General features: G+C 54.2%; 3 protein-coding genes across 6 annotated transcripts in view; 1 reads left to right on the plus strand and 2 right to left on the minus strand.

The window, feature by feature from the left end:
- The first annotated feature begins 3115 nt into the window (after nucleotides 1-3115).
- On the plus strand, nucleotides 3116-17937 carry CCNDBP1 (cyclin D1 binding protein 1). Of its 2 annotated transcripts, XR_008597053.1 has the most exons (10): nucleotides 3116-3193; nucleotides 3302-3379; nucleotides 3482-3812; nucleotides 3954-4027; nucleotides 4128-4204; nucleotides 8239-8639; nucleotides 8988-9048; nucleotides 10518-10564; nucleotides 12974-15193; nucleotides 16927-17937. XR_008597053.1 is itself a non-coding variant. In XM_054980185.1 (9 exons), exons 1-9 carry the CDS (start codon nucleotides 3121-3123, stop codon nucleotides 13080-13082), a joined length of 1104 nt encoding a protein of 367 aa, XP_054836160.1. In that variant the 5' UTR covers nucleotides 3116-3120; the 3' UTR covers nucleotides 13083-14202. The 2 variants fall into 2 exon arrangements, 1 of the variants encoding a protein (XP_054836160.1); XM_054980185.1 differs by lacking the exon at nucleotides 16927-17937 and having other exon boundaries at nucleotides 8386-8639; nucleotides 12974-14202.
- Nucleotides 15183-29046, minus strand: LOC129330191 (protein-glutamine gamma-glutamyltransferase 5-like). Of its 2 annotated transcripts, none has more exons than XM_054980180.1 (13): nucleotides 29028-29046; nucleotides 28713-28892; nucleotides 28197-28451; nucleotides 27532-27650; nucleotides 25344-25472; nucleotides 24847-25024; nucleotides 23055-23193; nucleotides 22287-22390; nucleotides 21942-22181; nucleotides 19937-20281; nucleotides 19692-19852; nucleotides 16543-16676; nucleotides 15183-15422 (listed from the first exon to the last, which is right to left on the minus strand). In XM_054980180.1, exons 1-13 carry the CDS (start codon nucleotides 29035-29037, stop codon nucleotides 15260-15262), a joined length of 2157 nt encoding a protein of 718 aa, XP_054836155.1. In that variant the 5' UTR covers nucleotides 29038-29046; the 3' UTR covers nucleotides 15183-15259. The 2 variants fall into 2 exon arrangements, with proteins under 2 accessions (XP_054836155.1, XP_054836156.1); XM_054980181.1 differs by lacking the exon at nucleotides 15183-15422 and adding an exon at nucleotides 15707-16159.
- Nucleotides 29047-64746: 35700 nt separating this feature from the next.
- LOC129330192 (protein-glutamine gamma-glutamyltransferase 6-like) overlaps nucleotides 64747-69004 on the minus strand; it is a 22550-nt gene continuing 18292 nt past the window's right edge. For both annotated transcript variants that reach the window (XM_054980184.1, XM_054980182.1), the window contains exons 11-14: nucleotides 68849-69004; nucleotides 67068-67225; nucleotides 65699-65823; nucleotides 64747-65010 (exon numbers count right to left, since the gene is read on the minus strand). The exon at nucleotides 68849-69004 is cut by the window's right edge and continues 162 nt beyond it. In XM_054980184.1, coding sequence (XP_054836159.1) covers nucleotides 64851-65010; nucleotides 65699-65823; nucleotides 67068-67225; nucleotides 68849-69004 — 599 coding nt within the window. In that variant the 3' untranslated portion in view covers nucleotides 64747-64850. The remainder of the gene's footprint in view (nucleotides 65011-65698; nucleotides 65824-67067; nucleotides 67226-68848) is intronic.

Consider the following 69004-nt stretch of genomic DNA (forward strand, 5'->3'; position numbering starts at 1 on the left):
GCTAGATGCCCCAGGGGCATCCATCAGGGCATGCCTTCACTGGCGAGGCCACAGGAGTCCTGCTTCATCTTCATCCTGGCAGCAGGGGCCCTGATGGCACATTCCAACCCCAGTCCCTACAGCAGAGGAGTTAGCCGTGTTAGTCTGTGGTAGCAAAATCAAAAAGAGTCCAGTAGCACCTTTAAGACTAACCAATTTTATTGTAGCATAAGCTTTTGAGAATCAAGTTCTCTTCGTCAGATGCATGGTACAGAAACTGGTCAAATATAGGAGGGAGGAGGAGGGGAGGAGAGAGAAGAGGCAATTAGGGCGTGAGAGGGAGGGTGCAACCAAAACATTCCTTTGCTAGTAAATGTAAACATCTCCTTTTGGTGTTGGGGTCAGTAGGAGTTTGCCCTGTTAGTTTGTAGCAGCCAAACAGCTAGACCATCCAATTCCAATGCAGTATAAGCCTTCGATAACCACAGCTCTCCCCGTCAGATGCATCTGACAAAGAGAACTGTGGTCCCTGAAAGCCCACGCCAGGTGTCACTGGGCTCCCCCAGACCCAGCCTCTGTAAAGGAAATCTGTTACCTGTGATAATGTGATAACCATTCATAGTCCCTATTCAGTTCCAGCTTGACAGAGTCAAATTTGCATATGAATTCCAATTCAGCCTCCTGTTGGATTTTGTTTTTGAAAGGTTTCTGTTGAACTACAGTGACCTTTAAGTCTTTGATGGAATGTCCTGGTAGATTGAAGTGTTCTCCCACTGGTTTCTGGACGTTTCTATTTCTAATGTCAGATTTGTGTCCATTTATTCTTTTGCGTAGAGGTTGGCTGGTTTGTCCAATGTACAGAGCAGAAGGACATTGTTGGCACATGAGGGCATATATCACATTGGAGGATGAGCAGCTGTAAGAGCCAGAGACAGTGTAGTTGATGCCATTGGGTCCTGTAATTGTATTCCCTGGGTAGATATAGGGGCAGAGCTGGCATCTGGGTCTGTTGCAGGGCCTGGTACCTGTGCTGGTGACTCTGCTGGCCGATTCATGATTGTGAGTGAGAAGTCTTTTAAGGTTGGGGGGCTGTCTATAGGCAAGGAAAGGTCTTCCACCCAGGGCCTCTGAGAGAGAGGTATCATTTTCCAGGATGGGTTGTAGCTCACTGTTGAGAACAAGTTGGTGTTGTTATTATCCCCACAATGCAGCTGGGGAGCTGGGGCTGAGGGGCTGACCCACCAACTGAGCTCATGGCAGTGGTGGGGTTAGAACTGGTAGAGTGCTGGTTGGTACCCCAACCACTTAGCTACAGCAGGGATGGGGTGTGTGGCAGAACGGGCGCTGGCTCTCAGTCCGGGCAACTGAGCCGCCGTCAATGGCCTGCTAGCCCCGCTATCCGCCTCCCACCGTCCCTGGTGGGCGTGGCTCACACTCTTTGTCACTGCCACCACTCACTGAATTGTACACCGCCCGACTGAGGGGCAGTGAGACCCCTCTGGCTGAGGTTCCTTACTGGGAAGTGAATTCCCCAATCTTTGGGTGGGCCCTGGAGAATTGGCAACCCACCAAGGTCTGGCCTGATCAGTTTCTCCCGGGCTCCCCCCCTCCCTGTAGCGTGCCAAGTGGGGGGGCTTACGTAGTCAGAGCACCACCAGGTCCTTTATATAACAAAAAAGTATAATTTAATGACCACACAGGGGTAGACCCCCCCCCCGCCCTGTTCAGAACCCCACAGGGCAGAAAATCAAACTGAAGAGAACCGCCATCTGCTTTCCCTACCCCACTGTTCCCTACTCTACCTTAATGGGGGGGGGTCCTCAGGGAAGAAGGTCCCCCCCTTCCTTTCCTTTCTGCTGCCTCCCAGGCCCTCCGCATTTAGGGCCCAGGCACCCGGGTCTCACCCCGCAGCAGGAGCCTCTCCTTCTTCAACCCAGAAGGAGCCTAACTGACTTTTTCCCCTCAGGATCAGCCGAGTCTATCTATTCAGGCTCCACCCCTTATTTATTTTTCCCGCCCTTTCTTGGCCCGGGGCAGCTGGGAGTTGTAGTCCAGGAAGAAGGGCATCCCACACCAAGACTCCTGCAGGCCCCTCCCTGGCCCCACAGCCCATCAGACCTCAGGGGGAACATTTCCTCCCCCTTCTCCAAAGACAGATGAACAGCAACTGGCACTCGTTTCACCCCTGGAAACCATTTCGTTACAGAGCACATCCAAGCAAAAGAGAGAGAGACAAAACACACACACACACAAGAGGCAACCCATGACAAAAGCATGGCTTCGGCAGTGAGGTGTGTATATTACAGTGCGATCAGCCTGTCCTGTCCATCAGGCCTGTGGCGAGCCAGGCGTCCTCGGAAATGTGATTCTACTGGGATGTTCGTAATCACCTTTGGAGCTTTTCTTCCGTAAACCATCAGTGCTGAGGGTGTGGAAGATCCTCTGATGTCACTGACCGTTACACAGATGAGTGTGTCGTGGGCTTATTCCACAAACGATACACCCATTTCTTCTTTTGCAATCACTGTTTGGGGCCTTGAAATACATGCAGTGAAGTGGCAGTGGGAGACTTACAATTGGCTGTAATGTACTTTTACCAAAATCCCTCGGTCGAGTGGCGATTGCTGCCACCAGAGGCCGGCGTGACCATGCCACCCGCACAGGGCAATGTGGCGGCGGGGCCCGGGCAGCCCCGGAATGGCCCCCCACCCCACCCCACCCACCCACCCCAGGCGGCAGGCAGCCGCCTCAGCCCCGGCCCAGAGGCGAGTTGGCCCCCTGAGCACTCGTCCATGGCCCTTGGGCCTCCCGCGGGCGGCATCGCCGAGGGGCTGCAGCCGTTTGCCGAGGGGGCTTCTTCCCGCAGGCCGCCCGGCACGCCTGGCCCAGCAGCTCCTCGGGGCGGCCCCGGTGCTGGTGTTCGGGGCGAGGCAGAGAAGCCGCCGCCGCCGCCGCCGCGCCGTCTGCCCAAGGCCGGGCCACTTGCCCGCCCCGCGGCCCCGTCTCCGCTCGGTCCCGCCGCCCCCCCCCCCCGAGCGCCCCCCGCCTCCGCCAGCGGCAGCTCCCTGGCCGCCCCGCCCCGCGCCTGGGCCCCGCCTGCCGGGCTGCGCGCGCGGCGCTTCCGTTGGGCCGCGGCGGAGGATGGAGGCGGGCGAGGCGGCGGCGCTGCGGGAGCTGCGGGCGGCGATGCGGGAGGCGCTGGCCGGGCTGCCAGGTAGGGCTGCCAGGTAGGGCTGCGGGCGGGCGGCGCGCTGTGCAGGCGCCCCGAGGCGCGGCGCCCCTCTCCCCGCCTCTCTCTCTCGCGCGCTCCCTCTCTTTGCAGGCGGCGGAGAGGCCCGGCGGGAAGGCGGCGGCGGCGGCGGCGGCGGCTTCGAGCGGGCCGGTGTCTGGGACGCCCTCGGTAGGTGGGCGGACGGGCGGGGCGGGGCGCTGCCTGCGGGGCTGTGCCGGACTGCGGCGCTTCTCCCCCGCTTCCATTCTCTCTCTCTCTCTGTCTCCGCAGCGGCGGCCTGCCAGGCTGCCTCCCGGGCCGCCACCCAGCTGAGCCTGGCCGCCTCGGGGCCGGCCCGGGCCTGGCCGCCGCAGGAGGGCCGGGGGGCCTCGGGGGCCGGGCCGGGCGCCTCGCCGCGCCGCGCCCTTCTTCGCCCGCAGGAGCTGCAGTGGCTGAGCGGGGAGGCGCAGAGGTCGGTGCGGGCCGCGGGCGCCGCCTGCCGGGGGCTGCCGGCCGAGCAGGGCAGGACGCTGGGCGCCGCCGTGCGCCGGGCCGTGGCGGGCCTGGCCGAGGGGATGCTGCGCCTGAGCGAGGCCCTGCTGCGCGCCCCGGCGCCGGAGAGGTGAGGCCGGGGAGGTCGCGCTGGGGCGGGAGGCAGGCAGGCAGGCAGGCAGGGGCCCCGGGCGGGCGCCGGGCGGGCGGGCTGGGGGGTCCGGGCGGGGGTGCCGGGCCGCCGGCCGCTCAGCGCTTTCTCCCTCCGCAGCTCGGGTCCGGAGCGGCTGGTCTCCACCGGGGCCGTCTGGGAGGCCTGCGAGCGGCTGGCCGGCCTGCCTCGAGGTGAGCGGCTGCGGCGGGGGGCCGGCCGGGGCGCGGGAGGGCGAGGGCTGCCGGAGGAACCGGAGTCCGCCCACCCGCCCGCCTGCCGCTCTCTCCGCAGATAACCAGGCGGCCGTGGCGGCGGCTGTGGCCTCGGCGCTGGCGGTTGTCAAGGACGCCGTGGAGGAGATGGAGCAGGTAGGCCGGGCCTGCGGCAGGGCGCGCTGGAGAGAGCAGCAGCCCTGGCGCTCGCGCTTGCTGCGGCTCTTCCGGAGAGAGTGGTGCTCCCAAGTCCGAGCTGTGGTGCTCCGCTGCAGCCGCTAGCCAAGTGGCGGGGCTGCCAGTCCGCCCTCGGCTGCCCTGAGTGCCCCCGGGCCGGCCGGCCTCACACCCAGCTGCCAGCTGGACTGGGGGGTAAGGCCCACCCTGCCCCTGGCGCTGCTCTGAGTGCGGCACTCACCTGTCCCAAAGAGCGGCAGATGAGCACCGCGTGGCTCTTACTTCATTGAGCTCCAGGCAATCGTGCAAGGCCAGCCGGCAGGTGCGGACTGCAGCCCCACCGCTGCGCCAGAGAGGGGCCAGGGGCAGGGCCTTGGCTCGGTTTGGCATGTGAGCTGGGAGGCAGGCACTGGCGGCAGTCGCAAAGGCTCCAGGGGCAGAGGGAGCCGCTGGGCCTGCTCTCCTCGGTTGGGCATCAGCGGGCTCGCCTGATGTGCTTGTTTTGCCTGCCGTGGCTCGCCCTAGCAAAGTCGCTCTCTCCTCCACAGTCCATTCTCATTGTTCTCTTTTGTGGTTTCTGCCAGTGGCTGCATAACGTTAGAGAAGGGCTACTTTTATTTCGAGATGCCAGAGATATTGCCGGGGGGGGGGGGGCACTGTCTCCTGTGAGCTCCGCCTGCGAAAGTGCTGCTGGGGGGCAGACACCCTCCCCCCCGTCACTTTCGACTGCCTTCCTCTCCTGCCTTTGCAAGCAAAGAGCTTCCGTGGCAGTATTTAAACTCACGGCCTTGGCCTGGAGACGTCCCAGCCTGCTTAGTAGTCCTGCAGCATTGGAAAGGCAAAAGCCGCTTCCTGTCCTTCGTTGGGTCGAGGACTTTATAAATTTGTCAGCATTTGAATGTATCACACGTGGGCAGCAATTGTGTCTGGGCTTATTTTTGGATGGTTAGAAGCCTCTTATAGAAGCCCGTGTTTTGATTTTGCCAGTAGTGTTTTCTAGGCAGTGCTTTACTTTTCTGCTTTGCGTGAATAATTTTAGAAAAATTTAAAATCTCGGCATGCTTCGGCAGGGCTCTCTGAGCCAGCTTGTGGCCCTCCCCATAAGGGAGGCCTCTCCTTCTCTTCTGGCCTCTTTCCCGGCTTGGCCTGAAGCTGCCTGGGGCAGGAAGTTAGCAATAGGGAGAGAATCAGGAAGAGCAATAACGTATCAAATGTCGTGATATCCTAACGAAATAAAGTATTCATACAACAATTACAAAACCAATAACTAACAGTGCAATCCTAACCCTCCAGGCAGCGCCATCGCTCGTTTGCTGGTGTAAATGGGGCGGCACTGGACGGCACCCTATTGACTTTTGCAGGATAGTTCCGCTGGCGCCCGAGCGTGGCAAGGTGAAATGCAACAGCCCTTGGGAGGTCCCGCCCAACGTTCCCCCGACAACCTTGCTCACACCAGCCAATAGCCACACCCCTCCCCTCACATCCAGGCGAGGGAAAAGCAGTGACGCAGCCAATGGGGAGGCTGTGATCCCTGCCGCCACCTCCAATAGGCCCCCGTCAGAGGGTAGGCATCCCTGCCAGGGAGGGGGGCAGAGGTGACAGTGAAGGTCCAGATTGAAACCCCCCCTCGCCCGTCCAGCCCCCATTTCTGATGAGGCGCTCGGTGTGCCTGCACATTCCTGCTTCCACTGCCACCCCCAAAGAAAAAGATCCCCCCCCTGAAAAGTAGAGCCAGAAAGTTAGGGAGCTGATCTCTGTTGCCTGGGGAGCAGTTGTAATTTCGGGAGATCTCCAGCTACCACCTGGAGACCGGCAACCCTAATTAGTCCCAGGTTCCGGAGAAGCAGGTGGCGGGGGAGGTGGGGCCGTCAATGAGTGACAGGAACCACGTGGGAGGCCGGGAGGCCGTTTGGAAACGAGGGGAATGAAAAGCGGACTCAGACTTGCTGCCGCGCAATGGGAACACATCACTGCATCTCTACAAAGCGAGAGCGGGGACCGGACCTTGATAGCCATGTCCCAGTACTGGGGAGATGCCCCCCCCAGCATGAACTGAGAGACCCTCCCCATGCCAAGCCCATCCCTGCCTCCGCAAACACAACCCCCACCCCCTGGCAGCAGCTTTCCACCTGCACCGGCCAACCTATTCCTGGCTTATCAGATGCCAGCCGCTCAGCCTATCAGAGAATGAAGGTCCTCAGTGCCTCCCCCCTCCCCACAGACATTCATGGGCCACAGTTCAATTCCCACCCCTCTGCCTGACGTTTACATTGGGGGGGGAGGGGGCAGGGAGGCTGAGTGGAGTGCTGCTCGATATATTTGTGGGGATGTGCGATTGGAAATGTGTGACAGGGTGTTGGGGGAGGAGCTAAGGACAAAGTCAGGCATGCAAACACACCAGTTCGTTGTTGTTCAACTCGTTTTATTAAACTGGAAAAAGTGCCATTGTTTCTAGGCTGGAAAGGGGGCCAAGGCATTTCGGGCAGCCCTCCTTCTCGCTCCCAGGGGCGAGACTGAGATGTGGACTGCTGTGAAATATTGCTTCCTGGGCTGGATCTGAATATCACTTGCAGACGATTATTGGGGCGGGGGGGGGGGGCGCGAGGAGAAGGAGACATGCTCAGGACGTGCCTGCAAGAGAAAGACACACATGTGGGCTTTGCCTCGGTCCACGGCCGAGGCAAAGCCCACGCTCCAACATCTGAGGAGATGCGCATAGTAGAGAGCACCAACGGCAGCGACCAGCTGATGCAAGACTGTCTGGCGAGGATGCACTCTGCCTTGGGGTGTTTTTACCTTTAAGGGAGGAAATGAGCTGGTAGTTACAAACACCTGGTCAAGAGTAGCTTTCTGGGCAACTGCCTCTGGGGCGGGCAGGGGCGGCCACCATCGCCCCCTCCCCTACTGAGCCTCACCTGAAGAGGCTAGTGGTCAGGTGGGTTCAGGTGATGGGGCGGTTAGCACTAATCAGCGGGACGGGTTAGCCGTCGCCCCATCTCCTCCTCACCTGTCAGCACTCCCTCGCTCCTTACCGAGCTGGAACTTCAGAGTCAGGACACCTGCAAGGAAACAGGAGGGGCTGCTGTTAGTTAGCCAGATATTCCGGACTGTGCCCTTCTTCCCTTCAGCGAGTGCAGTTCTCCCTCTTGTCTTTCCAAGTCCCCAAAGTGCGCCCAATGCCTGCCACTGTGCGACCCTCCCCCCCCCCCGCCTCAAAGTGGCCACGGCACACAGCAAACGGGCAGAGATTCCTGCCCTGTGCTCACTTGCCTGGGGCGCGGGCAGCGCTGGCCGGATGTTTTACAGGGTGCATTTGCGGGTGATCGGGTGCGCCTCGTGCCACCACCGACGGAAGGGCATTTACGCGCACATAGGAGCCAATTCTGCCATCGCAAGCCTTAGTTCGGTTCCTATTCACTTTCCCCGCCCCCGTTAGGATTGCACTGTAATTCTTATTTCACCAATACACAATTCACCCCAATTTATCTTTGACCATCTTTGATCAAGAACGGAAACGGGACCCATAGTGAACCGGTCTGCCCGTTAGATGGTTTCTCTTCATTCCTGCGCACCTAGACCTGTATCTGATATTGATGGACTTTATGCACTTTATACTGTGAATTGTTAAAGAGCAATATTGAATGTTGGTTGTTGGGGGTTTTCCGGGCTGTATTGCCGTGGTCTTGGCATTGTAGTTCCTGACGTTTCGCCAGCAGCTGTGGCTGGCATCTTCAGAGGTGTAGCACCAAAAGACAGAGATCTCTCAGTGTCACAGTGTGGAAAACCCCCAACAACCATCGTTCTCCGGCCGTGAAAGCCTTCGACAATACATCAATATTGAATGTTGTTAAATGAGTGTTCATCAAATGTACTGTATGCACTAGCGCTTTATGTATAAGTCTAGAGGGCGGGAAGATTGTGTGTCCTATGTCATTGGTGGTGAATTGTGTATTGGTGAAATAAGAATTATTGATTGATTTTGTAATTGTTGTATGAATACTTTATCTCGTTAGAATGTCACGACATTTGATACGGTATGGGGCAGGAGTTTAGCGGTGCTTCCGGAGGCCTCAGCTGCACCCGGCCTCCCTTCCGTTAGAGCCCTCTGGACGGAACATGGACACTCCTTCCCTGGAGATCCCCTGTGTGTGTGTGTGCAGGCGCTGGCAGAAGGTGGAGATCCCGGCAGGGATCCACTGGAGGATGAAGAGATGGGCTCCGGCGGGGACAGGGATGTCTGCTGGACGGAGGCTGAGCGGCAGTTGCTTGGCCCCTGCATGGGACTGGTGAAGGCAGCCAAAGCGTGCCTGAAGAAACTGCTGGGGGCAGTGAAAGCCCAGGGCAGAGTGGACACTGCCGAGCAGGTGGCTCAGCTGGATGACCTGGCAGAAGCCGCTGGTGACGTCAGCCCCAGGTGAGGCAGCCGGGCGAGCCTTTGGGGGATGCTGGGAGGGGAGAGCGGCATTCCCGGCGAGAGGCGCGGAAGCAGGGCAGGGAGCCTGGGCGGGGGGGGGGGGGGGGGCTGGAAGGGGCTTGGGTGCTTGTTGTGATTGGACACATCAGACCTGTCCCGTCCTCTCCCTGAGGAGCGCGGGGAGGGGGGGCGGTCTCTTCTTGTCCCTGGAAGGGAGATGGGGCTGAGAGGAAGCAGACTGCCAAAACTGCCCTGAGAAAAGAGTCAGGGCTGCGAAGAAGATGTGCTTTTCCTTGTGTGAACACGGCCCTTCCCCTCATCTGCACACTCTCCCTCTCTGTCCTGTAGCGTGGACGAGTTGGTGCTCAGCACGTATCCTCCTGTGAACCAGCTCACTCTGCGGCTGAATGTGAGTAACCAGGTCGGGGGGGGGGGGGCTGGCGCTGGGCTCGGTGCCCCCTTCCAGTGTCTTCAGGGGAGGTCTTTCTCTGGGGGAGGGAAGGGCAAGCCACACGCAGGAAAACTCCATCCTCCATGAGAGCTTTGATCCTTGGGAGGGCTGCCACCTTGTCCTTGTTTCATGCCTGAATGGTAAATCTTGATCTCCAAGAAGATGAAAAGAACACGTTTTGCTCTCTAGAATGCTGTAAGGAGGTTGAGAAGAAGTGTCATTTCTATCCTTTCTCTATTTCTCTTTTTGATTCTGACCTCTTGTCAATGTTATGAGCGTGTTTTCAAGGAAGCATAGAGGTCTTTGTGGCAATGCCCAGGCCCTTCACCTATTGGGGTTTGTGGGCACCCGTAGAGTTCTGACACAGGGTGGTGGCACAACCACAAAGTGGCTGCCCTGGGATATGGAACCAGCCCCAAAATGTCAGGTTGCACATAACTCTAATAGCATCACTCATTTCAAGTAGAAGCCCTATTTAACAGAATGCTTTTTAAAATGTACAAACCCTTAAAAAATATTCTTCTGCATCCACATAGCTTGCTTTCAGTCACGCTTTGAAGATCTCAGTACTTAGTGGCACCCGCGGCCAAAGCAACGTTTCTAAAACAGCACAGCTGCTCAGATTTTGGCAGGCCAGTCTCAGTCCCTGCCGGGCAAAGGCCCCACCCAGCCACACCCACTTTCTAAAATCACTCAGGAGCCAGGGAAGGTGTCAGCAGGGCCCCCACGGGCACCGCGCTGTAGACCCCGCCCCAGAGGGCTTAGGAAAGCCTCCCGCCTGGCTGCGTTTGCTGTTCAGGATGCCCCAGCATCAGGCCCACATGGTGGGAGAGGGTTGTGTTCTGGCAGCCAAGCACCCTCCAAACGGTGCGTTTATTTATTTACTTATTTAGCCACTTTCTGGTGGCTTAGAATGTAAAAACAACAGTAATGAAGATACTTTTTTTAAAAAAACCCTGCGTCTGCTGGTAGGTTAGCGGTTGCTTGGATGATGGCAATTTCCCCCTCCTCCCAGGATGGGCAGCCTTCAGCTCCCCGGGGGCCAAGCAGGGAGGAACCCGGTGTTACTCTTCCTCTGATGGAGGAGTGGCAGTTGCTCAGATGGGGGCTCCCGGGGAAGAGCCAGGGCTCCACTTCCGCTCCATGACCCCAGACACAGCGCCCCTGACTCCTTGTGCCTAGCGGCAGTGGGGTTGCCAGCCAAAGGACCACACGTGGGCTCTGTTGGCGGAACAGGTCCCCTCCCTTTCCTTCCTCAGGAGGCCTCTGTGGGCCCCCCCCCGTGCCCCCCCCGCTTCTAAGGGCTGATCTTCAAGAACGGTGGGGGCTGTTGCTCAAAAGGAAAACTAGGGACACCCCCCCCCCGAATTGGGGAAAGTGCACTTCCAGTCTGAGCCTTGACCGGCTGCTTGCTTCGTCTCCTGCAGGCTGGGAAGCTGGCCTCGGTGTTGAAGAAGGTGCTGGAGATTGTCCGGTGAGTGGGGCGGGGCTCTTCGGGCGTCGTAGCTGCTGTGATTCTGTTGGACTCTTGAGGCCGTTGTAACGAGCCTTTGCCCGTGTCTAAAACTAAGCTTCAGCTAGCCAGGAGAAAGATGGAAAGCCGAAAGCAGTTAGTCTTCAGACCTGTCAGACAGGTGAAGTTCTTTGAACCACCTGTTTATCAGTACATGTATTTATGTATAGGGTTCAGTATTGCTTTGCAACTCCTTATCAAACACACAGACACCAGTCTAGAGTTTATTTCACTTTATTGAAAATACACCCTAGTTTTTTAATGAAGCAAGTAATCAAAATATAAATGGCTATTAATATGAATCCTATAAAAACAGAACACAGAAAGGCAATAAGAAATAAGTTTACTAACATTTCTTAATAAATCCTAAGTTTAACATGCTCAAAGTTTCTATGAAATACATAGGTAGAAATAGGTTCTCACCTAGATTCTCCCAAGAGATCTCTTCCATCAGTACCCTGCTTATTCTTTCTGTGTTTGCAATTATATACCTAATCATATGCAAATATTTAGGGTCCATTCACATGATAGCACAAACAAATAATGATTGGTTTGACACTTCACTGAATATTCATAATTTCATAGTACAGCCTTCCAATTAGTTAAAAAATTATGTCATTGTCTGATCTGCAAGAGAATACTATTAATCTCTGACAAGTGTGAAGAAAAAGTTAAGTTGGGCGATCACCATTGGTTGAATCTCTGATAGAGGAACATCAATCTCGGTAGAGTCCACTATTTTAATTAATTGTCAAAGGATGAAAGCACACCTGTTGAATTACCTTACACATAGAAAAAAATACACAGAAAGTTCATGCAAAGTTTAAAAGTTCATCTAGCGAATACAGGAGCTTGGCCTACTACTATTCAATATTGATTATTGTCATATGATCTTAATATATATTGGCATAACACCGTGTCTGCAGATTACATTCTGTTTATTTATTTAAAACATGCCATGCTGTCTTTCCACCCATGTGAGGCCTGTGAAGTGGTAAACACTTGAACAACATTCAAAATCTATACATTCAATGAAAACGTATGAACGCATAAAAGCAGAACACCCCATTTCGGTGTGTTCTGCCTCCAGGGCGCTCCCTATACTCAACTGTGATGGATTATGTTGAATCTTCTAACCCTCTTTTAATGCCATCTGTGCCACTGGCCTTTGTGGCACTCTGGGACCACGGGCACCAAAATTTAATCGCTGGTTGAGTGAAAAACTGTCCTTTTTTGCCTGCCCCCTGTGTATTGCCCCCCCACCACTACGGGTGAGGGAGAAAACATTCTGCTTTCTCCGTGCCCTGCTAACCCCTCATGTACAGCTTGTCCTGTCTGCTGGTGCCCCATGCTGAGCAGATAGTTCCTCAAGCTGTCTGCTGTGACCCCCGAGACCCAGTCTGAGTCACTTCAACTTGAGCGTCATCTGGCAGGCTGTTGCTCATTCACCTGCTTTGGAAAGATCCTCTTGAAATTCTTCAGAGTTCATCTCCGCTGTCCTGCGTAGTTTTGTGTTCTCTGCAAACTTGTGCACTTCATTGGTTGTTCGTTCCCAGTTCCAGTTTGTATGTGAACAAACAGTGCGTGTCTGAATGCTGACCCTTGGTGGACCATGGAGTTGTGGAATAGATTCTTGTCTCACTACAGATCCTAAATTCTGCTCTAATCAAGCTGCACTGGACCTATTCATCCAGATGCCCTAATTGTAACACCCCAGCTGCCTTTGGCTGGCGTATAAAGGCTCCGGGATCTCCATTCTTGCTTGTGTCTGAAGAAGGGAGCTCCTACTCTCACAAGCTCACACCCTGAAAGTCTTCGTGGCCTCTGAGGTGCCGCTGGACTCAAATCTTCCTATTCTACTGCAGACCACAACATCTACCCACCTAAACAATATAGCTCCCAACGCCATTAGTGCTCCCATGTGCCAGAGGTTCTTAAGTGTGCCATGCTTGAGTGGCTCCAGCCCTGTGAGCTGCCCTTACAAAGGGGAATAGAGAAATTCATGAAGGGCCAGTTTTCTCAACAGCTGCTGCCCATGAGGGCTGAAAGAAGCCTTCCCTGGGCAGAGGCCGTGCCCCCCTGCCTGGGACATTACTGGAGGCTGCAGCCTTCGGGACCTGTAAGGGGGGAGTTCTGTCTGTGAGCCTCTGGGGTGGCCAGAGGGTCTTTGGGGCATGATCTTGTACTTGGGAGGAATTTTTTGCTATGGGGTGTCAGATGAGTTTTCTGGAGGCAAGCGAGACAAGACACGGGTAGCGGGGGGAAGAACCAGGAGCTGCAGGGAGCTCTGTGGGGCAGTTTCTTGTGGCTGGGGTGGGTCCTGCACGTGCACCCAGCTGTTCCTAACTCCCTCTCCCCCCCCCCCACCAGGGCCAGCCACGTGTGTGTTCCCTCTGAAGAGAGCTGGGTGCAGTTCCTCGCCGGAGCAATCGATCACAATATGGACAAAATCAAGGACTTCACGCAGGGGGCACTTTGACGTTGCGCGTGGGGGGCACTGAGGACTTGCCCCACTGCTTCTGTGGGTGTAGAAGAGGCAGAAGGTTTCCCGGGGGAGGGAATGAAGCCCGGCAGGCCAAGCGGTTCCTGGGGGCTGGGGAAGGGTGTGTGTGTGTGTGCTGCGCCCAGCCCTTGTGCAGGCAGTGGTGGACCCCAAGCAATAAAGAACCTCTGGAGCCACGTGGGCCTGTCTGGTGTCATGCGAGGCTGGAGCCAGAGGCGCCCCCCCCCCCAGGCTCTGAGCTGCCTCGGGGCAGTAATGAGGTGGTCTGCTTCACGTGCCTTTCGTGGGAAATGAGCAGTGCTGGAGGGGGCTGCTCTGGGGGTCAGGCCTCTGCTGCAGGCCCCGGGTTGCCTGGGAGTTTGAGAGGGGCTGGAGCAGGCTGAAGGGCTCGGAGCTGCCTGCTTGCACAGGCTTCAGGTGGAAGGGGGGGCCTGGGCCCAAGCCCCCCTCCTCGGCGCGTGCTGTCAAGGGCCGTTGGGCAGGCAGGTGTGCCTTCTTGCGCTCCTCTGGGTGGAGAAGCTGCTCCCACGTATTCCCACCCCACCCCACCGCCGCCATTGGAAGCAGTTTCATGGGTGGGCGTTGGCCTTACTGTGTGTGCCGCAAGCCAGGTCTTCTCCTCCAGCTGGGAAAGGGCCTGATGAGGGCTGACAGCAGCGTACCCCCGCAGCCTGGGTATGGGGTGGGGAAAGGGTGGGCACAGTCAGTCACCAGTTCCCTGCTAGATTTCCAGTTCGCTGACCCTGACCTTGGCTGCCTTTTCTGACGCACCGGCTGGATGCTGGTGCCTCTGCCTTGGGTGGGCCTTGTGCAGCCTGCCTTCAGGGTGCCTTCGCTTGCCTGTCCATCTCCCCCGTTTGGCTGGCAGCAAGGGATTCCTTGATCTCTCTCTCCCAGCATTTGCCTGTGAAGGAGAGGGCAGGCACTGCCCAGGCCTGGCGCTCACAAATCCTTGTCTGAACTGGTGGGCAGGAGGCTGGACTCTAGCTCTGGGTGCAGGGGTATGTGTGCGCGTGCTTGCGCCTCTCTCTGCCGCACAAGCTGCCTGCCTGCGAGTTCCACTTCAGTTCACCTTCTGCACATGACGGGGGGGGGGGGTCCCATTTCCCACTTCCCACACAAGCCATCGAGGCTGGGATTGACAAAAATGTGTTCGTTCTGTTTTAACGGAGAGTCCAGAGGATGTTTGCTGGCCCATCACACATCTCTGGGGCTCAGTGCGGTTTCCCCATGGCTTTTCAGACCTGGTTTGTGGACCCTTATTTTTGGGGTTTGTGGCAGGAAAGCCTGCAATGGGACTGGCTGCTGAGGTGGTGGGTCACGGCTTGCTCTTGCTCTGTGGCCTGGCACATTTTAAAATGCCTGGAAATGCTGTCCATGCCCTGTTGTTTTCTGATGACCAGTGCAAAGAGGAAATGTTCAGTTAAAATACCTGTTTTGTTATGGGGGGTGGTGGTAATTCTTTCTTTGATGAATTTTTAAAAATAATTACTAGAATTTCTGTTAATGCTTAAGGGTGAAACTGTTTCACCAGATGAATAATTAATTGGTTACACTGAAGTGGGGTGGGGGTGGGGGAGAAAGCGCCACTTCGTAACTTTTTGTGTTTAAGTGTAATGGAGGCTGTTCCGGAGAAGGCGGAAGAGAGCGGAACAGCAGCGTGATCCTGCCGAGCCGAGCAGGGTAGTGTCCTGGCTGTACCAAGAAAGGGGGGCACCAATGCAGCCCTGTAGGTGCCCAGCTGAGTGCAGAGATGGGGGGGGGCAGGGGGCCACCAGCTGGTCTAGTTGGTTCCCAGCGACCCTGGACCCAGAGCAAGAGAAAGGAGGAGGCAGCTGCCGGGAAGTGCCTGCACGTGCCTGTCTCAGAATGCAGGGGAACATAGAGAGGCACCCCCCCCCCGCCCCCCATTGCCAGTAAGGGCTCATCCACCCATCCGGCATTCTGCGCTGAGTGGGAGGGAAGTGTGGTGTGTGCGTGGTGGCCAACTGCCGCTCTAATTCTGCCCCATCACAGAGCAGGACTCCTTCAGCTCAGCCAAGGGCCCCTCTAGGCACCTGTGTAAAGAGGCAGTGCTGCCAGGCCAGGTAAAGATGCCCAGGTTTATTCGTGGGGGGGGGGAGGTGGGGCAAGGGTCCTCAGTCCGTCCTCCTTCAGCTGTCGGCTGCGCTGGGGGCCACCTGCAGCTGCTTGTAGCCCTTGATGGGGGGGAAGTGGCTGCTCCTGAGGGTGACGTGGAGCTGCTGCTGCCCGCTCTTGTAGGGCGTCAGTTGGAACTTGATGCTGCCTTTTTCCTGGGCTTTGAGGGTGCCCAACCTGTAGGGGCCAAAGCAGGTGAGTCACCGCCTGGTGCCTGCTCCGGCTCTTCCCTCCCAGTGCTTGCCTTGGCCCTTCCAAGAAAGGGGATCTCCCCCTCCCCACACACACACACAGACACCCCTGTTCCTCAGACTGACACAACAGCCGCCAACCTCCAGAACACTTCAGAACCACCCCCCACCGCCATGCTCCCGTCTCCTCTGGTCATTTGTCCAGACTTGAAAACTTACCTGGAAGAGCAAATCAAATGCGCTCCTAAAGCAAAACGTTGGAATAGACCTCGAAACTCATCAAGGACGTTCTCCCACCCTGGCAGGCAGGAAGTTCTGGGCTTAGAGGCAGGACTGGGGCAGGGAGGGGTATCCAGCCCCCCCCCCATACAATGGCTGGTTAAAGGAAATGCTGCCTTAAACCTGCTTGCCAAAAACACCATCCTCTTTTTGTAAAGGGAAGGGGCCCTTTCGCTACAGCAGTGGCTCTTAAAATACACAGGGAGCCCTTGCTGCTCTTTGCAAGGTATCCAGGGACAGGCACTTAGGCTTGGCTGGAGGCCTCTCTGGGATGAAGCCCCCCCTCCCCCACCAGAAATGGTGTCCTTTTCAAAAGAGCTGACCTAGGGAAGGCCCACCGAGTCGCTCCTGTGGCTCCCCCAGACCTCTCACCCTGGTGTGGGTGTGGGAGTGCCTCAGTCACAGGTGTTGGAAACCTTCGTTGTAGCATCAGGAGACAGGAACCTATTTTGGGAATAATTGGGGGCCCAGCCAGCCTTGCAGCTAGCAAAAGCACCGACTGACCACCTGACTTATGGGGGCTCCTGCTCAGAAATGGTCCTTGAGCTTTTGGTGAAGGGGGGGTGAAGCATAGGAGCTGAATGGAGCAAAAGCTCTGCCTGAGATACCCCCAAAATTGCAGGGACGGGCTGAGCCTGCCCACACAGCAGGACCGATGCTGTCATTTGGGCTACCTTGCCCCCACTAGCTCTGCTGGGGGTCTTGAGTGTGAGAGGAGGGGGCTGCTCTGTGGGTGACCCAACATTGGACCCAGAGAGAGGAGCTGCCTCCCGTTTGTGGGGAGAACCCCAGAGGTCCTCCTCCATTCCCAGCTTCTGGCCACTCACTCGATCCGGCCTTGGTCCTTCACCAGCCCGCTGCCTTCCACGGTCAAGATGCAGCCTCCCACAGGCTCAGGCAGGGGGTTGACGAACTCCACGTGGAGCGGGAAAGGCTGGTTCACCACGACGGGCGCCAGAACCTGCAGGGAGGGATGCAACAGCAAGGAGCTCTGAGGCCCAGGCTGCCGTCACGGGGCCCCATCCCTGCCTGTGCCGAGGCGAGGGGCAGGCAGGCACTGGGCAAAGGGCCGAGAGATTCCTTCCCAGGCTGCCTCGGAGCTTTTGCATGGACACTCATGGATAACTTGCTTTAGGAGAACACGTTTGCAGCTATGGAGTTGGGTGTCATCAACTTGCAGACGACACCCAACTCTGTATCTCGCTATCCAGGTCCCTACAGGATGCCGTAGAAATCTTAGATCGCCGCTTGACAGCTGTGGTGAAATGGTTGGAAAACAACAAATTGAAATTGAACTCAGACAAGACAGAAGTGATGCTTGTTGGGAAGGCAGAGAACTTGAAGGATACTGTGCTCCCCCCTTTCAATGGAGTGCGTTTGACCCTTGCAGACTCAATTAAGAGCCTAGGGGTTATACTGGATCCAGCGTTATTACTAGAAAAACAAGTCAGCAGTAAAAAATGCTTTCTACCTCACTCTAGCCTGGAAGACGGCTTCTTATCTCAACACGGCTGACCTGGCCACTTGGCTCCATGCTATGGTAACATCAAGGCTTGGCTATTGTCATGCTCTATACATTGGCCTCCCATCTAAGTTAACTAGGAGGCTCCAACTGGTGCGAAATGCTGCAGCTTGACTGTTATCAGGAGCGAGCAGGAGCTTGAACATCTCTCCCATCCTACAGTCACTCCATTAAACTAACTAGGAGGCTCCAATTGGTGCGGAATGCTGCCGCTCGACTATTATCAGGAGCGAGCAAGAGCTTGAACATCTCTCCCATCCTAGTCGCTCCATTGGTTACCCATCGGCTACCATGCTCAGTTCAAGGCATTAGTTATTACATACAAAGCTCAGCAGCAGCCCGCACAAGGGCTTTCTCTGTGGTGGCCCCCGCCCTGTGGAATAGCCTGCCTGAGGAGGTCAGGACTGAGCCCCCACTCAAACAATGCAAAACCAAACCATTCAAAAAGGCTTTTTCCTCAAATGTATCATAGGAATGGGGTCTCAGATGCTTCGCTAATGAGTTAGGGACCATAGACTTCATCACTATATTGCCTTACATATTATCTGCTGCTTTAAATATGTATTCCTGTGTACCACCAGTGCGCCGTGTTGTCTAATGTTAGTCCTAGAATTGATTATGTTCTGCTTCAGTATTTTTACTACTCTGTGTTGGACTCTTGCTACTACCATGTCTTTTAAACTTGTATCTATTTACCCTATGGCATTGTTTATGGAAATGTCCTTGATACTGATTGTCCTAATCCCATACTGTGCAATCCGCCTTGAGTCTCAGTGAGAAAGGGGGACATAAATAAATAACCTAAAAGTCTCCCGTGGGAGGCCTACACGAGATGGGCCCCTGGAGGTGTCCAGAGACTGTGCTGGAGTCCGCTGGGCCTGGGGGGGGCTTTCCTAAAGTGTGTCCTACGTGCCAGACTGGAAGCTCGGGGCAGTAGATGCCATGGGGGGGGGGGGAGACTGCCAAGGCCATGGTGAGTGGGCAAAGCCAAGGAAGCCGTAAGAGGCAGGAAGCAGCGATGCAGACCTGGCTCGGGCAGCACAAATGCCAGCTGACGGCAAGGCAAAGGAAAAGATGGTTGCTGAAAACAATTAGAATGCCATTAAAGAACACGGGAAATGGGAAAACAGACGAGGAAGAGGCTGGACTTCCAAGAGCCAGTGAGTGGTTTAGTGTCCGACTAGGGGGCCTGGTGTTGCATCCCAGGTCTGCCCTGGAAGCTCTCCCGAGGTGACCTCGGGCCAGGCACAGCCAGCCTAGACCACCTCGCAGGGTTGTCAGGACCAAATGGGGGCGAGGAGACTGGCGTCAGCTGCTCTGAGCCCCCATTGGGGTGAAAGGCAGGGTCTAAATAAATGCTGTGCAGTGGCACGTTCAAGTGTCCTGCGGGGGGCGGCGGAGAGTAAAGCCCCCAAACAGGATAGCGCTGGTGAGGGGCGCCCCCTGAGGCCTACCCACCTGAGGCCTGGGCAAGCTGAGGAACTGCCCGTCGCTCCCGGGGGCAAACACACACGGGCCTGCAGAGACGTTTCACCCCAAATTAAATTGGGAGGCAGCGGGGTGTAGTGGTCCCAGCGTTACACTGGGGAGATCCAGATTCCAACCCCGCTCTGCTGCCATGGAAACACCCCGGGTGTCCTTCGGCCATCCCGCTCTCGCAGCCTGACCCACCTCACGGGTTTGTGAGGATAAAATGAGAGGTGGTGCAGGCTGCGTCGCATCCCCATTGGGGAGGGGCGGGGGATAGACATGAAATAAGCAAGCAAATAATTGCAAAAATTGCTGGCCTTCAAACGACGACGTGCTGGTGGCTAAAACCGGCCTCCCTGCCAACCCCCTGGGAAGCAGCAGGCTGATCAAAAGGCTCCAGGGCCTGACGCCTCTTCGGTGGAAACTAGGGTTGCCAGCCTCCAGGCGGCGGCTGGAAATCTCCTGGAATTATAACTGGTCTCCAGGCAACAGAGATCAGCTTCCCTGGAGAAGACGGCTGCCTTGAAGGGTGAACTCTATGGCATTATACCCCACCGAGGCCCCGCCCCTCCTCCAGCCCCGCCCTCTCCAGGCTCCTCCCCCCAAATCTCCAGGAATTTCCCAACCTGGACCTGGCAACCCTAGTGTCAACGCGTGGCAGCCATTTCTAGCGAGAGGATTATTAAGCGCCTGGCCGAAGGCACCGGCTGACGAAGAATCCGCCTGCCCTGCCCAGCACCAAGACGTCATCACTCGGGGGGGGGGGGGTGGCCTGCGTGGGCGCTTTCTGGCTGGCCACTGGGGGGGAGCAGGGCGATGGGCCTGATCCAGCCAGGCCCCTCTGGGGATGTGTGGCCAGGAGGGGGCCTCCTGCCCCCCCCCCCCGCTGCACGCCTGTGTTTGCACCTGCCAGGAGCCCTCCAGCTGAGGTGCTCCTCTGGCCTCCCCCCCCCGCCCCCCCAGCCCGCCATGTGAGCCGCATACGCTGAGCGTGAGGGCGGGGCTGGCCATGGTGATGGTCTTCTCCACCAGCGTCTTCTGCCAGGTGGTGCTCTCCTCTGCGATGGCGATGACCTGGACTTGCTTGTCTTCCACCAGGTGTTTGCCGTACTGCCCGTAAGAGATAATCCAGGAGACGCTCTTTTCTGCAAGGCAAGGCCCACCTTCAGGAGCCCGGCCTGGAGGGAGGAGGCTGGCCCCAGATGCTGCCCGGCCAGCCCCCTCCTCACCTTCTCTGGGGCCGAGGGAGAGGTAGTGGGTGTCCTGCCAGAAGGGAGGCCGGGGCGTGCCGTTGTGCAGCACCAGCTGGGTGCTCAGACTGATCTTCAGTTCCTTGCGGGCAACTTCGAGGTTCTGCGCAAGCAGCATCAGGTGCAGGTCCTGCCCGATCTCCGGACTCTCCACCAGTCTGAGCCGGAGGGAGAGCTGGGCCTGGCTTGCGCTGCCTGCCGGAGCAGAGAACCTCGCCACAGGGTCCGGGCCGGCAGGCAAGGCCCCTGCCGGGGAACCGGCTGAGCCAGGCTGCCGCCGCTGGGCAAGGGCCTTCTGGAATGCCTGGCGCTCCTCCAGGGAACCTGTGCGGGGGGAGAGGGGGAGAGGACACGAAACGCCCGCTGGCTGGCGGAGTCCAAGCAGGCCTTGACCTCGGGCCTCGTCCCGGTGGCCCCTCTCTTTGAGCTGCCCAGCTCGGGGGCCCACTCCCCCCCCCCCAGTGCCAGCTCCTCTGGTATTATGGAAGGGAGCAGCTCTCCCAGAGAAGGGCGTTATTTGGGGGGGGGAATGGGGGGCCTGGTTGGTGGTTTTAACTGTTTGCTGTCAGTTTTCTGTGAGCTGCGAGGTTGGAGGGAGGGAGCAGCTCAGTATTTTAGAACATCATAAATAGGCAATTCCGGGCACAAGGCCAAACTCGTGAATACAGGGACACGATCCAGCGCAGGAGCAGGAGAATGACTTAGCCTACTGGGCGAGAGGCAGCCTTACGGTCAGGCCAAGCAGCTGGTGGCGTCCGGGTGCCATGGGCTGCCAACCTCTCGGCGAGACCAGGACGCCTCCTGGAAGTGCAACTGCTCTCAGATCACAGATCGTTCTCCTGGAGAAAATGGCAGCAGCCCCCTGCCCAGGATGGAAGCCTTTTCAAGCAACCTCCCTAGGGAGGCCTGGCCCAGAAACTTGGCACTCGCCTCTGTGGGCCTGCGCTTCTCCCCCAACCCCCCCCCCCCCCCGCTTTCCTTCCCAATCTGCACATCTGGCCCTGTCGCATGGGGGCCCTCAACTTGATCAGCACCTGGATTGCCCAATTTGCCAAAGCAATGGAATATGGCCTTAAATGATATATCCACAGAAATGACGTTTCTGTGGATCTTCAGCTGAGAAACTTATTCAACAACAAAAATCATTTTTTTTAAGGGGGAGGCACTTGTGAATTTCCTGAACTGTGCAGTGGGTTAGACTAGATGACCTCGGAGGCACCTCCCAACTCTATGATTCTATGACCAAGTCAAGGGTCTCACTGCTGTTTCTCGAACGTATGCTTCTGAGACTGAGCGTGTCCCATTATTCGGCTTCTGGGGAGGAAGTCGTCACTCGTAGTAATCTTGCATTAGCACATTTGCTGGTTTCTGAAACTGCTCATGGCCTTTTTAATTTTTTGCCTGTTCTTGGAGGCTAATTCACGGTCAGCAGAAATGCCCCCCCCCCCCGCCCTTGCTGGAGCTAAAAGATGTATTACAGTGTGGGAGGGACAAAAGCCCGCCTCTTGCAACGCCACGGATTGAGGACCTAGAACTTTATCAATATTTGAACATAAGGCACACAGACGGCAATTTCATATGGACATTTTTGGATCTCTGGAGACCTTTTCTAGATGCCTCTGTGTAGACCTGCCACTATCGTTGTCATGCTTTTTTGTCTATTTCCTTTCAGGTTTGTTTTAACTTTTTAATTTTTCTTTAATTCTGTGTTTGACTCCAGGGTGATCCTGGCAGGACCGCCCCCCCCCCCCCGCCCGTAGGCTGGGCAGTCCCTGCATGCCTTTCTGCACAGCCCTTTGGGGCTCAGTTGGCTGCATGCTCATGGGGACAGCGTTGTCTAGCGGTTAAAGTAGCCGATGGGGCCCGGGGATGGGGACGGGGACCTCGCAGGGAATGAAACGAGGAAGGAAGGGCCCCGTGTGCCACCGAGTCCTGCTTGGCGGAAGGCAGGCAGGTTGCAAGCGGACCAGAGAGAGGGAGAGACCTTCTGGGTGCTTGTAGGCGCTGGTGATGTCCTCTCGCTCCTCACTCCCAATGTGTTTGGTGCTGATGTGCATCCCAATGGAGTTCGTGTCCCAGTGGATCTTCTCCTTCCTCGTCCCGTAAAGCAGCCAAGCAACACGATCCGCATTCACCATCGAGAACACGAAGGGGGCATCATAGAGGTGCTGCGTGTCTCCTTCCCGGATGGCGGCGACGGGGGCTGGACCACAGCAGTAGAGTCCTGTGGGAGGAGAGAGCAGAGCAGAGCAGAGGGACGGAAGGGGGGCGTCAGAGCAGCAAAGGTGGCACTGAGCCCCCCTGCCCAGGGGTAGAGATGGGCACTCACCACTGCTGCGTTCCTGGGGTGTCGCATCCAGGACCTGCCAGCCACTGTACCCCGCGGGCAGGTCCCGCCTGGCCATCCAGCACTCATTCCACACGTGGAAGTTCCTGCAAGAAACAAAGCCGAGGGGCACGGCCGGTGGCGACTCCAGGCGCAGGGAGGTGGGCCAGGAAACCACGTGGCAGGTGCCTGCCCGAAGCCCCCCAGCCAGGGAGTGGAGGCGGGGTGGGGCAGCCCTCTGGCTCAGAGCAGCTCACCCTCAGCCGCTGCTCAGATGGGGGCTTGCACAGGACAGACTAGGGTTGCCAACTCTGAGGTGGGAAATTCCTGGAGTTTTGGGGACAGAGCTTGGGGGTGTGGGGATTGGGAAGGGGAGGGACCTCAGAAGGGTACAATGGCATACAGCCCACCCTCCAAAGCAGGATCTCTGCAGTCGGGAGACCCAACTGTAATTCTGAGAGGTCTCCAGCCCCCACCCCAGAGGTTGACAACCTGAGGACATACTTTGCATGCAGACTGCCCCAGGGTCCATCTGGGCTGCCTCCAGGTAAAGACGGGATCTTGTGGGGGTTGCAGAAGACTTCCTTTCGAGTGGGAACTCGAAGAGCCACTGTGTGTCCTGGAGGGGAAGCTCGCTAGAGCAGTGCGGCGTGGGCCTCAGGAGCGTGGCTCTGTGGGGCCCTGGGGCATTCAGTGGGTGAGGAGACAGAGGACTTGGGGTATGTCCCTCCCAGCACCAGAGCAATGGGCGGGCAGGAGCCCTGTCCTCACCAAACACTGTCCTTGCTCTCCCGGGGCAGGAGTTGGCCTGTCTTGTCATAGAAGACGTCGATTACCAAGTTTCCGTCTGTGTCGTGACCCGAGTTGAAATTAGTCACCACACGAGTCGGGATCCCCAGGCACCGCATCACTAGGGAGGGAGCACACTGAATCACGGCAGTGCCTGGCTAGACCCCTCCAGCATGAGCTGACCCACAGACCAATGGCGGGTCACACGTCTACTGGAGCAGGCCCGCAACAGCCGACACCCCCCCCCCCCGAAGGAAGAAGCAAGAGTGCTGAGCTCTTTCCGGCAGGCGCCAGAGACCAGTGATCTCAGCCACTCCCAGCTGGCACCACAGAGGCCTCCCAAGAGCCAGGGATTCCTCGGCAGCCACACACATCAAGCACCTTTGGCGGCTGACCAGCATCTCCCCAGCATGGCCACTCACAGCCACTGACCACCCAGCCCCCGTGAAAATTTGGCGCTCATGAAACTGGCCCACGCTGGACACTCCGCCACGATTTCAGGAGGAGTTGGGAGTGTCCCCAGTTGTGCTGGGTGGGCATCTTGGAGCAAAGAGGGCCCCTGTCTCCTCACACACGCAGGTTCCTAGGGAATCGTCTGGACTAACCCCCCCCCCCGCTGCTCCCCTTTCTACCTGTTGAGAAGAGCTGCATTTTAAAGTGAGGAGGAAAGCGCAGCCTCACATGCTGCAATCCGCACCCCTGTTCAGCACAGCACTGAGAGAAACAGAAGCCCGACCAGAAAAGTCCAACAAGATCACATTTGGCTCTCAAAATGGAGGGCTTAGTCAAAAGGAAACTGAAAAGGAGAGTAAAGCGCGCTGAAGCCTCTTGGAAGATACGTAGAAACTGCAGCAACAGAAGCTCAGACAGAATGTGCACCGCAGAGGAGGAAAAGCTCCACCCAAACACGTAACCAGCTAGTGCAAAGAAGCCGTCAAGGGCAAGGAGGGTTCCCTGAGGGCGCACGAGGTCTGCAGCGCCCAAGGCCCTCTGGCCAGCTGATGGCTGCAGGATCAGACCCCTGGCCATCCAGCCCGTCTTCCCCCGGAGGCAAAACGGGTAGCCCTGGAGGGCCCACAGAGAGGGCAGAGAGGCGCCTAGCACGGAGTCTCGCGAGCTGACTGCCTCTGTGTACGGAGGTTCCCTTTAGTCACCACGGCTAGTAGCCACTGAGGGACTTCCTCTTCTGTAACAAGTGGAAAGAGAATTGGAGGATCGTCATGCTAACGACCATTGAGAGAAAAGGCCAGAATGTCTTTTTTAAACGAGCAGTAGGACCCAGCCAAAGAGCAGCAGGGGTCTGTTATAAAATGAACGAACTGTGTTGGTCTTGACGGGAGGAAATACTGGAGAAGCAGTCCCAGCAGGACTGCAGTGTTTGGGCGGGGCGCCTAAAGAACGGAATGAAAAAGAAGCGAGGGAAGATGGTCCAAGGCCTCAAAGGGAGCAGGTGGGTAGGTCTGGATGGCCAACACCACAGGCGCAAGGCTCTTAGGAACGCCAAGGCGCACGTCACAGCTGCGAAGACCCAGAGGATGAGCCCACCCTTCATTCGCAGCCATGCGGTCTAAGTGGAACCTCCACGTTCAGAGGCAGTCCACCTCTGAAGAGCAGCTGCCGGGGTGGCTCTGGCCTCTTGGCCAGTGACCTTCCGGGGGGGGGGCTGGCTGAACAGCCTTGGGTCTGAAGCATGACCCTTGCGCTGCGTGGACCTGCATTCCCAGCTCCCACAAGAGCAGCAAGGGCTGCTTCCTCAGATGCACCCCCCCCCTACCTGTGCACATCACAGCTGCGAAGACCCAGCACTGCCCGTATCTGACCGGCTGGCCTCCAGAGCGGTGCCACTGCCTGAGGATAGCAAGGCTGCTGCTCCACTCGGTCGGGCGGACCCCCCCTGAATAATCTTCACTCCAGTTGCCCAGCAGGACCCCGTTATCATCGTTGCTGTTGATCTGGAAGGACACCGAGGCACAGAGGAGATACGACCCACCACCCTTCCACGGGGTGGAACACAAAACACGCACGCACACCGGAGTGGGGGGGGAGCAGAGCTGCCCTTCCTGCCAGAGGGGGCAGGCGCGGCCAAAGAGAAGGATGGAGGGACGCTGGTGCCCCAGCTCTGAGGTGCAGCTGGACGTGACCCCCGGGACGCCTGCTCTCCTCCTCCTGGCAGTCAGCCTGCCCAGCACCTTCCGCCAGGAGGTGACCTGCCTCCCCCACCTCATGTGCTAGCAGGAGGCTCTGCACATGCTCACTGCTGGCAGCTCTCACCATTGCACTCAGCACCCGGCTGACATAGGCTGCGCTGCTGCGTAGGGAGCTATCCCTGGCAGGGTCGCGCTGAAAGTTCAAGCTTCTGTCCAGGAGTTTCAAGGCGATGTCCACAATGTCTTCCTCAAACTGCAGAGGGAGGCAAGAGAAAACTCAGCTGTGGCCCCTGCAGGGATCGCATGCTGTCCCGCCTGCCCGGCCCCCTGAATCCAGCAAGCTTAAAACTGAGGAAGGAAGAAGCGGGGGGGGCGGGGGGAGAGACTGGACCTTTAGGCTACAGGGCATTTCCTGGGGAGTCACCAATCTAGAGGGCCACTAGAGGCCAGGAGCCAGCAGAGCCCAGCCCAGCCCAGCCCAGCCGCCTCATGCTAACCCCCCCGGGGGCCACGAGGTTCAGACCACCAGCAAAAGCAACAGGCGCCAGCTGCTCGCCTACTCCTGCCCTGCAGTCAGTCGGCAGGAGGGAGCCACGAGGTGAGTGAATGGGGCTCCCGGCGGGCCCTGCTGAGCCTCTGCACCTCTGGCTTGTCGTGCCACCAGGGCTGCCCCACCGGGCTTGTTCCAGGGCCATTTTCTTTTCCCAGCCTACTCTTGTCGGGGACTGAGGCATCACGGGCAGGAGCAAATGCATGCTGTTACGCCACCACATGAGGATGCAAAACAGGCACTGCAAGCATAAGGGCTGGTGGAAGTGGCACAGGCTGGCTGCCTGCCAAGCCCGCCAAGCCTCCTTGCTTTGCTTGTGACCTGCCCGCCAGGCCCCTTCCAGCTCTATGATTCTTGTAGCCAGTTCATAGCTGACATGCCACGGCGTATGATGAGGGCCACTTCCTGAAGCGGCTTCAAAAGGCCTCTGGGCCCGGAGGGTGACATGGGACCTCCAGGCACTGCAGTTCTGACAGCTGGTAGTCCAACTGCCGGGGAAGGGTTAGGGTTAGGGACCCTAACCCTAACCCTCCGTCCTCCGCTTGGGCTTCCCAGAGGCATCCGAAAGGGCGCACCTGTTGGGCAGGGCACTTTTGATGGGAGCTGCCACAGCAGGGCGCAAAGGGGAAGTCCTGCCTCACCAACCTTTTAGAGTTGGGTAGGAGGGAAGGTCCTCTTGGGGTTGAGGGGTTGGAGCCCCTTTCCTAGGAGGCAAGGCTGAAGAGTCTGGGGTACTCTGGTGTGGAGGAAAACTGGCCCAAGGGGGGCAGGGCCGGGCAGGGGTCCCCAGCAAGGTCCTAGTGGGTGCCAGGGGCCCCGCTGACCCCTTTCCTGGCACCCGCCAAGTGTTTCAGAAAGGAAGGGTGAGCTTTTGCCCAGCAGGGCTTCTGACTGGCCATAGGAGATCGGATGGGCTGAATGTTGCTTCAGCAGCTGCTGCCACTACGAGGGCCAGAATGACCCTCGAAGTGGCAGCAGCTTTTAAAAGCACCACGTTAAATGGAGCTTTTCTGCCTGAAAAGTGAATTTGCGGTAGGGTAGGAGCTGCTGTGAGCCTCAGCTCACTTCTTCAGATATCTCACAAAAGCTCCTACTCTACCACAAATTTTATTAGGTCTTATAGGTGCTACTGGACCCTTACTCTTTTCTTGCAGTGCAGCCTCAAAAACACGGGGGGGGACGACAATGTGAGGATTATAAGATGATGCCTGATGGGCGGAGAAGGTGGGCGAGGGAGCGTCTACTCCCTCCCCCGTAGTGCTGGAGTTCAGGGGCGCCCGGGCGGTGTTGAAGGGAAACAGGTTCGGGACAGATAAAGGAGGGCAGTCCCCGCCCGCCCGATCCGGCAGGAGAGGCTCTCCTCGTGACCTGCTCAGGTTCTTGAGAGAGAGCCAAAGGGCAGAGCGCCAGGTGGGCGGGATGGGCATGAAGAGCAAGGGCCCCTCTGGGGCCTTCACCCCCTGGATTCAGCCGGCCCCACTGCAAGGTGACTCTGGGCAGGGGTGCAAATGATACCGTGGACTGGCAGGAAAGGCGGAGGGGAGTGGGGGGGCATCCTGCTCCTCTCTCCCACCAGGGTCAGCATCTCTCCTCTGGCTGGCAGTGGCTCTCCAGCCGAGGAGGGCCTTGGGGTCACCTCCTGCCTGCTCCCCTGAGCCAGAGAGGGAGAGGGGGGGATGGAACCCGGGACCTCCTGCCTGCCCAGCGGAGGCGTCAGCGCTGAGCCCCAGCCCCTCCCCCCCCGCCCGCCCGCCGCCGGTACCTGGCCGTAGTTCCAGGGAGACGGCCGGATCCAGTCCCTGTTGCCCTGGAAGATGATGCCCTGCTCGTTCAGGACGTATTCCCGCCTCTCCTCCTCGCCGGCCAGGTAGACGTCATCCTCTGGGCAGTGGAATGGAAGGGGGGCGGGAGGGGGGGTTCTGGCCCAGGCGCCTTTGGCAGAAGCCAGACCCCTCCCCGCCCCGGCTCCGTTGTCAAGCCCCCCCCCCCAGGAGGGCTCACCCCTTCGGGATCCTGCAGCGCCAAGAGCCCCCGGGGCACCGAGCGACTGCGCCTCGCCCTGCAGCGCCCCCTGCCCTTCCTCGCCCGACGCCTCCTCGGCGGGGGCTGGGGGGCTCCCTGCCCGGCGGGCTCTGGGCGCAGCGGCCGCTCCCCCGCGGCTTTGTCCCCCGGGGCGGAGGGCTCTTGCAATGCGCCCCCGCTGCGCCAAGGCGCCCGGCGGAGACCCGCGACGAGCAGCCAGGCTCGGGCAGGAGCCGGCGGGGCGGGGCGCCGGGCCCCCGCTTGGCTCTCCCGAGGCGGCGCCTGCTCAGCCGGAGGCTCCGTCTAGAGGCCCGCAGGCGCCCGCAACGGGAGGGCTGCCGGGGCCGAGCGCACGCGCGCCCCTTCGGGAGGCGGGAGGCGAGGCCGGGCCTGGACGTGGCGTACCTGGGCACCAGGCGTTGAAGAGCAGCAGGAAGTGGCCCAGGCGGTAGGCGGCGACGCGGCCCTGGCCGGAGTCGATGTGGATGAGCAGCTGGTAGCGCCCGAGGGGGGCCCCGGCCGGCGCCCACACGGCCACGTCGGCGGAGCGCGGGCCGCTGCTGGAGACGTGGCCGGCCCGCCAGGCGCTCCCGGCCGCCGGCGGACCCTGCTCCAGGAGGAAGACGGCCCGCGTGCCCGCCCGCCGCTCCGGCTGGGGCCCTGCGGAGAGGGAGCGGGCCTGAGCGGCGAGGCGGAGGGCCGCGGGCTGCCCCGAGGGCCGCCGCGCTCCCGCCCCGTCGGGCAGGCGCCGAGCAGGCCGCCAGCGAGGGCCGGGCCGGGGCCGCTCTCGAGCCCCTCCAGGCTCCGGCAGAGAGACGACCCGCGGCCCCGCTCCGCCCGCCGCCCCGTGCTTTGCTCTCCAGGCAGGGCTGCGGCCTCCTCCTGCGCGGAGGGGCTCCGGGGGCGTCGCGTCGGGCTCACCCGTCTCGGCGATCAGGTGGACGGTGTCCGCTCCGGGCAGGTAGCCCCTGGGGAGGAAGTGCAGGCGGAGGGCGAAGGCCTGCCCTCTGCGCACGATCAGCCGCTGGGTGCCGATCTGGGCCGTGCGGTGCTGCCGGTTGTTCCCGCGGCTCTGCCAGTCGATGGACGCCACCTGCAGCCCTGGGGGAGGGGCACGGCTGGGGGTCTCTGCTGGACGCCGCCGCCGCCGCCCCTGAGCGGCCGCCGCCCCTGGCGCCCCGAGCCCGTTTCCTTCGGGGGGGGGGGGCTCCCTGCAGGGCTCCCCCAAAGACCTACCTTGGTCCATGCTGCTGCCCGGCTGCTCTCCTTCCTCCCAATGCCTGGGGTGGCACCTGCTCCTTCTAAGCTGGCAGGAGCCTGAGAGGCCGGGTGTGGCCCCGGGGCATGACCCGGTCACCTCCCCGCTCCTCCACCACCTTTCCTGGCACCAGGGGCGGCTCTGGGGAGACGCCGGGCGGAGGCTGCGGGAGGGACTCGCGGGTGCTGAAAGCCCCTGTCACCAAACTTGCCCTACAGGCAAGTCTGCCGGGTCGCCCTGCCAGACACCTGCTGCTGGTTCTCTCTTTCGGGCACACCAGAAAGCAAAAGCTGCAATCCAAAGGAGGGCCCCACATTTCACCACTGAGGCAGAGCCGTGTGCCCGTGGTGGCAGTGGGCCCTAGCGAGGGGCTGTCGGCAGCCAAGAGCCTCCATGACTGTGAACATAAGAACATAAGAACATAAGCAAAGCCATGTTGGATCAGGCCAGCGGCCCATCCAGTCCAACATTCTGTCACACACAGTGGCTAGAAATCCAGTGCCATCTAAAGGACTGTCAGTGAGGCCAGGACACCAGAAGCCCTCCCACTGCCTTCCTTCCAGCACCAAGACAACAGAGCACCACCTCCCCACAAAGAGAATACCATCTATCTCCTGTGGCTAATAGCCACTGATGGACCTCTGCTCCATATATTTGTCCAGTCCCCTCTTGAAGCTGGCAATGCTTGTAGCTGCCACCACCTCCTGTGGCAACGAATTCCATGTGTTTATCACCCTTTGTGTAAAGTAGTATTTTCTTCTATCTGTTCTAACCCGACTGCTCAATAATTTCATAGAGTGCCCACGAGTTCTTGTACTGTGAGAAAGGGAGAAAAACACATCTTTCTCGACCTTCTCTAACCCGTGCATTATCTTGTAAACCTCTATCATGTCTCCCCTCAGTCGTCTTTTCTCCAGGCTAAAGAGCCCCAAGCGCCTCAATCTTTCCTCATAGGGAAAGTGTTCCAACCCTTTAATCATTTTAGTTGCCCTTCTCTGTACTTTTTCCAGTGCTATGATATCTTTTTTAAGGTGTGGCGACCAGAACTGTACACAGTACTCCAAATGAGGCCTCACCATCGATTTATACAGAGGCATTATGATACCGGCTGATTTGTTTTCAATCCCTTTCCTAATAACCCCTAGCATAGCATTAGCTTTTTTTATGGCAGTCGCACACTGTGCTGACGTTTTTAGTGAGTTATCTATCATGACTCCAAGATCTCTCTCTTGGTCAGTCTCCGCCAGTTCAGACCCCATCAACTTGTATTTATATTTTGGATTTTTGGTTCCAATGTGCATTACTTTGCACTTGGCTACATTGAACCTCATTTGCCACATGGATGCCCACTCTTCTAGCCTCGACAGATCCCTTTGGAGTGCCTCACAATCCTCTCTGGCTTTCACCACCCTGAACAATTTCGTGTCATCTGCAAATTTAGCCACTTCACTGCTTAATCCCAATTCCAAATCATTAATAAACAAGTTAAAAAGCATTGGACCCAATACCGACCCCTGTGGCACCCCACTGCTCACCACCCTCCACTGTGAGAAGTGCCCGTTTATGTGCCGACAGCCCCGCCTGGCACTGGGCCGCCTGTGGCCGGCTCATCTGCCCTCTCTTTCTCCACATTCCAACTGGCAACAGAGAAGCCGGCGCCCCTTGCAGAGCAGGACAGAGCGCACCTGTTCCCTTGGGGTGGGGGGTGGGGATGGTGCCCTTCTGATGCTCTGTCTGCCTACCGGAAGAGGAAGCCGCCATGAGTACCGGGCGCATCCCGAGTGACAGCTTGCCCCCCACCCCGCTCTCCCGTAAAGGGCAGCTGGCTCAAGGGTCCCTGATGGGCCTCGGCTGGTGAGGGGGGAGGGGTGCTGCTTCTGCCCACCTGAGCTTTCCCCGGCATCCTTTGGCTGCAGCTGCTGCAGTTCACAGCCTCACAGGGAGCCCTCTTCACCCCATTCCCGGGGCCAGTGGGCCAGGCAGTCAGACCCATCGCTCTTGGGGGGGGGCATCAGGCACCCACAGGCATCATTGCCCCTGCCCGTGCCCTGCCCCCCCCCAGTGCCATTGGCAGACACGGGGCTTGGCAGGCAGGCAGGCCAGGGCCCGCCCGAGGGCGCGTCTCCCATTCCCGAGAGAGGCTCGGCCAGCCTGCGGTTTCCTTCTGTCATGGCCCCTCCCGGAGGAGAGATCCTTCTTTTCTCCCTGCGGAGGGAGTGGAGGCTGACTCATCCGGTGGCCCTGCTGGGGGTCTCCCACCCGAGCGCCAGCCAGGCCCTTCCCAGCCGTGCTGCTGTAGGTTAGGAGGCGGGTGAAGACCTGGCCCGGGAGTCAGGCTGTGAAGTGCGTCCCAGCCGAGTGAGGCCCGCAGACCTTTGCTGGGCCTGGCGTGTCACTTCGCCTGCCCAAGGGAGGCCTTCTTGAGCCCTGGACTGTGTAAAGCGCCCCCCCCCCCGCCTCCGCTCCTGGTCAAGTGGAAGGGTGTGCCTCTGGCGGTGTTTTCCCCTGCGAGCCGCCCCTCCCCTGCCTGCCCGTTTTCACACCCCCCGTCAATCCAGCCGTGTTGAGGCGTCTGCTCCTCCTCTCTGCTGGACCCTCCTTGTTTCCCGCTGGGACCTCCACTGCAGGCGAGTTTGCAGGCACCTGCGCTGTGACCCGGTGCTGTGTGTCCTGGGCTGTGTGTCTGCCACGGCCGTGCCTCTTCTTCACAGCCAACTGATGTCTGCTTTGGTATGGAGCGTCAGACTTCAGGAGGCTTTGTGGCTTCTCTCAGTTCTTCGCCTGCCTGCCTGGCTGCCTTGTTTCCCGGTTCTTCAGTCGTAACCGCACTGCACCATTCTGTATATCAGAAATCTTTTCTGCTTGATGGACCCATTTTTAGCGTGTTTCGTGCTCCACTTGGCGTCTTGGCGAGGAAGCCAGCTGCAGGAAGTGCATAAATAATATGGCCCTCGCCTTTGCCAGGGAGCTTTGCCTGTTCTGCGCACACAGCTTTATTCGGGGGTGGGGTGGGCAGAGATGCAAGGAAGGGACTCAGCGGAGACGTCTCCTCTCCATCTTCCAGCATGTGTGCGGATGAGGCTGGAGGGGGGCTCAGGCCGAGTTCCTGCGGCATTGAGTGGGCAAGAACAGAGAGAGGCAGCCAGCCAGCCAGGCCCACCTGCGCCGTCCTCTGACCAGCTACCTGCCTGCCTTCCCCAGGGGAGCTCCCCAACCGCAAGGGGCTCTGCCTTGGGTGCTCTCCCATGGGGCTGCCTTCCCCCTCCCCTCTCAGACTCCGCCCCTGAGGCAGAAAGCCCTGCCCCCTCCCAGCACCGGGGGGGGGGCCTGCCTGGGGGGCCTCTCTGAGCTCGGCTTGCCAGCTGCGCCACCGCCCAGGTCTCCTGCCCCAAGCCAGGAGGGGCCAGGGCAGCAGGGAGGCCTGCTTGGTTGGCCGGAGGGTCTGGCCCTTCAGGAGTGCTTGTCTTCTCCCCTGCCTCAAAGATCTGGGCATGGAAAGTCTGGGAAGCTAGGCTCCCCCCTCCACTGCTGACACGAGCGAAGGGGCTTTGGCATCTTTTGCTACTGGGAAAAAGAGAGAAGAGAGGGAGACACGCTTGAGCCCCCTTTCTCTCCTGCTGCTGGGTCGGGTGTGGCACTTTGTCCTTGCCTCAGGCCGCAGCACGACGCTCTCCCTCTCGGATCCCGTTTGCTCCTCTTCTGCCTTCTGCCGAAGGGCTGCGGGACCTGAGCCCAGCCCGTGGTCGTCTCCAGCCGTCTAGGCCACTGCGTTGGAGGCAACCAGCACTTTGTCGTGGGCTTGTGCGGTTCAGTGGTAGCACATACGCTTGGGATGCAGAACGTCCCTGGTTCAATACTCAGCAGTTCGAAAGATCAGGTGAGAGGTGGTGGGAAAGGCCTTTCTTAGCCCGAGACCCTGGAAAGCAGCTGGCGGTCAGAGGAGGCTGGGGGGGGGGGCTGGGTCAGAGGAAGGCAGCTCTCAGCCTCCTGCAGCATTTAGCTCCAGGGAGAACCCCCCTTTCAGCTGAGCAGGTGGGTGGGGGTGAAGGACGCGAGGCTCTCCTGCCCCTGCCTGGCTGCTTCTGGCTGCCTCCACTCCTAGGAAGCCCCTCCCCACCCGGGCCCCCACATGGCACTCTGGAGGGAGCACCGGGAGGGGGGGCAGCTCTCCCAAAGGGAAGCCCCAACCTGCACGGCAGCCTTATCATGCCCAAGACTTCAGGAAGCGCAGCTCCTATTAAGAGCTTGCCTAGAAAAGGGTGGTGTGTGGTGCAAGGGCTCTCTTTGGAAGGCACTCCTTGCCCCTGCCTCTCATCCCTTGGCCCCAGCTCCAGGTGGGAGGGGTGGGCCTAGTAAGTGCAGGGCCCTTTCTGTGGAGGCACCTTCTCTCTGGAGCCAGACCTTCTCTCCAGCCAGATCTCTGAGCACTGAGAGCCATCGCGGGCAAGTTTTTGCGGTTGACCTCCGGAGGCGAGCGTGTGGCTCTGGATCTGATGCCCCTTGGCGACGCTTTTGCTCTCGGGCATTGAATGCTGTTCTGTTTTTCTGCATTAACTGGAGTCTCCGGGTTGACGTGGAGAGGAGACCGATGCCGAGTGCATTACTGTAGCCTAGTCTTGATGTTACCTGCCGTGAATCCAGGTGGCCAGACTGGCCAGGTCAAGGTAGGGGGCCGTCTTCCAGGCTAGGCTGAGCTGGGGAAAGGCCTTTTTTTTTTTTTTGCAGCTGCATTACGTTGCTTCTTTAGCAGTAATGCTGGATGCAGAGGGATCTTTACTACGTAGCACGTGGGCAGCTTTAATAACCAGGTGCTTATCTGTCGCTCTTCCGGACAGCCTAGTGCCACACTCAAGAGTGGTGAACAGAATCCGTCTTCTTCTTATTCCCACAGTACAGCTGGGGGGCTGGGCTGAGAGGAGGGGCTGACCCAAGGCCACCTGCTGAGCTCACGGCAGGAGTGGGAGTCGAGCCAGTAGAGTGCTGGCTCAGAGCCCAGCCACTTAACTGCTATCAATGATGCAATGACTATAAATGTAAAAATGAACCCAAATATAATATATGCTACAGTGGAGAGTTGGTAGCAAAGGAATGCATCCGCCCTCCAGCTGGGAAGGGGCTGTGCTCAGACGCGCCCTTTGCATGGAGAAGGGGGGGGCTTGGAATCCCAGCCCTCATGACCTGGCCCCTGAGCCCTTCCCTCTCTCGAGCTGCCCTGGGACCCGCCCTCCTCTTTGCCTCCACACTGCCTTGGCCTGCTGCTGATCCCGCTGCTGTCCCCTCCGCTGAAAAGCACCACTGCTCTCCTCACTGCCAGACCCCAGAGGGCTTTGCTCTGCCCTTCTTTGGCATGGCCCTTCTGCCATCTTTCATACAGGAAGTTGCTCCCCCCTGGTTTCCACAGTGGGGGTCCCTTTCTCCCTGTCTCCCATGTTGCCTTTCCCTCCTTCCATTGAGGTCCCCTCCCCCACCCACCCCACACACACACCAGGGACTGTCCTTGGCCCAGGTCAAGCCTCTCTCTGCCCTGCCCTGCCCTGCCCTGCCCTGGGGTGGCCGCCTCCCCACCCGGTCTCCCAGCCCTACCTGTCGCTGCTCAGCCTCTGCTCTGCCTTTCTGTGCCTTTCCAAGGAACAGCCTCCAGTTTCTGCTTGGACAGTTCCGGACCCCTCAGGAGACCCCGGTTGGAGGAAGGGATCTCTGGCTCTGACACCCTGGAGATCTTGTTGGTCGTAGAGCTCAAACCCATCTGGCTCAGAAGGGGGGGACAAACGCTTCTCCCAAACCTTCCTCTCCCACCTGCCCTGCAGAAGAGGTCCCAGACCACAGCTTTCTCTGTTTCCTGCCCCCGTGTCCCAGAATACCTGCCTGTGGCTTCCTATCTTCTTCCAGCCTCTCCTCCCAGCCAGGTTTCCTCCGGGCCATGGAAGCTGTGTGGGGAGAGGGTGGGGGGGCTGTCAAAGGGCACTAAATGCCCCCTCAGTGCTTGCAAGATACGCTCTTAACAGCGTGACCTGAGATACCTGCTTCCCCCCCCACACACACACACCCCAACACACACTCCTGCTTTTATTGTACTTAGTTTTTACTTTGTGACCGTCAGCCTGAGGAAGAGCTCTCGTTGTTCCACATAATCAGTGGTTTGAATGTCCCTCAGTCAATCATAAGAGAGAAGACGCAGAGTCCTGTGAATGAAGCAAGTCTACAACGTTTATTAAACATGGAGGAGCAGAGGTTACACAGAGTAAAGGCTTCCCTCGTTTCCAACATTCATCAAAGCTGCAATAGCTGTGCAAAGCATTTTATACCTTTAAATTAATTACAATATTAGTTGTTCCATTGGCTCAAATGGGCTACCACCTCTAGTGATACAATAGTCCAGGGGTATGCTTATTGGAAAAAATAACTTTGGTCAACAGCATAATTAAGATATTTCCTGACTGCCATTGCTTATCTGTGCCTGTTTTATCTTTATAAGGAACAGCTCCCTTCCTTTCCCACACATCTCTTTCATAGGCTTTTCATTTGGTCTGTTTCTGTAGCCCATCTAACATTTTACCAGGGCGCTGTCGGGGTTACCCCTTTGTCTTTGAGTGTGAGTTCGCCCAGTGTAACACAGTTTGTGGTGCTAGAGACAGTGAACCAAGGTGCACAAAGTAAAAAAAAAATTCTAGAAATTTCAAGCTTTGCAAGCATCTATATAAAACAACAAATCCTTACTAAAATTAAATGGGGCTAACCAGGCCTTTTTTTCTGGGAAAAGAGGTGGTGGAACTCAATGGGTTGCCGTTGGAGAAAATGGTCACATGGCTGGTGGCCCCGCCCCCTGATCTCCAGACACAGGGGAGTTTAGATTGCCTTCTGCACCGCTGTGCAGAGGAAAATCTCAACTCCCCTCTGTCTGGAGATCAGGGGGCGGGGCCACCAGCCATGTGACCATTTTCAAGAGGTTCCGGAACTCCGTTCCACCGCGTTCCTGCTGAAAAAAAGCCCTGGGGCTAACGTGACTGAGACACTCGAATTAGCTGACTAATAATCCCACAGGTGGGCCTCACCAATAGAGCCCATAACAGGCTAAGCTGGTCTTGCAATGCTCAAATCAAAGTAAAGGTCCAGCAGCACCCATAGGAAGATTCCTATGTGGCTGGAATCAGTGGCTGGAATCAGTCACATCTCAAGGCAAATCCAGCTAAACGGCAAAACACCACTTGACAATCCCTACCCTGAGCAACTTGCGAGAGGAGATACGGCATGCCAACACACAAGTCCTGCCACATTCACGCAGGTGCAGGCAACTTGCCTGCTGAACCCCTTCCCAAGCCTGTAAAGCGGACTTTCCCCACAAGACAGCTCTTAAAGCTAACCCAGGGCAGTATATTGTCTCCGGCTTGAGTTCCTTTCCTGACAGGCGCCCCAATGTCGCTTTTGGCAACCATGTATGTTACAGGCAGAGATGGTTTCTCTGGGTTCCGTGGGAGGGCAGCACTCTCCCTTCCTGAGCAACGTGCTTGAAGTTGCATTTAGCACCCATTCCCCTTTCTCTGGGGCTTCTTGTCAGGCTATGGAGGACAGGACACAGCAGACAGATCTCTGGACCATTTGCATCAAGACACAAGTTCTTGGTCAAAATGGCTTTTATTCAGAAATCAGATCATTTCCATATACAGGTCCATAGGACTACTTGGAAGTAAGGCAGACATCTAAGCAGCATGAGTAGAAGTTGACAGGAATGACATCATGTCAAAAAGGATTTGAATATAAAGTGAGAGCTTTTGCCGATAATATAATGGTGATAGTGGAGGATCCAATAGAGTGCATGCCTAAATTGATGAAGAAAATGAAAGACTTTGGAGATTTAGCGGGATTTGTTATAAACAAGGTGAAGTCCAAAATATTGTGCAAAAATATGACTAAACAACAACAAAAGGAGCTGATGGACAAGGTAGAATGTGAAGTAGTGAACAAAGTTAAATACTTAGGAGTGGAAGTGACAGCGAAAAATATTGATCTATTTAAGAATAACTATGACAAGTTATGGCAACAAATAGACAAAGATATGATTAAATGGAATAAAATGAATTTGTCATGGTTAGGTCGTATTGCAGTAATCAAGATGAATGTTCTTCCAAGAATGATGTTTCTACTACAGACAATACCTATTGTTAAAGATAGTAAACAATCTGAAAAGTGGCAGAGAACGATACTAAATTTTGTTTGGGCTGGGAAGAAACCCAGAGTCAAAATGAAGGTACTATATGACGTAAAAGAAAGAGGAGGTCTACAACTACCAAATTTTAAATTATATCATGAAGCGGTATGTTTGGATTGGATAAAGGAATGGGTGACATTGAAGCATTTGAAGTTGTTAGCATTGGAAGGATATAATAAACTCTTTGGATGGCATGCATAGCTATGGTATGACAAAGTAAAAGCAGACTCTATGTTTTTACATCATCATGTAAGAAGAAGCTTGTTTGCTGTATGGACCAAATACAAGAAATATATAGAAGAGACTATACCAATGTGGATTATTCCTGCTGAAGTAGCAAATCCAAGAACAGAATATGCAGGTGAAGAGTGGCTGACATACAAAGAGATTCTTGAGATATAACAGAACAGTTATTTGCTTAAAGACAATGATGAATTGCCATTCCAATATGGATGGTTTCAATATATGCAGATAAAAGATCTGTATGAGAAGGACAAAAGGAAAAATGGGTTTTAGGCTACAAAATTCCGAGATTGAGAACTGTTTGCTTCAGGGGCGGGGGGGGGGGAGAAAATGATTTCTAAAATATATAAGATATTATTGAAATGGTTTACAGAGGAGGAGGTTGTTAAAGTTCAGATGGTTAAATGGGCAATAAACTGTAATAGGGAAATCTCAATGGAAGCTTGGGAGAAGGTATGGAAAAATACAGTTAAAATTTCAGCATGTACCACGGTGCGAGAAAATGTTTATAAAATGATGTAAGATGGTATTTAACACCAAAGAAGCTGGCCAATGGTAATAGTCAGATGTCTGACAAATGTTGGAAATGTAAACAACATGAAGGTTCATTTTATCATATGTGGTGGTCCTGCGAAAAGGCAAAACAGTTCTGGGGGGATATAGTAAAGGTTATGTCAGATATTTTACAAAGGAATATAATTAAAACCCCGGAACTGTTGTTGTTATGTATGAATCTAGAAGACTTTGATAAAATGGACAGAGTTATGGTATTTTATATGATTACGGCGGCCAGAATGTGTTATGCACAGTTGTGGAAGACTCAGGAGATACCATCTATGGAAGACTGGATTTTGAAAGTTTTGAACATGGCAGAAATGGATAAATTAATGAAGAAACTGAAAGAGCAAGAAGTATTGGAATATATATTAAGTTGGGAAAAACTCAAGAAATATGTGGAGAAAAAGTGAGACATGAAGGGGAAATTGTGGTCTTTGGATAGTTGTTAAGGGGGAGATAGAAACTTACTTAAGGGTAAAAGGGGGTATATTTTACTACATTTTCTGCGCAATCCTATGGCCGGCCCCAACGCCGGCGTGCCTGCACAGACGGAGCAGTGGCGCCGCCAGGCCGTATCCTGTGCCAGCAAAGTGCAGCGGAGCCAGCCCCAGCAGCAGCGCAGAGATGCAAATTGGGAGAACCAGAAAGCGTTGTGGGCGGGCCTGATGCACGGCCACCGCCGGGCGCAGCCAAAGGGCGCTGTTCCCCACAAGCAGCAGGGGGAGGGGCCAGGATAGGCGCAGTCAATGGGCAGCACGCGATCCCGGCCAGGCCCCAGAGCAGCAGGCAAATCGCGCCCATGCCGGCAGACCACCCCGGCTTGTGCGTTGGGCGGGGCTCGCAGTCAGGAAGGAGAGGGGTGGGCGTGGTCTGAGGAGCCTCTCCCTCGTTTGCCCAATGCAGCGCCAAGTCCGTGGCAGCCGCGTCCAGAGAGGTTGGCATGGGACTGGCAGGCGCCCTGCCATGAGGAATCCAGGGCAGCAGCCAGTCCCGGCAGTAGGGAACAGCCACCAAGTCGCGCCGAAGGGGAGGGCTGGCCTGAGGCCGCCACCAAGAGGCAGACACAGCGGGCCCGCCCCTGTCCCCATCCCAAGGCAAAGACCACAGACACCCGTTGCACAGAAATCAGCCTTTATTATTATACCATCCCACCTCCCCCAGCAGACGTGCGGAAGGGGAGGCGTGTAGGAGAAGGTGGGTTTCGAGGGACCATGGGAAGGCAGGGCTGGGCAGAGCCCATTTGGAAGGACAGGCAGCCAGGGGCCCATCGACGGCCCGGGCGCTGCCTCGCCAGCCCCCCCCGCTTGCCCCCTGCGCCGTCCGGCGCCTGTGCGAGTGCATGGTCAGAAGCAGCTGCCCCTCCACCCAGCCTTCCCGGCTGCGGCGAACAGGTCATGCGGCCAAGCCCCGCTTCGCTGCCCCCACCCGCCCAGGACCCTTCCCCCTTGTCTCCAGCAGCTGTATTACACCCTGGGCTGCAGCCCCGCCTGTCCAGCAGAACACCCCACCCCCCCGCAAGGCAACGCAAGCGGCCACAGATGCTGACTGCAGGAGACGGCGCCGGGCCAGGGTGGAGCCACGCGCAGCCTCGGACACACCCCACCCCTCCCAACAACCATGGCATGTTGGCGCGGGAGCCTTGCAACTGCCCCGCAGGATGGATGCGAGGCGGGACACCGCGGGGTGGAGGGTGTTGGAATGACCAATGGGGCTGCCACAGACACCTGAGGGGCTGGACCCACTCTGGGAGGCGGCCGCTCATGGGACTTTGTTGCTGTGGCTGCGGCTGCAACGGGAGCGACCCTCCCCAGGCGCGCGAGACCTCCTGCCCGGGATACGGCATCCGCCTGCCGCTACCCTAGTTTCTTCACTGATGGGGCCAGGGTTCCAGTGAGCGGACCGTTTCCCCTGCCATCTCCCGCCCCCTTGCAGCAGCACCCCCGGCCACCCTCTCCCTGGCTTATCGGGTGCCAGCTGCTCGCCCTACCGGGGATCGAGCGCCCTCGGTGGCTCCCCCCTCCCCGCTGACATGCCCTGCCCCAACCCTCTACCTGCCGTTACTGTGGGGGGAGGGGGGAGGGGGGGCAGAACGGGGTCTGTCAGATACATTTGTGGCGATGTGCAGGTGGAGATATGTGACGGGAGTGTTGGGGGAAGGGCAGAGGACGAAGTCAGGCTCGCAGACACAGAAAGTAGTTGTTTTACAACTCGTTTTATTGCACTGGAACAAGTGGGCTTGTTTTTAGGCTAGCAAGGGAGCCGGGGAATTCTTCACAGCCCTCCTTCCCGCTCGGCGGGGCGGGGCTGAGATGCAGGCCGCGGCGCGAAAGTGCTTCCTGGGCTGCAGCCAACCCTCCGTCAGAGATGTTTGGGGAGGGCGGGACGCGGGGGAGCAGCCCTGCCCTGGACGTGCCTGCGGGAGAAAAAGACACATGTGGGCTTTGCCTCGTTCCACTGGCGAGGCAAGCCCCACACTCCGCCATCCGGGAGGATGCACGTCGTCGAGGGCAGCAGCGACCAGCTGATGCATGACGGTCTGGCGAGGATGCACTTGGCCTTGGCAAGCCTTTACCTTTAAGGGAAGGAATGAGCTGGTCATAACAAACACCTGGTCGCATGTGGTTTTTGGGGCGCCTGCCTCTGAGGGGGCCAGGGGCAGCCAGGGGCGCCCATGGTCGCCCCCCACCCCTGCTGGGCCTCACCCGAAGCGGCAAGTGAGCGGGTGGGGTCAGGTGAATGGGCAGTTTGCACTAATCCCCCCTCCCCTACCTCCCCCTCACCTGTCAGCGCTCCGATAGTCAACACCAGGCGGGAATACCGAAGTCAGGGTACCTACAAGGAAACGGGAGAGGCTGCTGTAAATTCGCCAAGTGTCACTCCCTTCTCTCACGGAAGGGTTAATTTGTTTGTGCTTAGTTAGAAGCAACTAGCTTGCATGAGTCCAGTTAGATGTTGAGTTGTTCTTCCTGTCGGGGTAAAAAGGGGGTTAGCCAGACATTTGCACTTCTTCCCTTTTACGGGAAGTGCCTCCACTTTTTCGCAAAGTCCCCCGAGTGCATTCTGTGCCTGCCACCGTGAATGCCCTCACCCCCGTTCGGTGTTCAAAGGGGCAACGCCACGCAGCACACGGACAGAGCCTCCAGCAACGTGCTCACTTACCTGAGGGTTTTGGCCGGCGCTGGCCGGATGTTTTGTAGGGTGCGGTCGCAGGTGATTGGGTGCGGAGAGGGGGGCTCGTCCACGCCGGGCGCGCACGCTGATTGGTCCCCGGGATAGTTCGCATCCTATGCTCCTTCGGGCCAAGGAGGTGGGGCTGAGCGCTCGGAGAGGGGGCCGGTTTTTCGCTGTTCCATGAGTGCCTATGGGCTACGCCTTCTTTTTCCGTGGCGTAGCTTTTTTGCGCCGCTGTGGGCGTTCCCGCTTCTGGAGGGGCTTAGGGAGCAGACTAACTCCGACCCCTCCCTGTTCCCCGCCCCCCCCACGCCGGCGCAGGGCTCTACGCTGCTCCTCTGCCTCCGCCCGGGTGCCTGAGGCTTGCGCTGGTGCCCGCCCGCCGGCGGGCCAGCGCCGTGTCCCAGCGCGGGCGGAGGGTGACTTACGCGGGCGTAAAGCCCAGATACGCCGTCGCAAGCCTTAGTTCGGTTCCTATTCACTTTCCCCGCCCCTCTTAGGATTGGGCTGCCTATTTAGATAAGTAATATATTAAGATAGTTAATACAATTATATAGATTAGATTAGTATGTATTATATAGTTATATATCATATATACTATTATAGACTCTAAGAATTTATAGTATATATTCTTTAGGTTAAGTTGGGTATGGAAAACTGTTGGGAGTCACTAGAAAAGGGAGGGGGGGAGACTTCCTGTTTGGGATCCATGGAGGTCTAACACAGCTCCACTTGCGGAGCTGACCGGACTGCCGTTTTAACCGGCCGGTGGGGTGAAAATAGCCCGCGGCCGACTGCTCTCAGGCGGGGAGCAGGCAAAGAACGCTCAAGACCCTAGGGTGAGCTAGATCTCGGACGAGGGGGGGCTCTACACAACGAGTCTCCCCCCGATCCTTGAGGTCCCACCTTGCGACGGGTCGGCTATAATCTCTGCGGCAGTTTTGGGGCCAATTCGGCTGGCATAAGACCTACATACCCAAGCATCGATTGGGGGAAGAAGCTGAGAGGAGAACTTAAAATCGAAACAGCGATTACAACCCGAGAAAAGTGAAGAGAAGGTAAAGATCATTATCTTCTAAGACGGGACAGATTGATAAAAACAGAGAGGAAAAAAAGTAGATTTTTAAACTGCAACAGACTAGTGAAAAGGAGGGGAAGACTCGGCAGGAATCGAATTTAAAAAGAGACTAAGTTTAAAGAAGTTATTAAAGAAATGGGACTATTGTTTTGAATACCTGTGGCTTTGGAGCTGTGAGAAAAAGACACCATCGCGAGATCTGCTGTGGGAAGACGGGAGACAGGAAGTGCGTAATAACAATAGAGTGGCTGGAGAGAAGCGGCCCTTGCTGGAGGGCAGGAAGTAGGGAATCGCCATTTTTGAAAGGGGAAGGGTCGCGGCTTCAGCGGAAGAGGAAGTAGGCCATCTTGGATTACAAAATCATAGAGAAACCATAGAGAAAAGACGCCCGACATTTTGGACTCTTTAAAATTTAATTTCTATAAGAAGACCGGGACATTTAAAATAGAAAAACGTTAAATTTTACACCACGGAGTTAAGGAAGAGAGCGGATTCGTGGGAGCGAGCTAAAGCAAGCCCCACGATGTCAAAAAAAGAGTGGCAATCGGCAATAGAAAACCTGGACAAAAAACTTTTAGATATGATTAAAGAACTTAAGGACACGAAATTGGAGCTGATAAAAGAGGTTAAAGAGGTTACACAGACAGTAAAATCGGAGCTGTCAGAAGTGAAAAAAGGTATGGAAACAATACGAAGTGAATTACAAGGAACGCAGCAGAGAGTTAAAACAGTAGAAGACGCGATGGAGAATTTAGCAGACACGCAACAAACAGAGATGAGATTGGTGAAGGGGAGAATGTCAGTTGCAGAAACTAAACATATGGAGAAGCAGCTACGTTTTCGTGGCTTGCCAGAAGTGGAAGGAAAGTCAGCGCAAGAACAGATGACTGAGGTGTTGGCTGAGTACCTGGGGAAGGAGGAGGAGGAAGTTGTGGCTATCCTAGATGTGGCATACCGTGTGAATTCGAGAATAGCAACCCAGAGGAAACTACCAAGAGATGTGATTGTGCAGTTTACAACACGAAATATGAAAGAGAGGATTGTGACAAAACAGTTTCAAGATCCATTGGAGATTGATGGCAAGACGATTATTATAATGAAGGAACTGCCCAGATCAGTGTTACTGGACCGGAAAAAATATAAAGTGCTAATTCAGATTTTGAAGGACATGAAAATCAGGTACAGATGGGAGTTACCGGAAGGAGTGTCCTTTGAGTTTGGAGGGGCCAAAAAACGCATCAGATCTGGGCGAGAGATGGAGCGATTTATTAAGGACAATGAAAAAGACTTACCAACAAGATCATGAGTATGGAGTGTAAAGTATTATCTTGGAATGTAAATGGACTAAACTCACCGAATAAGAGGAAAAATACTTTTCACTGGCGACTAAAACAAAAATGTGACATTGTTTGTTTGCAAGAGACCCATATCAGAAAGCAGGATGTAAAATATTTAAAATCTGGAAAATTGGGCAAAGAATATGTAGCGGCCTCCAACAAGAAAAAAAGAGGAGTGGTGTTGTACATAAAAGAGGAGCTACAGCCAAAATTTGTTATGAGAGATGTGGAAGCTAGATTTGTAGCAGTGGAATGTATTTGGAATTTAAAGAGAGTGTTGGTAGTCGGACTTTATGCACCTAACGGTGCAAAAGAAAGCTTCTTTGAGGATTTAAGGAAGCATTTAGACGATCTTGCATACGACCAGATAATTCTTGCTGGAGACTTCAATGGAGTGACAGACTTGGAACTAGACAAAAAGACTACAACGGCACAAAAGAAAAGAGGACTATTACCAAAGCTTTTTTTTGAGTTGATTCAACAAGAGACTCTTGAAGATGTATGGAGGAGAGAATATCCTAAAAGCAGACAGTTTACTTTTTATTCTGCAAGGCATTCTACATTATCAAGAATAGATATGATCTGGGCCTCAAAAGACTTAGCATTATGGACTAAGGAGGTAGAAATAATGCCTATGGTAGGCTCAGATCACAACCCAATTATGTGGAAATTTGGAAAAAAGAGAAAAAGGAAAGCATGGAGAATAAATGAGGACTTGTTACAGGAAAGAGAGAATATGGAAATACTGAGAAGAGAGACAAAGTTTTTTATACAATACAACGTGAATAAAGAAGTACCAACCAATAAAGTTTGGGATGCTTACAAGGCGGTTGTAAGGGGCATACTAATGGACTTAAATGGTAGAGCAAGAAAGAAGAAAGAGGAGAAAAGACAAGAGATTGAGGAGAAAATAAAAGCCAAAGAAATACAGCTAAAAAAGAGACCAGGGAAAAAGAAGGTATACCAGGAAATTAAAATACTTCAAGAACAGCTAACAGCAATGAGCAATAAAGAATTGGAGTGGAATCTCAAAAGACTGAATCAAAAAGCGTTTGAGGGTGCTAATAAACCTGGGAAGTACCTGGCATGGCAATTGAAGAAGAAAAGGGAAAAGAAGATAATAAATAAAATTTGCGAAGATAACAAAACGTATTTGGAGCAGGCTACCATTAGTAGAGCCTTTTATAAATTTTACGCTAAGCTGTATAATAAAAAAGAAGTAAACAAAGAATCAATAGCGTCATATTTGGAGAAAACCAAACTTCCAGAAATCTCGGAAGCTTGGAGAAATAAGTTGAATAGTGAAGTAACTGACGAGGAAATAAGTAAGGCAATACAATCTGCAAATCTAGGAAAGGCGCCAGGGCCAGATGGACTTACGGCTAAATTCTATAAGACAATGGCTAATGAACTGGCACCATTCCTAAAAGAGGTGATGAATGGGGTTTTAAGGGATCAAAGGATTCCAGAAACTTGGAGTGAAGCGAATATATCATTGATCCCAAAAGAGGGCCAAGACCTGACTAATGTGAAAAATTATAGACCTATATCGCTACTCAACAATGACTATAAAATTTTTGCGAAGATATTGGCGGAGAGATTGAAGGGGTGGCTCTCGGAAGTCATAGAGGAGGAACAAGCAGGCTTTTTGCCAGACAGACAAATAAGAGACAACTTAAGGACAGTGATCAATGCTATTGAATATTATGACAAGCGTTGTGACAAAGAGGTTGGTTTCTTCTTTGTTGACGCTGAAAAAGCGTTTGACAATTTAAACTGGGACTTTATGTTTGCCACTATGGAAAAGCTACAATTGGGAGAAAGATTCATCAGAGCAATTAAGGAAATTTATAGAGACCAGACTGCAGCAATTGTGGTGAATGATGAATTGACCAAGAAATTGACGATAAGTAAAGGAACAAGACAAGGTTGCCCGTTATCTCCATTGTTGTTCATTTTAGTATTGGAGATTCTGATGATACAAATACGTCAAGATGATGAAATTCGTGGAATAAAAATAAAGGACTATTCATACAAGGTCAGAGCATTTGCGGATGACATAATGTTAATTGTAGAGGACCCATTGGAGAACATGCCAAGAGTGATAGATAAGATCAAGGAGTTTGGAGACTTGGCAGGTTTCTTCATTAACAAAAAGAAGTCAAAGATATTATGCAAAAATATGACTAAGCAGAAACAACAATTGTTAATGGAAATAACGGATTGTGAAGTAACAAGTAAAGTGAAATATTTGGGAGTCGAATTAACTGCAAAGAACATAGATCTATTCAAAAACAATTATGAAAAACTATGGACTCAGATAGAGAGAGACTTGATTAAATGGAATAGATTGAATTTGTCATGGTTGGGCAGGATTGCAGCAGTTAAGATGAATGTGTTACCAAGAGTAATGTTTTTGCTACAGACAATACCAATCATCAGAGACTCCAAACAATTTGAAAAATGGCAGAGGAAAATATCAGATTTTGTTTGGGCAGGCAAGAAGCCTCGAGTGAAAGTGAAAGTTTTACAAGATGCAAAGGAAAGAGGCGGAATGCAACTGCCCAATCTGAGACTTTATCATGATGCAATCTGCCTAGTTTGGTTGAAAGAATGGATGACATTAAAGAACAAGAAACTATTAGCCCTAGAGGGATATAAAAAAATATTTGGATGGCACGCATATTTATGGCATGACAAAGTAAAGGTCAACTCGATGTTCCTGCATCACTTTGTTCGGAGAAGTCTATATATAATCTGGAAGAAGTACAGAATTTATCTACAAGAAGGAACCCCTTTGTGGGTGGTTCCATATGAGGTGATAGACCCGAGAGCTGTTGATAATGAACAACAATGTTTAACGTATAAAGAAATAACTAAAACTGAAGCATCCAAACTTAGAATAAAGACACAAGAGGAACTATCACCTAACTACGATTGGTTCCAGTATAGACAGATCAGAGACTTATATAATTCGGACTCTGTAAAGGGAGGTATACGAATAGAGAATTCGGAACTAGAGCAGACCCTTCTTAAAGAAGATAAGAAAAGAATATCCAAGGTATACCAAGTACTGTTGAAGTGGTATACCGAGGATGAGATAGTTAAAACACAAATGGTGAAATGGGCTATAAACTTTAATAAAGAAATAACAATGGAGGCATGGGAATACTTGTGGAAAACTACAATGAAGACAACGACATGTATTAATATCAAAGAGAACATTTATAAAATGATCTATCGTTGGTACATGACACCAAAGAAGATTGCGCTAGGGAATTTGAATACTTCTAATAAATGCTGGAAATGTAAGAAGCATGAGGGCTCCCTCTATCATATGTGGTGGTCGTGTGAGGTAGCCAGGCAGTACTGGGGGGAAATAATAAGAGAAATGAGTGAAATTTTACAATTTCAAATTAATAAGAACCCAGAACTCCTGCTACTGAACTTGGGAATGGAGGGAATTCCAGCCCAACACAGGACGTTGATATTTTATATGACAGCAGCAGCTAGACTTTTGTATGCGCAAAAATGGAAAGTACAAGAAGTGCCAACTATTGAAGATTGGACTTACAAATTGCTGTATATGGCTGAAATGGACAAGATGACAAGAAAACTGAGAGATCTGGACTCAGGGCAGTTCAACACAGACTGGGAGAAGCTGAAACAATACCTGGAGAAGAAATGGGAGGTGGGAGGAAAACTGTGGCAGTTTGAGAACTACTGAAGTATTGAAGTAGAGGGGGGAGACTTTACCGGGGGGAGAAGAGATAAATGTGAATTAATAAGCAGTCAGATTAATAGATTGACATATATATAGATATATATAGGTTAACAAACAGAACATAGAGAAAATAATTAATTATAAGGACTAAATATAAGGAGTGATTAACTAACAATATTTTCTTTTTTTTCTGACAAGTTTTGTACCAAACTGAATGTCTGAAGATATAGATGGGTCAAATTGATTGACTACGTGAGGAGAGATATATAGAACTATTATAAAAAGATAGAATGAGTAATATATATAGAGAATAAGTCAAATTGTTTGATATAAACGAATGTATGATCTATATGGTTTATGATATATAGAAATACCTGAAATTGAAAAATTGGGATAAATTGTTTATCTAAGATGGAAACAAAGGCTTACAGTTTGGGCATATAATGTTAAAAATAGTTAAGGATGTACTGCTTAGAATAATGGAGAATATATATTTGTTTTAGATAGAGGAAGCTAATAAAAGTAAGGGAAAGGGGACAAAGGGTTGGAAAGCTGCTGGAAGTCAACAAAAAGGGGGGGAAAGGGAGGGGGTTAGAGATGAAAAAATTGGGGAAAATTGAATGTAAATGTGGAAATAATGGATTCTAACCCAATAAAAATTTTTCAAAAAAAAAAAAAGAAAAGGGAGGGGGGAAATGCAATGGGATGGAAAATGATAATGATTATTATGTTTATGTTTGTAAACCCATCCAATAAAAATTCTTTAAAAAAAATTTTTTTTAAAGGAATGACATCATGTGAGAGAAACGTCTCTTTTAACATTTTAGTTTACTCCTTTCTCCCCCCTCCCAACCATAAAGAATACTTTGGCGCTCTCTTGGTGTGAGAACATTTCACATATTTGTGATATCACGTTGAGTTACTAGGAAGCAAAACACAGCACTGTCTCGGAATGAGCACGAGGTCATAAACACTGGAAGCCGTTACAGTCCAACAGATAAACACCTGTGAAAGCCTGAGAAAAGAATAGTTATGACACTAGCAAAGTGATATTGAGCTATAGCAAGATACACTGCAATCAGCAGAACAGAATCAAAATTGGCATGGATGGGGCTCAGACATGACATTTCTTTTCAGCCTTGAAAGGTCCTGCTAATCTAATTAACTCACAGCTAGCTTCCTTCTTTCAGTAACACATTTTCTTTCCCCTTCTTCTTCGGCTACATTTTGCATGAACAGCTTTACTAAGTAGTTTCTGTATCAACCTATAGGCAGTGTCTCGCTAATAGTGAGTGCAGGTGCAGTGTAACTACCTTATAGCAAGCTTCACAGTGGCTGGTCTCAATCTTCACAGTGACTAACATACATAACATGCATTCTGCTTTGGTCGTTTTGTTTCAAGTCTTATTCTCTTGCAAGTTGCATTGCAAATACTACATTTGTTCCTGAGAATAATAATGCATAGCAATAGTAAAGGCACATGAAGTATTTTTCTTCAATGAATATACTTCCCACATGGCGAACCCAGGTAGTAACCCAGGTAAACTTCTCACTTACAATCATGTATCAGCTAGCAGAGTCACCAGCACAGGTACCAGCCCCTGCAACAGACCCAGATGCCAGCTATGCCCCTATATCTACTCAGGGAATACAATTACAGGACCCAATGGCATCAACTACACTGTCTCTGGCTCTTACGGCTGCTCATCCTCCAATCTGATATATGCCCTCATGTGCCAACAATGTCCATCTGCTCTGTACATTGGACAAACCAGCCAACCTCTGTGCAAAAGAATAAATGGACACAAATCTGACATTAACAGCCCAATCCTAAGAAGGGCACGGAAAGTGAACAGGAACCGAACTAAGGCTTGCGAGGGCGCATCTAGCCCGTACGCCCGCGTAAGTGGCCTTCCACCCGCGCTGGGACGCGGCGCTGGCCCGCCGGCGGGCCAGCACCGGTGCAAGCCACAGGCACCCGGGCGGCAGCGCAGGAGTGGCGTAGAGCCCTACGCCGACGCAGGGGGGGGCGGGGAGCAAGGCGGGGTCGGAGTTAGTCCGCTCCCTAAGCTCCTCCAGAAGCGGGAACGCCCACAGCGGCGCAAAAAAGCTACGCCACGGAAAAAGAAGGCGTAGCCCATAGGCGTCCATGGAACGGCGAAAAATCAGCCCCCTCTCTGAGCGCCCCGCCCCACCCCTATGGCCCGAAGGAGCATAGGATGAGAACTATCCCGGGGACCAATCAGTGTGCGCGCCCGGCGTGGACGAGCCCCCCTCTCTGCACCCAATCACCTGCGACCGCGCCCTACAAAACATCCGGCCAGCGCCGCCCAAACCCCCAGGTAAGTGAGCACTCGGCCGGAGGCTCTGCCCGTCTGCTGAGTGGCATTGCCCCTTTGAAAACCGAAACGGGCTGAGGGCATTCACATTGGCAGGCGCAGAATGCACTCGGGGGACTTTGCGAAAAACTGGGGGAACTTCGCATAAAGGGGAAGAGGTGCAAATGTCTGCCTAACTCTCTTTCTACCGTGATAGAAAGAATGACTCCACAGCTAACTGATGCATGCTAGTTGCTTCTAACTAAGCACAAACAAACTAACCCTTCCGTGGCAGAAGGGAATGACACTTTGCAAATTAACCGCATGCTCTCCCGTTTCCTTGCAGGTGCCCTGACTCTGGCACTCCCACCTGGTGATGACCGACGGAGCGCTGACAGGTAAGGAGGAGGTGGGGGGGCATTCCGCAGATTAGTGCAAACCACCCATTCACCTGAACCCACCCGCTCACTTGCCGCTTTGGGTGAGGCCCAGCAGGGGTGGGGGGCAACCATGGCCGCCCCTGGCTGCCTCAGAGGCAGGCACCTCGAAAACCACATGTGGCCAGGTGTTTGTTGTGACCAGCTCATTCCCTCCCATAAAGGTAAAGGCTTCCCAAGGCTGAGTGCATCCTCGCCAGACCGTCAGGCATCAGCTGCTGCCCTCGACCATGTGCAACCCCCCCCCGGATGGCGGAGTGTGGGGCTTGCCTTGCCAGTGGAACGAGGCAAAGCCCACACGTGTCTTTTTCCCCCACAGGCACGTCCAGGGCATGGCTGCTCCCCCGCGCCCCGCCCTCCCCAAACATCTCTGACGGACGGTTGGCTGCAGCCCAGGAAGCACCGTCGCGCCGCGGCCTCCCTCGCCAGCCTAAACGCAAGCCCGCTCTTTCCAGTGCAATAAAACGAGATGTACAACAACTGTCTTCTGTGTCTGCGAGTCTGACTTCGTCCTCCGCCCCTCCCCCAACACTCCCGTCACATCTCCCCACCTGCACATTGCCACAAATGTATCCGACACACCCCGTCCTGCCTCCCCGCCCCCTCCCTCCCCTCACAGTAACACCCCCTCCCTCCCCCCTCCTCCCCCCCTCCTCCTCTGTATTTGACCAGTGTCTGTACCACCCATCTGCCGAAGAGAACTTGATTCTCAGAAGCCTGTGCCACAATAAAATTGGATAGTTGTAAAGGTGCTACGGGACCCTTTTTGAATTCGCTACCACAGGCTAACACGGCTAACCCCCCTGTATCTATGGCCAGGTAGAGGGTTGGGGCGGGGCATGTGAGCGGGGATCCCCGGTGGGGAGAGTAGCTGGCACACGATAAGCCAGGGAGAGGGTGGTGCGAGCTGCAGCTTCAAGGGGGCGGGAGATGGCAGGGCAAACGGTCCGCTCGCTGGAACCCTAGCCCCCACCAATGGAGAATCCAGGGTGGTGGCAGGCGGATGCCATATCCCGGGCAGGAGGTCTCGCGCGCCTGGGGAGGGTCGCCCCCATCGCAGCCGCAGCCCCAGCAACACAGTCCCATGAGCGGCCGCCTCCCAGAGTGGGTCCAGCCCCTCGGGCGTCTGCAGCAGCCCCATTGGTCATTCCAACACCTTCCACCCCAGGGCGTCCTGCCTCACATCCAATCCCGTGGAGCAGTTGCCAGCCTCCCACGCCAACAGGCCATGGTTGTTGGGAGGGGTGGGGTGTGCCTCTCAAGTCCGTGCCGAAGCCCTGCTCGGGCGGCTCGTCGCCATCCTCGACCCTCCGGCCCCACCCGCTGCAGCAGCTCCACCCGCCCCAGAGGCACCCCTCCCTCGGGCCCAGTTGCGTGCGAGAGGCCGGGCCCGTGGACGGCCAAGGGGGTCCGGCCGCCGGCCTCGCCGGTGACCGCCGCTGCTGCCTTGGGGGTGGGGTGGGGTGTTTTCCTGCACAGGCGGCTCTCCTACACGCCTCCCCTTCCTCACGTCTGCTGGGGGAGGTGGGATGATGTAATAATAAAGGCTGATTTCTGTGCAATGGGTGTCTGTGTTCTTTGCCTTGGGATGGGGACGAGGGGGCAGGCCCGCTGTGTCTGCCTCTTGGTGGCGGCCTCAGGCCAGCCCTCCCCTTCGGCGCCACTTGGGGGCTGTCCCCTGCTGCCAGAGACTGGCTGCTGCCCTGGATTCCTCATGGCAGGGCGCCTGCCAGTCCCATGCCAACCTCTCTGGACGCGGCCGCCACGGACTTGGTGCTACATTGGGCAAACGGGGGAAAGGCTTCTCAGACTACGCCCACCCCTCTCCTTCCCGACTGCGAGCCCCGCCCGACACACGAGCTGAGGCAGTCTGCCAGCATGGGCGCGGTTTGCCTGCTGCTCTGGGGCCTGGCCGGGATCGCGTGCTGCCCATAGGCTGCGCCTTTCCTGGCCCCTCCCCCTGACGCTTGTCAGGAACAGCGCCCTTTGGCTGCGCCTGGCGGCGGCCGTGCATCAGACCCGCCCACAACACTTTCTGGTTCTCCAAAATTGCATCTCTGCGCCGCTGCGGGCGCTGCTGCGGCCACACTTTGCTGGCACAGGATCCGGCCCGGCGGCGCCGCCACACCACCAGTGCAGCCGCGTCGGCGTTGGGGCCGGCCATAGGATTGCGCTGTAAAAATGGCAACGTCCAGAAACCAGTGGGAGAACACTTCAATCTACCAGGACATTCCATCAAGGACTTAAAGGTCACTGTAGTTCAACAGAAACCTTTCAAAAACAACTGTGAAAAATATAGATCTGTTTAAAAATAATTATGAGAAATTGTGGATACAAATAGAGAGAGACTTAATAAAATGAAACAAACTGAACCTATCTTGGCTGGGAAGAATAGCAGCAGTAAAAATGAATGTTTTACCACGAGTAATGTTCTTGTTGCAAACCATTCCAATTATCCGAGACTCCAAACAATTTGATAAATAGCAAAGGAAAATTTCAGACTTTGTGTGGGCAGGCAAGAAACCTCGAGTGAAAATGAAGGTATTACAAGATGCGAAGGAAAGAGGTGGTTTACAACTGCCCAACATAAGGTTATACCACGAAGCAATATGTCTGGTATGGCTGAAGGATTGGATGATGTTAAAAAACCGTAAGCTTCTGGCCTTGGAAGGACATAAAAAAATATTCGGTTGGCATGCGTACATGTGGTATGATAAAGTAAAAGCAGACTCTATGTTTTTGCACCATTATATTCGAAGAAGCCTCTTCACGGTCTGGAAGAAATATAAGGCATATATGGAGGAAGGAATTCCTTCATGGGTGGTTCTGTATGAAGTAATAGATCCGAGAACTGTTGATAATGAACAGCAATGCCTAACGTACAAGGAGATTATACAAATACAATATTCAAAGTTGAGAATAAAGACAGAAGAAGAATTGTCTCCTTGTTATGGATGGTTCCAGTACAGACAGATCAGAGATCTTTATAATGCGGACTGCCTGAGAGGAGGTATAAGATTGGAAAAATCGGAGCTGGAGGAAGTGTTACTACAAGAAGGCAAGAAAGAAATATCTAAAATCTATAAATTACTTCTGAAATGGCATACAGAGGATGAAACAGTAAAAGTCCAGATGGTGAAGTGGGCAATAAACTTTCATAAAGAGATAACGATGGAGGCGTGGGAGCATCTATGGAAAAACACATTGAAGATTTCAACCTGTACGAATATTAAAGAGAATGTGTACAAAATGATCTACAGATGGTATTTGACACCAAAGAAAATTGCGCTAGGAAATACCAATATGTCGGACAAATGTTGGAAATGCAAAAAGCATGAAGGATCACTATATCATATGTGGTGGACTTGTGAAGTAGCCAAGCAGTACTGGGGAGAAATAATTGAAGTAATTAATGAGATTTTGCAAATCCAAATTAATAAGAACCCAGAACTGTTGCTACTGAACCTTGGAATGGAGATTGTTCCAGTGCAGTATAGAACATTGTTATTTTACATGACTGCAGCGGCAAGACTTTTGTATGCGCAGAAATGGAAGACACAAGAAATACCAACTGTAGAAGATTGGATTTATAAATTGCTGTACATGGCAGAATGGACAAAATGACAAGGAAACTCAAAGATCTTGACCTAGGGCAATATATTACTGACTGGGGGAAATTGAAACAATTTTTGGGGAAAAAATGGGATGTAAAAGGAGAACTGTGGCAGTTTGAGAATTTTTAAAGAAAAATCAGGATAAGAGAGAGGGGGGGGATCTTACCATATAGGGGAAATGTAACTATAATCTAAGCTAATATAACGGGGTATATATATATATTATATACTATATGTAATATAGTATGTTAGTGGATCAGATGGTATATTATATAATGATTGCGTAATATGGTGTTGCGTGCTGTGCCACATTGGTGGCAGGGCACACAGTAGAGGTTTTATAATACATATTATATTGACAGTAATATATTTGATAGAAAATATGCTTAAAAGAAATAGAATATGTTCAAACTAAGATTTTTGTTATATATTATATTATATTATTCTGGTCTGCTATATTGAGGGGTATCAGATGTATACTACATTGATAGTATAATCAATACAAGTATACTGTATTGATAGAATATTTGATAGTACAACTGATAGATGTATACTATATCGATAGAATATTTGATATATATGATAGAATATCTGAAAAAAATTAGAATGTGCTTAGAGTAAGGGTTTTCATTAAGTAATAAGAGGGGGTAAGGGTTGGAAAGCTGTTGGAAGTCGATAGGGAGGGGGGAGGAAAAGGGTGGGGGATAGGGTTAATCAGATATTGAGGGAATGTATGTATGAAATTCGAAAGGTATACTCACCAATAAAATTTTTTTAAAAAAAGAAAGAAAAAGAAACCTTTCAAAAACAAAATCCAACGGGAGGCTGCTGAACTGGAATTCATATGTAAATTTGACTCAGTCAAGCTGGGACTGAATAGGGACTATGAATGATTATCTCATTATCAGAAGTAACTGACTTCCTTAACAGAAGCAAACTGATCTCCATATCAGAAGCTTCTGTTTGCACCTCCCCTCTCCACCTATATATCTGACCAGTTTCTTCTTGCCCTCCATGCATCTGACGAAGAGACCTGTGGTTCTCGAAAGCTTATGCTACAATAAAGTTGGTTAGTCTTAAAGGTGCTGCTGGACTCTTTTTGATTTTGCTACTACAGACTAACACGGCTAACTCCGATGGTGGTTGTGGGTTTTCCGGGCTGTATTGCCGTGGACCACGGCAATACAGCCTGGAAAACCCACAACAACCATCGTTCCCCGGCCGTGAAAGCCTTCGACAATACAACGGCGAACTCCTCTCCAGGTAGTAAAAGGCGTGGTGTAGATTTTTGTTCTTGATCGTGCGTTAACATTTGGACCCATCTGGCTGCCTACAACTTCATCCATGGATTTAGTTGTCCTGCCATCTCCTGTTGAAATGAGGAAGTGCTGCTGCCTGTGCCAGGTCATGCGCCCCCTGGTGGTGAGAGTGGCAAATGTCCCGTTCTGGAGCAAGGTGATTGAATGGGTGGTGGCTGGAAAAGTTCAAACTTTCCTGGATGAGTCAAAGAGCTGAAATCCTTTGCAGCCTGGTTTTAGGCCTGCTTAGAGAACTGAAACAGCCTTGGTGGCCTGGAGGATGACCTGTGCTGGGAGATGGAGCGAGGGAGTGCAGCTCAGTTGATTCTCCTGGGCCGCTCCGTGGCTTTTGACACCATCAGTCGTGGTATCCTTACAGACCACCTTTCTAGACTGGGACTAGAGGCACCGTTCTGCAGGGCTTTGGGTTCTGTCTGGAGGGTAGGATTCCGAAGGTGATGCTGGGGGACTGTGGCTCAGTCTTGAGCCTTTGGGGTCCAGCAAGGTTCTGTCTTATCCCCCCTGCCCTTTAACATCTACATGCAACTGCTGGGTGAGATGTGGGCTGGGTTGTAACCGGTATGCAGATGACACTCCGCTCTGTCTTGCACTCCCAGCTGATCCCAGGGAGGCTGTAGAAGCCCTGAACTGGTGCCTGGAGGCCATTTTGGGAGGGATGCAGGCTCATAGACTGACGCTGAATTCTGACGAGATGGAAGTGCTGCTGGTGAGCAGAAGGTCTGGCCTGGGGTTTCACAGAATCACGAAATCACAGAGTTGGAAGGGGCCATACAGAGACCATCTAGTCCAAGCCCCTGCCCAATGCAGGAGGAGCCTAAAGCATCCTTGACAAATATTCATCCAGCCTCTTCTTGAAAACTGCCAGTGAAGGGGAGCTCACCACCTCCCTAGGCAGCTGATTCCACTTTTGAACTACTCTGACCGTGAAAAAGTTCTTCCTAATATCCAGCCGGTACCTTTGTGCATGTAATTTAAGCCCATTGCTTCGGGTCCTACCCTCTGCTGCCAACTGAAACAGCTCCTTGCCCTCCTCCAAATGACAGCCTTTCAATTATTTCAAGAGAGCAATCGTGTCCCTGGTTGTTGTGGGTTTTCCGGGCTGTATTGCCGTGGTCTTGGCATTGTAGTTCCTGACGTTTCGCCAGCAGCTGTGGCTGGCATCTTCAGACACTGAGAGATCTCTGTCTTTTGGTGCTACACCTCTGAAGATGCCAGCCAGAGCTGCTGGCGAAACGTCAGGAACTACAATGCCAAGACCACGGCAATACAGCCCGGAAAACCCACAACAACCATCGTTCTCCGGCCGTGAAAGCCTTTGACAATAAATCGTGTCCCTCCTCAACCTTTTCCAAACTAAACATTCCCAAGGCCCTCAGCCTTTCCTCGTAGGGCTCAGTCTCCAGACCCCTGATCATTCTCGTCGCTCTCCTCTGCACCCTCTCGATTTTGTCCACATCCTTTTTGAAGTGAGGCCTCCAGAACTGCACACAATACTCCAGGTGTGACCTGACCAAGGCAGTATAGAGAGGGGTTATGACCTCCTGCGATTTCGATGCTATGGCCCCGTTGATACAACCCAAGACTGAATTAGCCTTTTTTGCCACCGCATCACACTGACTGCTCATATTTAGTTTACAGTCCACTCTTACCCCAAGATCCCTTTCTCATATACTACTGCCCAGAAGTGTATCCCCCATCCAGTATTTGTGCTTCCCATTTTTGTGGCCCAGATGTAATACTGTGCACTTGTCTTTGTTGAATTGCATCCTATTCACAGCTGTCCACTTCTCCAGAGTATTCAGGTCTTGTTGAATTTTAATTCTATCTTCTTGGGTGTTTGCTACTCCTCCCAATTTGGTATCATCAGCAAATTTAATGAGCAGCCCATCCACTCCTTCATCCAGATCATTGATAAAAATATTGAAAAGTACCGGGCCCAAAACCAAGCCCTGTGGCACCCCACTGGACACCTCCCTCCAATCTGATGAAACGCCGTTGACCACCACTCTTTGAGTGCGGTCCTCTAACCAGTTCCCTATCCACCGAACTGTCCTATAGTCCAGTCCACAGTCTTTCCAGTTGTGTCCCGGGTCATACTTCTTCCCGGGTGTCCCCCATTCTGAATGGGGTTGCACTCCCCTTGAGGGAACAGATCCATAGTCTGGGGATGCTCTTGGACCCTGGCCTACTGCTGGACAAGCGGATGGAAGCTGTGGCTAGGGGTGCCATTTACCAGCTTTGACTGGTTAGCCAGCTGTTCCCTTTTCTGGGCAGGAAAGACCTGGCCACTGTGGTGCATGCCCTGGATTAGATTACTGCAGGGCCGTGTTCGTGGGGCTGCCCTTGAAAAGTGTCCAGAAACGGCCATTGGTGCAGAATGCTGCAGCCAGGGTGCTGACTGGAGATGGCCAGTGGTTGATGCACAGCTGCACAGAGCCCTGATCCTGCAAGGCAACGGATCCCAAGGTTCTGCCAGGTGCATTGGGTCGGCTGGGAGGCATCCCAACCAGCAGCTGCGGCCTGTCTTCTGCGCAAGGGTTTTATTTTTCCTGGCAGAGGACTGGACTTTTGCCCCAGTTCATGGAAGCCAGCATCCCTGCCCCCCCCCCGACCCCCACTGCACCTCTCCCAGGTATACCCCAGCATGGGGACATAGACCAGTCTCCCACTGGTGGGTGGCTGCAGCAGGCTGTGCCCGTGGCTGGGGCCAGTGAGGCAGAGCCAGTGTGCTGTGCCACCATAACTCCAACTTAACCTGGGATATGATATTATAGAGCCCACCCTTTGAAGCTGCCCTTTTCCCCAAGTGAAGATCTCTGTAGCCGGGTGGACACTCGTAATCCTGGGCAAGCTCCGGGGCGGTGGAGGGGACAGGCAGGAAGGATGATCTTGAAAGCTGCTTTGTGCCTCCATTAGGAAGAAAAGTGGGGCATACATTTCTAAAGACACCTCTGGTGCAGTCCGTTCCTCTCTGCTTTGGAGACCAAGCCTCAAACATGCCAAGAAAATGAACATTCGAATGAATGAATGAATGAATGAATGAATGAATGAATGAATGAATGAATGAATGATTGCTGCCGAGTCCCCCTCCTATCCCAGCCCTCCGACATAAGGAGACTTGTAAGTGCCTCTGCCTTCCTTCTGGGGCTCTGTCAAGGGCCATGCGCATTTTGGGCGGGGGGGTTACTACATGAACAAATGAAAATTATATCCCTGCCTCTCTTTACAGGAGCCTGGGAGAAAAGACCCCGCGGCCGAGGTGCCAAGCAGGCTGAGAAGCCGCCTCTGCTGACATCCTGACTGGCAAAACAGCCTTCCCTTCTGGCCTCCACAGCTCTCCAGTCCAGCCTGGGAGGTGCTGGCTGAGCAGGTGCCCAGGAAAGCCCAGCTCCCCTCTTTGCCAGCCGGGCGTTTAGGAAGTGTTGGTGCCACTGCATTTCCAGTGGAGAGAAGCGGCCTGCCCACACACCCGCCCGCCTTGTGAAGAGGTGGAATCGCTCTCCAACAGGAGATGCCAGTTCAACCAGGCCCTCTCAACGAGTCTGCCCGCAACGGAGCAAAGGAGCACTGAGCTGCCAGCTTCATGACAGAGTGCTTTGCCCGCCTCCCTTGCCTCATACATGTTCGTTGGCTAGTGGCCCACTGCTCTGATCCTGCTGATATGGGGCAGGCCCCACAAGGCCTTCAGCCTGCTTGTGTTGACAACAGGCAACGTCTCATAGGTGAGGTCTGGGCTTTGAAATGCTCCGAGCTGCCGGTGACACCCAAGTGGGTGCAGTTGCCTGCAGCCGTGGCACTGAGGTGCTGCCAAGCTGCTTGGCGTCAGACTTGGCTCTGTCCCCAGCCTGGACGACCTGGGCAGTGGGACCACTGTTTACCTCTGCAAACACAACAGGGCCAGGCGTGTTGCCTTCTTTTGTGGCCATCTTGGAAGTGGGTCGGCACAGAGATTACAGCACAGCTGTCCCAGAAGAAGCCTGTCGAGGAATGCTTGCTGACTACCCTAAAACGAGCTTTCCAGACGAGTTTTCATTCCAGACATTCCTGCACAGAAAGGAATTCCCGCGACTGGGAGCGAGGCCTGCCGTGTGCTGGGGGAAGACTGTCAAGGGCTTCTTGTTATGTGCCAAGTCCTGGTGCACCTGCTTGGCCTGCAGAAAGCCCCTGGCAGGTGAAGGGTTGCCACCTGGAGGCTGACAGGAGAGAGGGCTGCTGAGAACGACAGGAAAGCGGCTGGGGGGGGACTGAGAGCCCCTCCTGCCTTGGGCGGAGAGTCTGGACTGAACTCCTACAGCTGTCCTGTCATGCAAGTGATTTGGAAACCAGGCGGCGATGGCTGAGGGGACCCAACCTCTGCTGTTCCCTGGGAGCTTTTTGTTTAGGGGCCCCAATTGCAGCTCTTCTGGAAACCATGGCAGGGCTGCACTGCAGCTGCTTGCCGTGGCCTCGCTTGGGTCACGTGAGCCAGGAGCATCAACGCATCTGTCAGCTCTCAGGGTTGGGTTGATAGGATGGGTGGAGGCAAAGCTGGAAATGTTCAAGCGCCAGGCTTGCCAAAGCCCTCAGGCCTCCAATGCACAGCGTGCCAAGAGAGAAAAGGGCGCCGGGTCCTGGAAGCAGCCAAGCTCGTTGTTGCCTGATCCTGCAAAGGTTACACTCCACGTACCCGGCGAGAGCAGAGAAGCCGTGCTTGTCTGAATGGGATTTATAGTGCAAATACCTTGACTGCCAAAATGCTCTTTTGCACTTCAAATGCCTCTCCTCCTGCTTTCTCTTCTGCACAAAGAGCAACAGATAACACCCCCCCCCTCCCCAAGCAGGGAATCTACAGTCAGCTTTCCCATTTCCGGAACTTCCATGCGGAAGTTTTCTGAACCATTTCCTTCACAGCTGCCGCATGGCCCGCACTTTTCCCTACTGAACTACCAGATGGATTTTTTAAAAAATGGTAATTGTTACAGCTCATCGTTACAGCGTCATATTGCTATGGCAATTACTGTTTTTTTTAAAAAGCACTCCAAAGTCCACATTTCGCCAAAAGACTGGGGAAAGCAGGTTTAGGAAAGAGCATGTTGAACACATGGAAAGGACACTTAGAGCATCACTAGAGCATGATGTCACGTAGATTCCTAGAAAATCCACCCCAATTTGGAGGCTGATGTGGAGAAAAACATCCACCCAGAAGCAGCTCAAAGGTGGTTTAAGTCTCCCCTGTGAAAATGTTTTCCAAGCACAAGCAGGGGAAGAATCGGCAAAGCCAGGTTATCATCCAGTTGACAAGAAGAGTCCTTTAACGTTTAGAAGGCTGACACACCACGGACCAGAAGGGTTCAAGCACGCTGAGCTCCCTCCCCGCTTGCTACTCCTGCTGCCTCCCAGGAACATGAAACAACCCTCCAATCCAGAAGATAAATGATGGTTACTCCCAGAATTTGGGGAGTGTTTGGGGACATTTCAGATTCTCCCAAATATTCAAATGCACCCCTTTAAGTGTGGCAGCCCAGCATCCCACCAAGAAGCAACCAAGCAGGCCCAGCCCCAAACAGAATCCGGCTGGACAGTGGCCCCTGCCAGGCCGTGGAGGGCAGCCCTGTGTGGCCCCTGTCACGTTGCATGTGGAGAAGGCTGGAGGCCGTCCCTGACCTTTGCTCCCTTCCAGCTTTGGGCTGGTCAGCTTGTTGAGTGTGACCAGGAGACCTGCTCTCAAATCCCCGCTCTGCTATGAAGGTCACGGGGTTATTTTATTTATTCAATACGTTTGCATGCCACCTCTCCATCCGAGGGTCCCCAAGGCAATAAGTGCCCCAAACAATGATTAAAATACAATAAAATATATACAATATTTGAAACAAATACAACATATAAACACAGAAAACAGCCAGGGAGGAGAGAGAGTCAATGAGCTTTCAGGAGGGAACGCCAAACAAAACCAAGGGCATCTTTACCCTCTGGCTGGTGGGAGACAATAACGGAGGGAGGCGGACGCATCTCCCTGGGGAAGGGGCTGCAAAGTTTCAGCCCCCTTTCTAGGGCTGCCACCATTGAGCTGCAGGTGGCAGCGGTGCCCAGAGCAGGGCCTCTGAAGAAGACCATACTGGAGGGGCAGGTCCACGTGGGAGGATGCGGCCCTGAAGGCATGGGGGTCTCAAGCCAGGCAGGACATTCAAGGGCAATAGCAGCACCTTGAGTTGCCCAAGAGCCAATGGGGAGCCAGTGCAGATGTCGTCCCTGCGACCCGCTCCTGCCAGCCTTCTGTGCCAACTGTGCCTTCCGGAGAGTCTTCAAGGGCACCCCCTGGAGATGTTGCAGTGCTGGGCTGTGAGGATAAGTGGAGTGGGGGGGGACTCACTTTCCCAGATGACTTTCCAGGAGGCCTCTGCTTTTGAGAGATGCCACCTCGACTTTGGGACCAGACGATCCACCTGCTCCCTTCCAGTGCTGACTTGATACGGATTCTGGCCAAAGTGCAGCTTAGAGAAAGGCTGTGCAGCAAGAACGTCCGGTGAGCCCTTCCCCCAGTTGCCAGGGAAGGGTAAGACCTGCTGTTGGCCTGGGGTGAGGAGGAGCAGGCTAAGAACCAGCTGCAGCCAGCCACAGGGATGCCTCCTTTTGTGTTTGCTGTCCGTCCCTTCCCCTCATCTCTGCCTGTTCTGCCCTCCTGCGCCTCGGAGGCATCCGTGGCGTCCTGGAGGCAGAGGTTGTAAGCCTCGGGCCATTCTCTTGCGGATACCTCTGGTTGGAGTCTCTCCTTCCTGTTGTGACACATTCTTTCTTCCCCAGAAGCAGGAGGGGAGGGAGTTCAAAAACAAAATCCAACGGGAGGCTGCTGAACTGGAATTCATATGCAAATTTGACTCTGTCAAGCTGGGACTGAATAGGGACTATGAATGGTTATCACATTATCACAGGTAACAGATTTCCTTTACAGAGGTGGCGTCTGGGGGAGCCCAGTGGCACCTGGCGTGGGCTTTTGGGAACCACAGATCTCTTTGTCAGATGCATCTGGCGGGGAGAGCTGTGGTTATCGAAGGCTTATACTGCATTGGAATTGGATGGTCTAGCTGTTTGGCTGCTACAAACTAACAGGGCAAACTCCAACTGACCCCAACACCAAAAGGAGATGTTTACATTTACTAGCAAAGGAATGTTTTGGTTGCACCCTCCCTCTCACGCCCTAATTGCCTCTTCTCTCTCCTCCCCCCCTCCCCCCTCCCCTTCTATATTTGACCAGTCTCTGTATCAGGCATCTGACGAAGAGAACTTGATTCTCGAAAGCTTATGCTACAGTACAATTGGTTAGTCTTAAAGGTGCTACTGGACTCTTTTTGATTTTGCTACCACAGACTAACACGGCTAACTCCTCTGCAGTCAATCACTAAGTGGATTATAACGTGTGATAGCATCAGTCTTTCAGTACACAGATTACAAGCTCTGAATCTGACAGCAAAGATCCTTAGGAAGATAAAGCGGAAGGCAGTTGGGCTTGGACTGTAGAACAGGAACGCTGAAAAAGGACAATGCACGCAAACGTCTCTTTCAGACGACGAGCGAATCAGTAGCGTCGTCAGGCTGAGGCTGGCTTCCTGCGCGAGAGTCGGGGGTAAGGACACCGGGTGTGTGTGGGGGGGTGGGGGGGGGGGGAGGACCGCTCACGTGGGAACGCCGTTTCCAGGGAAAACCAGGAAGTGGCCGTGGGTGCCTCTAGCAATTGCCAGAAAGGAGGAGCGTGCCTTCACTCGTTTGGGCAAAGGAAATACTTGGAACAGACCCTGGGGTTTGAGTCAATGTAGTTCGAATAAATTAAATAGACTTGTTTGAAAGCACTTCCTTGACAAAGTAGCCCCGGCACCCGGATGTTCAAAGGAGAGCGGGGCATTCTTTAAAACAAACAAGGAGAACACCGTCAAGTGAAACCGAGCCCCGAGCAGGTCCCGCCTGGGAAATGCTGGCAGTCAGTCCTGCTTCAGACCGTGGGGGCAGAGTTGCCTGGGGGTGGGGGGTGGGGGGCCCTGGTACTTCCCAAGCGTTCATCACATGCCGTGCTGGCACTAGGTAATTCAGCAGGTGTGCTCTCATCCTTTGGCAATTAATTAAAATAGTGGACTCTACCGAGATTGATGTTCCTCTATCAGAGATTCAACCAATGGTGATCGCCCAACTTAACTTTTTCTTGACACTTGTCAGAGATTTATAGTATTCTCTTGCAGATCAGACAATGACATAATTTTTTAACTAATTGGAAGGCTGTACTATGAAATTATGAATATTCAGTGAAGTGTCAAACCAATCAATATTTGTTTGTGCTATCATGTGAATAGACCCTAAATATTTGTATATGATTAGGTATATAATTGCAAACACAGAAAGAATAAGCAGGGTACTGATGGAAGAGATCTCTTGGGAGAATCTAGGTGAGAACCTATTTCTACCTATGTATTTCATAGAAACTTTGAGCAATGTTAAACTTAGGATTTATTGAGAAATGTTAGTGAACTTATTTCTTATTGCCTTTCTATGTTCTGTTGTTATAGGATTCATATTAATAGCCATTTATATTTTGATTGCTTGCTTCATTAAAAAACTAGGGTATATTTTCAATAAAGTGAAATAAACTCCAGATTGGTATCTGTGTGTTTGATAAGGAGTTGCAAAGCAATACTGAACCCTATATAAATAAATGTACTGATAAACAGCTGGTTCAAAGAACTTCACCTGTCTGACAGGTCTGAAGACTAACTGCTTTCGGCTTCCCCGGAGAGGGATCCGTCTTTCTCCCGGCCAGCTGAAGCCTGGTTTTAGACGCGGGCAACCGTCTCGTTACAATTTGACTGTATATTGATTTACTGATACTGCTATATAAAGACTATATTTTTCTCTAAACAAACGGCTCTACTTTCCATGCCTCTGCCTTTTACCCCACAGGCCCCACCTGGAGGCTGGGCAACCAGCGGCAAGGAAACACACGCGTGCCTCTTTGGCCTCCTTGGAGCAAGAAGAGCTGGGTGCAAAGGTGGGGATTAACTTGGGAGAAAGGGTGCTAAGTGACACCTTGTCGCGATCCCAGGCCTGAGGCTGTGAGGTGGAGCAGTTGGAGCCCTCAAGGCAAAACTCCCAGTGGCACTAGGGTTGCCAGCCTCCAGGTGGTGGCTGGAGATCCCCCGGAATTACAACTGATCTCCAGGCAACAGAGATCAGTCCCCCTGGAGAAAGTGGCTGTCTGAAGGTATGGATGCTCTATGGCATTATACCCCACTGAGGCCCTACCCCAAACCCCACCCTCTCCAGGCTCCACCCCCCCCAAGTCTCCAGGAATTTCCCCACCTGGACCTGCCAGCCCTAAGTGGCACCCGATTTGTGTCCAACTATTCTCCTGAACAGAGACCGATGAGTGCATCCAAGGCAGACTGGGGTGGAACAGCCCCCTGACCCACAAGCACCGCCCTATTTTGCCCTCCGAGGTGTCTGGGCACCAGTGGCTGCCCAAGTCTCCTCCAGGGAACATGCCACCCTCCCGCCTTCCCCTGACCCTCAGAGGGGTTTTCATTCCCTCGTATGGTACACCTCTGCAACCGCCTAGCCTTTGTCGGAATAAGTATTGTGGGGGGCTTCTTGGAAGGGAAGGGACTCCTCCACCCGCTACAAAACTACGTGCTTCCTGCAACACACGAAGACACCAAAGCGCTTCTGCTCTGTAAAGAATTTTACTGGTAGTGCAACAGCAGAGGGACCCCTGGCCCAGCTTGGAAACAGGACGGTCAGCCTCCTGACCCCCCCCCCGCCCCGCCGCCCTGCTAAATCACAGGGAGGCAGAGGGAGCGATCTGCATGAGCACAAAGCCCTTCACGTGGTGGAACTTGTTGCAGGAGAAATCAACGTGCATCTGCATAGCTCCTGTCGTGCGTGGTGTGAATTCGAAGTAGATCTTCGACTTCTCCCCTGGGGCCAATCCTGCCACACTGAAATAGAGAGAGGGAGGGGAGGAGAGCGGTGAGGGGACCAGGAGAGGCTCCGAGCAGAAGGAAGGGACATTTCCCGGCCTTTCTAGAGACAACGCCCTGGGGCACCGGAGGCCTCACCCGGCCCCACAGGTGCTCTTTGGCTTGCATGGCCCAGGGGGAAAGGCCCAGCCCCATGGGCCCAGCATCACCACCTGGCCATCTCCTTACAGCCAAACTCCCGCAGCTTAGATGTTCCTGGAGGAGCAACTGTTCTCTTGGGATCAATCCAGACGTTACGTGCCGCATCACGCAGGATCACCAGGGGGAGCCCCAGGAAACCCATCCCGAAGCCTCTTGGGGCCTGACTCGGATCAGAACCCTGGCACAGTGGGGGAGGGTTAGCCTTCCCCTTCGCACGTCTCCCTCCCGGCATGCCCTGAAGGCTGAGCAGGGCTGCTTCTGCAGGGGCCTCTTGCTCTGCTTTGCCTCCCGAGCCGAAGCGGATCTTTGGAGGACGCCGCACGAGGCTCATCCGGTCATTCTCCTGCCAAATTTCCCCTGGCTCCAGAGCAGGTTTTCTCGAACCTCTTTGGGCTTGATTTTTACGAAAAGATCCCACACACACACACTTTGGGGGGGGGGCGGTGGGGAAGGGCTTTGCCCTCTGCAGCTGGACTTCCCCGCCCCCCCCCCCGGCTCCACTTACTTGATGGTGACCGCCTGGCCCATGAGCGTCACCAGCAGCACGCAGTCGTCCACGGGCTCCGGGAGGGGGTTGGAGTAGGAGATCTCCACCGTGGCTGCCTTATTGACCTCCACACGTGGGGGAACCTGCAGCAGGGAAGCAACCAGGGTCAGCCCTTCAAGCCCATGGGGCTCATATAGGCCATCAGCAGGAAGGGCGGCTGTGGAAGACGGGCCCCTTGCCCTCAGGGCCAGCAAAGCCCCAGCCGTCTTGTCCATCCTGGGGTGGAGAGCTGCCCCTGTTGGGGGTCTCTCTTCTTCCCAGCCACTCAAGGCCCCCTTTTGCAGCTGGCAACAAAGAGACCCCCCCCCAGCTCCACCCATGAGCTACAGTCCCCAGTGGCTAAAGGTTCCACGGGGGACTAACCGAGTTGCGGATCTGTGCTTGCCCCTTGCTTGGAGCCCAGAGGCAGGCTGCACCCCCCAGCACCCCCTCCCTGCCTTCCTTCTGAGTGGGCACACAGGAGTTCTCCCCACACACACTTTCCTCGCCCCCCCCAGAGCCACCACCCACCCACCCCACACACACACACACCAGGGGTCTTGGTGGGTTTTAAATAGATAGTTCCAAGTTCAAGCTATGGTGATATGCGAATTGCCATCGTTATTAGCAATGATCTAGCAATAGGTCAGTTACCGATGTTTAAAAGCAGCCCCCGTAGCCCTCCAGTAGCATGGCCGGGGGGGGGGGGTTCAGGTAGCAGCTGTGGGGGTGGGGACTAGGGAATGGGAAATGATGCTGACATGGGCGGGGCCTGCAGAAATGCACCCCTTCCATGCACACAGCACGCACAGGCGCTTTGACTGCTATTTCTCCCACATGCAGGGTTTGTCTGTTTATGTACATGGTTCATACTCCACCTTTCTCCCCAGCTGGGACCCAAGGTGGCTTACATAACTCCCTTTCCCTCCATTTTATCCTCACAATGGCTCTGTGAGGTAGGCCAGGCTGCGATTGCATGACGGGCTCAAGATCTCCCAGCAAGCGTCCTTGGCCGAGCAGGGGACCCCCACCGGGTTCTCTCAGAGCCTCATCTGCCACTCAGACCCCCACCACCACCACCACGCTGGATCAGTAACAGGATTCCTGAAAATAACTCGCTCGTGGAAGGCAGGGCTTGCAGACCAGGAAGGGAACTCACAGCACATATGGGACCACCTGGGGGCTCCTGCCTGCAGGGCCCCCAAAGTGGGCAGAGGACTTGGACGTCAGGGGGGCAGGGTGTCTTTCTAGGGTGACCTCAGTGCCAGCCACTGTACCACTCCTGGCTGGTCCTGGCCGAATGAGCCATCAGGTGAGGTCTGGAGGGGTCTGAAAACATGAGGGTTACCGCGATGAAGATGCCCGGGCTCTCCAGGGTGATCGCCTTCTCCACCAGCAGCTTCACGCCCTGGGCCACGTCACACAAGGCCGTCACCAGGATTTTCTTGTCATCTGTCAGGGACGCTCCGTAGTGGGTATACGTGATGCGCAATGGAATGTGCTTCTCTGCAAGGGGAGGAAAGACCACGTGACAGCGGAGAGGACCAGCCCTTCCCAGCAGGGCTGTCTTTCCCCCCTAAAGGCGCCATCCTGGCTGCGAACACGGACCAGTGCTGGCGGAGGGAGCGGTTCATATCCACCCATTCTTCTCTCTCATGTGTCTCTGTGCTACAGACTCCTTTCCCTCCCAAATGTTAGTTTTGGTGCCATAGGGGAGAAACCCATTTTTTCCAGGAGGCCAAAAACAATGGAGGGAGGGGCAATTGCAGCCGCTGAAGCCCCTCCCTTCATCGTAGATCCAGAGGAGTTAGCTGCATTACTCTGTAGTTGCAAAACAGTAAAAAGACCTGTAGCACCTTCAAGACTAACCAATTTTATTGAGGCATAAGCTTTCGAGAACCACAGCTCTCTTCGTCAGATGCATCTTCGTCAGATGATGATGATGCATCTGACGAAGAGAGCTGTGGTTCTTGAAAGCTTACGCCTCAATAAAGTTGGTTAGTCTTAAAGGCGCTACTGGACTTTCCCCTTAATTGTGGCATTCCTTTGTTTATTGCACTCAAGAGAGAAGATCGTGGGGGCTTCCACGTGGATCCCCTTGAGGGGGGGCAGCTTCTTCATAATGCCATTTTCCTTCAGAAAGCAACTTGTGTGGCTCCCGGGCTTTCCTCTTTGAACTAGAGCAAAGAAACGGCCTCCTTTGCTCCAGGGGGAACGGCAGGGTTCTTGGGGGGTGGGTGGGTGGACATTCTCCCGCCATTTTGGCACCCTAAAATTATCCCCAGGAGCTGCCATTTGCCCCGCCACTGGGGGAAGGAAACCCACAGCCCATCACAGCCCATCACAGTTTCCCCAGTGGGGCAACTGCAGGCTTTCTGGGCTGGCTTCAGGTTGTGAAAATGCATGGGGGGGCTTTTCTCAGCCCCCTCTCCCAGTACACCACAGTTGTGACCTCAGCTTTGCCAGTCTTTGTGCGCAGAAGCCCAGAGGGACCTGGTGGGAGCGTGCAGAGGGGTTTCCCAAGGGCCAAACGGCACGACGTGGTTTGTAATGAGTTATATTTGGGTGCTCCCAAGCAAATTGGCTTTCACCCGAGTCACACAGCTGCCGCAGGGAACGTCACTTTGAACACCTGCAGGAGCCAACTGGACTCTGGGTAGCAATGTGGGAGGAGGAAGAGGGGGCTCCTGCTCTCCCACCCCCACCCCCTTTCCCCGGGATGATCCTCGAGGCCTTGGTGGGGAGTTACTGGCGTCACTTTGGAGCTACACCAGCCGGCTCCAAAGTTATGCAAATGGCTCCCCACTGAGCCGTGCAGCCCCCCCTCCTCCATTCTCCTGCATCAAATTACCTCCCGCAGGCATTAAAAGTGACCTCCCCTGCAACTGCTCCGTGCCTGAGGGGAAGGCCAGTTGGGTCTGGGGGAATCCAAACACAACTGTTAAAATACGTATTGTGTAGTTTGCCCCCCTGCCAGCCCATGCAGGAGTCCAGGCTGGTGGTGTTCCTGCAAGGGGGGGGCATACAGATCTGCTCAGCAACCAGTTAGGACAAACCCCCTCCCACCAACACCACTGTGGCTCCTTCCCCGGTTGTGCTTCCGAACCTTTAGCTCTGAATGCCTGTTACCTTCTTTAGAACCAAAATTCACAGTGGTGGTTTCCTTTAGGATCTCTTGGACAGCCGTTCGTGTGTAGAGGACACTCGACACACTGAGGTTCACCGTGACTTTCTTTGGTACCGAGGATAAGTTGGCGAGAGTGAGGATGAGTTCAATGTCTTTCC

The sequence above is a fragment of the Eublepharis macularius genome, chromosome 5 (genome assembly GCF_028583425.1).
Source record: "Eublepharis macularius isolate TG4126 chromosome 5, MPM_Emac_v1.0, whole genome shotgun sequence".
NCBI lineage: Eukaryota > Metazoa > Chordata > Lepidosauria > Squamata > Eublepharidae > Eublepharis > Eublepharis macularius.

Excerpts from the sequence above, each read along its gene's own strand:
- CCNDBP1 (XM_054980185.1), top strand. The coding sequence starts at position 3,121 with ATGGAGGCGGGCGAGGCGGCGGCGCTGCGGGAGCTGCGGGCGGCGATG. Across the intron at positions 3,380-3,481 it reads CGGTGTCTGGGACGCCCTCG|CGGCGGCCTGCCAGGCTGCC; the intron begins GTAGGTGGGCGG and ends CTGTCTCCGCAG. Across the intron at positions 10,565-12,973 it reads AAGGTGCTGGAGATTGTCCG|GGCCAGCCACGTGTGTGTTC; the intron begins GTGAGTGGGGCG and ends CCCCCCCACCAG.
- LOC129330191 (XM_054980180.1), bottom strand. Across the intron at positions 28,452-28,712 it reads CCACCTGATCGCCGAGACGG|GGCCCCAGCCGGAGCGGCGG; the intron begins GTGAGCCCGACG and ends CCCTCTCCGCAG. Across the intron at positions 15,423-16,542 it reads AAGGACCAAGGCCGGATCGA|GTTGGGCACCCTCAAAGCCC; the intron begins GTGAGTGGCCAG and ends TGGCCCCTACAG.